Consider the following 72,089-nt stretch of genomic DNA (forward strand, 5'->3'; position numbering starts at 1 on the left):
GAAATTATGGCAGTAGGTATATATATGAGCACAATGGCTGGCTCATGCTGGTTACATATTAGCTTTTGAAAGCATTGGGACCTCTTGCTGTAGTCAATTTTATCTCGGGTGTCTAACGAGGGAAAAGTAGCTAATTTCTCTCACTTTGTCGTCGCACTTTCCTAATATTCTTTTAACAAAACCCATTTTACGATTAGCGATTTTACGATATGTGGGATTAAATACCAACAGAAAACATTGAATTAAAAAAGGGCCAAGAAAACACGGCAAAACGGCTAGTATCAAATTATTCATTCCTGGCGAGAAGCATTACGCGCGACCATTCCAACGATTCATGGCCATTTCGACCCCATGACGGCGAATGTAGGTAGATATCCATCCCTCAGAGCATGGAGCCGTGACGTACGAGGCAGCCACCCCGTCATGCGCACTGGAGGAGGAAGTGAGGGGAATGGGTAAGAAAGAAGGGAGGGGAGGAATACTTAAGGGGAAGTGGAAAGGGCGGAGAGGGGAGGAGCGTCGGGAATAGGCTGGGGCCTTGCAAGGAGGGGAGCTCCGTTGCCAGCGTGCACGAGAGAGAGGGAGAGAACGTGGCGGACAAGGCATCCAAGACGAATTGTCGGTCTTCTTGCTTTCTTTTTACAGGATTTGGGACGCATACTACGTAGTCAATCAGATTAGTCAGTGCGCTGGGGTTGACACCGCCACGAGAGAAGTCCGAGTGGGCGCACAACAGTTCCGATAACACTGGACACTCTAATTTTAAGGTCTAAACGAGCGTATTCATAATGATTATCCTTTTCAATCCTGAAGATGATGACCTTGAAAATAGACCCACCAGCATTCTATAATTCTCAGTTAAGGGAAATCCATCTCTCTACAATCACGAAAATTGATGGCGGGCATAATTCTAATGAAAACTTATTGCTGATCTGAAATACGCCATGCAAGGTACCCATAACCCCTATTAGGGCTTGCGTATACCCATGAATAACAGAAGTTACACACAATATTACTGAGCTGGGGAACGGAAGCAGACCAATAAAAATCTGAAAACGGCAAGATATTCAGCTCCCAACGTCTACCGATGATGAGCCCACAATAGCGACTGCTTAGTCACCTAATGATTGATGTATCTGCGAATCAGGGGCGGATCCTGGATTTATTTCTGGGGGGGCACAAGGATACCCCGTAATACAAAACGAACGCAATGATAACGGGACGGGGTATTATCTTGCATATTTTTTAAGGGTCTGGGTGGGGGCCGTGCCCCCCCCCCCTAGATCCGCCTATGCTACGAATCGATAGAAGATACTGTAAACCAAGTACTAACTAAGCAATTTGTCCATCACAGGTATGCAATTATCACTATTAAAAGGACACAATCACAGAAGAGTACTAATTAAATCCAAGAGCGCCTACAACCTTGTAAAATAGCATCTCGAAAATCAAATTTACATATTACGCAACATAAAAATGTCATACACTATTAAAAGGACATAATCACAGAAGAGTACTAATTAAATCCAAGAGCGCCTACAACCTTGTAAAATAGCATCTCGAAAATCAAATTTACATACTACGCAACATAAAAATGTTGATAGTCACCAATGATAACTAAATGCGAACTAGCAAACGTGAGCAGCAAAGTAATACTTTCTTTGCTAAAAAGGCCCAACTATTTCATTAACGGGTCAATTGTACTACGGAACGACCTATTCATAATAAACCTAGGAGATAATCATTAATTTCCATCGCCTAAATTGAAAATGAAGAGCTAAGTAATTGTGCTCACAAACCTCATAAATAATGTTTTGTTGTTTAAAGAAATCATATCGAACATACTTATGCACAAGATAAAAGGTAATATTCAAAAGAGAATTCAAAAAAACGTTCAGGGACTGACCAATTACCATTATGGCGACGCAAGATCACAAAACGAAACGATTCCAATAACTCTTCCCCAATAATGCGACAAGTTTTCTTGAAATAGCCTTACTTGTGAGTTGGCTTAATCGATAAGATTTACGGTTAAGACTCAAGTTGTTCTCTCAGTAGCAGCAAAACATATTTGGTTAGGTGTTTCTGAAGCATTACCAGACGCACTTTCTGTAATTTAACCGAATCGAATTGCACAAATGAAGTTATTACTCTAATAATAACTTATCGAGTTGCAATCAAGACTTAAAAACACAAATGAAGACGAATGAATCGGAAGAGCCGAACATATGATGTCCAAAACCGGCTATGTTGAGAGCTCACGGAAGTGTTCATTCGAAGCTTTCGCTGAGGAAGCACCCGGCGCGAGGCTAACTGCCTTGCGGAAAGAATCCCTCATAATATGACCGTTCGAAATAACAGAATAAACCGCCAGTGCCATTGAACACAAACTGCCATTAGGAGATGATGCATTTCTACCGCCAACTCCGCGTACTGGAGAGGAGGCTAGCTTCACCATATTGTTACCGATTACTACAGGATTTACGGAATACATAGCTAGAATGAGGGCAAAGAGTGTCGCGAAGTTTTGTCCACCATCCCTTAAAACAACAGAATAAACTACTCAACCATAATATGCTTCACTACCCGAAAAAAGCACGACAACCACGCGATGGCTATGAAAAGTGAATAAATGGAGGCATGGCGCGAGGGTATAGCCTCACCCATTCCCACGCCGAAAGCAGGCAGGCGGGGCCAAACACGGAAAACGAGATGAGGGGAGCTAAGGGGGGAAGGTTGCTAGGACGGGGATGTTTGCAGAGCAGGAGAGGGGAAGTAGCTGTTTGTATGCGGAGAGGGGAAGAGGGTGGGGGAAAAGATGTTTGGAGAGAGGGAAGGCGGGAGAGGGGAGGGGAGAGTAAAGTTGGGCCGACCCACCCCACCCGTGCGGCGTGTTAGCCAGCACTTGACAAGGCAATGAGGAGTAGCGGGTTATGTCCTGAAAGAAACCGTACGCTCAATCTCGGCGGCATCATGGACGACGCAGAGCAGCACCTGCTGGCCATATTGCCATCCATCACAAAGCAGCACTCGTAATTCGATGCAGGAGAAGTGGCAAGCATTAAATACGGTTAAGAGAGAGCCAATGCTTAGACCAAATGTTCCGATCCAAATTTGCTAAACACAGACTACACGACACAGCGAGTCGAGGAAATAGGAGGATCTACAATTATAGTAGTTTCATGATGCAGACCACATATTTTCACCAACTAGGGCTTCGAAGGAGGTACCTACGTGGCATTTCAAACGCGGCTTGCTGTGTGCTGTTTTTCGAAATGGAAGTGAAACTCTAATGAATGGGCTAAATATAGGACGGTTTTCGTTAATATTCCCCCCACTAATACGAAATTGATGATAAAGTAATTCTTTCTCAATAAAGATTTAATATTACTGAGTGAAGGAGTCAGCTGCATATTAATGTCATATCCACAGGCCTGTTAGCATACATGCCGAGTATGTGGTGGACCTAATATAATGCAGAAAATCCTCCCAATCTACTGCGAAATCTGCCAAACTCTCATAAAATCAAGCTTCTTAAATACAAGTTCCTTCGGACTCGCTCATCGGTTCTACCATTCAATTAAACCCTACGATACTGCGTGAAGGATAAATATAGTATTTGATGCGGGTGCACACATATTGAACCGTTATTTCAGCATTAGTACCTTTGAAACAAAAAAAAGTCTTTTTAAACTCCGTCCAATTATTTTATATGATTTTAATTTCTAGGTTTAACGTTCTTAATCTCATACAATTACCTAAAATTCGATTTTAATTTCAATTACGAGTCAGCTGTTAATGAAATACCAGTGACACCCGAGATAAAATTGACTACAGCAAGAGGTCCCAATGCTTTCAAAAGCTAATAACCAGCATGAGCCAGCCATTGTGCTCATATATATACCTACTGCCATAATTTCAATAAATTGTGGCCGATGACTGAGAGACAAAATATTTTATTCATTCACGTCCGGAATTGTTAAATGATGATAGAGGGATAGTGATGAACTAACGAACGACCTTGCTGCTATCTAAGCGTGGTGCGATGCATGGCATTTAGAATTAAATTCGAAAAAAGCGTAGTAATGAATTTCTGGAAGAATTATAACTCCCCAAAACGTAGCTATAACATTCGGGGCACCCAATTAAAGACAGTTGACTCCGTGAAATATCTAGGAGTTAGATTCAATAATGATCTATCGTGGAACAAACACATTCGAGAAATAACCGGTCAAGCTAATCGTAAAATGGGTTTTGTTAAAAGAATATTAGGAAAGTGCGACGACAAAGTGAGAGAAACTACCTACTTTTCCCTCGTTAGACCACATTTGGAATACGCTGCCAGTGTTTGGGACCCTCATGAAAAAGGCTTAATAACAGAGTTACAACGCGTGCAAAGAAGAGCTGCCAGGTACGTGCAGAGTCGTTACGATAGACTTTCTAGTGTAACTGACCTCTTACAATTAGATAAACTCGGATGGGAATCTCTGTCAGTCCGTGGATTGAAAAATAGACTAAACCTTTTAGATAAATTCAAGAGCAGTGTTTTTTCCAACAAAGTTAGCTATATCTTACGTAAGCCAACATACTACGAGAGATCAGATAATATTAATGAAATAAAGAGATAGACAGTAGAACATACAGTTTCAGAATGTCTTTTTTCACGATCAATAAGAGATTATAACGGCAGCGTTAGAAATCACAAATAGAATAGATGACTTGTAGTGTAGCCTACTAGCATATGTATTACTTAACGCATGTTTCTGAATTTTATTATTATTTCCAACAGCATATGGTAGAATAATTTGTTGGTATGCGTGACAATTTTTGTACTGTGTGATGTGCATGTGGGAGTCCAATTGCATGCTGGTGATTGTTCACACCCAGCCAACACCCTAAGGGTGGCTCGGAGGGTATTATGTGGATGTAGATCATATAAAAATAGTTATAAATAGAAAGTATTACGACGAAAAGTAACTAATGGCTATTACAGAGCATTACATTTTACTAATACGTAACATGTAATATGAAAATGGCTGATATGACTTTCTTCACTTCTCGTTTCCCTTCAACCGGATTCAGCGCAAGGGCCATTCTCACAATTACAACAAACAGAACGCAACGAATCAAATGGAATCAAATGGCCAGGAAGCTTTGGACAAAGAAAGCATGGAGATACCTTATACTCCATCTACATTGAATTATTTTGACAAAAACTGGGAAGTTCAAGGCGTCGACAACCTTGATGCATGTGAGATTAGTTAACGAAATAATTAAATTTAAGTTAACTAACAAGTTAAATATTTTTAGGGGAGCATTGAGAAGCTCAAGGGAATGGAATCCAGTAGCACTCATCGGATGAAGAAAACGCAAGCATACGTGTTCCTGACGGTCCCATGGTCAAAGATAATAAGGGTGACACTTGCCTCAGGCGAAAACTATTGAGTGCACTCACACAACCATCCCGTACAAGTGACAAAAGGAGAAAAAAGGGTGGCACATATCCCTATTATTTTTCTTAACCAGAAATTAAGTATACACACAGCGAATTACTCTCCAGCAGTTATATTCACACGCATTGGAATATAATTTAATGAAACGGACAAGAAGATGAGGTTACCATTCCGAGCAGAAAACATGAGATTGCGTCGAAAGCGGGCATCCGTTGGAAGCCTTTGCAAATGGCGCGTGCCTGCAGGGTAGCTTTCCGTTCGAAGGCGAGCGACCGGCACACGGCAAGCACTTTCTTTCGGAGGGAGCATTTTGTGAGGAGGCTGCCGCTTGCACGGGGTGAGTAGCGGAAAGATGAAACAAGTACTACTTCACACCAGCGAATGCGGACAAATGGAAAACTCTAGTTGCAGAATAGAGACAATATTGCAGACGGGAGAGAGACGAACAAAAAGAGATGAGCGCCATCCGATGAAATCCTCATCACACGAACTGGGACTGAGTTTGTCAAGAGTGGGACGGCTAATAAAAAAAATCCAAGACATCAATCGTATGATTAAAATCTAATGAAAATGTCGATGGAGAAAGAATCGCGATTCATTGGCCAAGGAGGAAAAGGGCGTAAGGCAGAATTCATCTTCAAATTCAAGATTGAAGCCCATTGCAGCCCGTCCAAAATATGTTTTGACCAGGAAATATAATGGGTAGCCTCGGTTTCTTCCTCTCCTTGACAGTTTACAGGAGAAAAGGTGCCATTTGTAGTTACGTTTGTCCATAACTCGGAATTTATTTACCTTTCGCTAACAAATTTCCGATGAAAGATGAAGGGAAATAAACTTTCTACGAACTTCATCAAAAAAGATTGTATCTGAAACTAGAGCAACTGGAAAATTGAAATATGTTCATCTCCGCAAAAAAACCACATTCATAAATCACTGAAACAGCCTGACGATGATTTGCATTAAAATTTTTCATAACTAGCAATTCCAAAACATATTTCCGACGCAGATTCCGAATAAAATAACTTTCAATTCACAATGATTTTTAATAAACTGAAAGTTACTTCGGATTTAATTCGGAAAAAATTGCGGAGTGAAAAAATGCGAACATGTGATACTTCAAAAACAGCGAAAATTATAATTAATTTATTTTTACCATAAAATTTAATACTGCGAAATAGATTATTCCTGTCGAATGAATTTATCCTATCCCGTAACGTTTATGGTGCAAGATAAGTCAAGAAATCCATTCAGGGGTTTGACACCGGAAAATGTTTTTGTGGCGGTTGCGCTCGCTATACAAGCCCTGCCGCTCACCTCAGGACTTTAGGTGATTTACATCAGCATTTACATGAATTTTACTTCAACTTACATTAAAATATCTAAAATTTTAAGCAGTAATGATACAAACTTATCGCCACCTATTCGTAGTCATTCAGAATGATATAATATCCTTTGTAGGAAAGGCTGAAAAAAAACCAATATAATTCTTTTACTATAATAGTGTTTTCACGACTTTTCAGAGCAATACAAAAACTAATGAATGCAACTATACGCACAGTCGTATTGATAAACACCATAAATATTACGCATGTGGAATAACACTCGCAAAGAGCAACACAACAAACGTGGATTTAATGGCGTTCCGGTTGAATCCCACATCTACGTCAATGATACAACACTTAGGTTGGTTTGGATACGAGAGGGTAGAGCTCACCCTGGACTCGTGTGTACATTCATAAATTCGAGGTGGGAGGGGGCAAGTCCTTCTATCCGCACATTGAAGTTTGGTATTAAAGCCATCAGCCACCATTCGAAACCGCGACCCTCTGGGCAGCAGCCAAGCGCTCTACCCACTAGCTCTCTACCACGCTCCCCCTCCCCCTACGTGCATGGAAACCCTGAATTCAAAGCGGCCAAAACGATGATCGCCAAAAGCCTTCAAAAGTTTCTTTGTACGAAACTAGAAACTATAAAACACAGCCGGGACATAACATTTATTAGGTTTTCAAAATTGTATAAGACCTCCAAAGATCATGGCAGGTATGCGTTAAATTGCATTTAATGATACATTTTATTGAACTTCATATCCGTTTCATAACTTAAATTCGATAATTAGTGGGCGTTTAAGCTATATTGGACGATATTGCAAAAACTCGTTAACTCCATGTCACATTTTAAGTAATATAGTTATAGTGAGTGTAAGTTGGTTATAACGGATGTTTTCAGGACACAAAAAAGTCACGTAAAAAAAGCGACATAAAATGCGCCCACTGATGAAGTCGACGGGTTTCAGTCCTCGAAAGCACTCATTCATCCTGAGGCACTAGACAACGAAAGGTCCTCAAATAGTGCACCATGGGTAATGGCTAAGCTCAAAGCACCGCTATCGCCAGGAAGGAGACATAGACGGGGAACCCTCCGATCACAAAACACCCAACACTAGTGGAATCGTTTGAAATGCGCAAAATATACGGAATTCAGAGAGAAATGACAAGATGGGCAGTGAAAACAACGTCATGTTTTGTTAACTACGTCGATAGTCACCCTGCTGTTGCTTGAAAGCCATAGATGACAACAATGTTCCATTTCAAAATGCGGTTTTACTCATATATGTACGTGAAGAGATAATAACTTCCAAACATGTAAAGATATTGGAGGTAAAAACGAAATATTCTATACGAGGAAATTCCTATATATTTGGAACATTTGAGGCTTCTTACGGTCAAAACATCAGGGCTTACAATATTATTCCGGTTTTGACCCGTAATATCTATGAAGATAAATTCAAAGTTATTTCACCACTTCGTTTTAAGTAAAGAGCTAGCGAAGAGTACGTGAAATAAAACTAACTATCATAATACATACGACTCATTACGTTGAGCTGTAAAAAAATCAATCAAAATACAAAGAACACAACTTGTAAATAACCATCAAAGAGAAAAAATGCACTCTTTACAACCATAATGAAATACGATGATTTACAAACCTGAAGAAAGATTAATCCACATTACAGTCTCAATAACCACTCTAAATTACACAGTGTGGAATATTATACCCAAAGACGTCAACGTAAACACTGCAGGGGGCTCACATTCTCCAAAGAGGTTTAACTGATAACTTTCCCTGGAAGATTCCATAATGAACAAAAGCAAGGCCGAGATCCAAGTAAACAGAGGATTAATTTTTTTCCTTTTTCTATTTCCACGTGAGAGGTGACGACCCCCCGACAGCGAGGAACACGCCAACGCCCATGGATGTAGAAAACACACGCGACGGCATGCAAGGACACAAATGCAATTCTCAAGACCAATTTGGAATAATTTCATGAAAACAGCGACCTCTCGAAAATGTATAGCATTTACATATTGAGAACATATTTGCAAGCACGACAAGTGTGGCGCTCAAAAGCTTTTGCATGGCTGCAATGGGTGAAACGACTGGGACTGGGTCGGCCGCAGCACAGCAGCCCAAGAGGCGTCCAAGAGCAAACCTCAATGGGAGCAAGATGGTCTCCATCCGTCAGCTCCCCCCACACAAAGCACTAGGCACGCACAGCGACGCACCACTCGACGATCGCCTCCTCTACATACTATATATGCGCTAGATATGGCAAACACAGCTGGAAACCACTTGACAAAAGTGGGCGTGGTACACGAGGGACACTTGCATTTGAACACCACGTATTCCAGCCACTGTAATCCAACACTGTAATCCATCACTGTATTCCCGGACACCACACAGTGTGAGACAACACTGACGCGCCAAAATTATACGACCCCACCCCGTGGGCGCCCGGTCGACGTCATCACTGAAGACCACACTTAATCCAACACTGTATCCTGGGGACGAGAAATTGATCGACTCCAGCACGATTTACGAATGACCGCACACACCATGGAAAAAACGAACCCATGGGTGAGCGTTTCCAAAATTTACAAACCCGAAAACAAAAGAAATCATATCGGGAAGATATCCCCCTCTTCCCATCCCGTTTTGGGACATCAACAATGATACGCGAAACAAAATTAGCGCAATGCACAACGATTTCTTTCAGTTTCATGTTTAGATGCCCATCAATGACTGAAATGAGAGAGGATAATCAGAGCTAAAGAAATGATACATATGAATATTTGCTCTCTTTCCTCTTCTCATTGCTAAGGCTGAAGAAGGCTAGTCCGGGTGAATATCACTCGAGAGCAGTTTTCACTGACTCCGTCAGCACTGGTTTACGAGAGGCCATCCGTAGTATAATCATCCAATCTTCATCTTCAATAATAGGCACATAAAATCTTGCAATGAAACCAATAGATACATTGTATTCACTTAAGTGACACCAAATATGCCAGATGAAAATACAACACACTTGACATAGCACACTTTTGCATTCATATATGTAACCACTGAGAGTGGTAAAATGCATCAGTTGCCTACGCACATCTACGACACAGGTAGATAATTAAAATTATACATCCAATCCTTATTTAATTTTGGAGACTGCAACTGGCACTCCAAACACACAAACGAGAACATTGAAATTTGTATATAGTCACTGATTTAAACAGTAACACCAAAACGAACACAAACGCTGAACTCACCAAAAATGAATGAACAAGATAAGAATCGATGAGTGATTAAAGCATATCACGAATGAATCAACTGAACATGCAGTAATCAACCATTTAACCCAAAATATATATCTTCCGGATCATGAACCATAGGGAGAACTGCAAATACAAAGAGGGTTACATTTGTACAAGTGGAGCAAATGCCTTCACCAGCGAATCCCCAATAAGTGCAGCCAGCAATCAGCGGGAGAGCAGCCCGTATCTATGCACGCTTATATATCCGTGGGGTGGGAGGCCCACCCGCGCAAACTTACCCGTGCGGGAACCTAGGAGATCGAGGGGCGTAGAGTCCGGAGGAGGCGCCAGGGCCGGCCGATCCGCCGCCCACCGCCCCCACACTACCACCCCCCACGGGCCCGCCCGCCGGCCCCACCACACTGCCCACCCCGCCGCCGCCGCCCCCAGAGGGCCCTCCGCCCCCGCCACCCCTCAACACGTCCTCGGCGCGCTCGTGCACGTGGATGGGGGGCAGGTGGGAGGGCGGCGCCGGAGGCTCATAGTACTCGGTGGTGAGGGAGCGGTCTTCGAGCGTGTGCTCCGCGTCGTGAGCCTTGGCGGCCGACTTGATGTCCATGAACGCCACTGTGGCACACATGCCCCCGCCCCCGCCACTCTCCTCGTCCTTGTGGCCGTGGTGGCCGCCTCCGTGATGGGAGTGATGCTGTCCCGACGGGTGGCCCCTCGGCAGCAACTTAACGCTCTGCACGCGCCCATACCTGCAAGCAAACGTTAATGGCGTGAGCAGAGATAAGCAGAGATAGCCCTCGTGTGCAGAGAGAGAGCATTCATTCCGAGCTCGTGTGCGTTTATCGGCGCCGACGCTCCAAACAACACTGCGTCGCTCAAACATTGCACTAATTTCTCAGCGATGAGCTGCGACGAAATGATCGGGAGGAAATTTTGATGTAGCAAGCGTAAAAAACAATGGTATTATCGAGTACGCTCGTTGAATATTCATGGACCGTCTCCTTTACTAAACCAGGTTGCATACAAGTCGAGCATCACAGTACTTGGCGAGCGACAGCCCAGGGATCAGTTAATGAGAATACGATAGTGAAGGACACTTGGGAAGATAATTGAAGCAATCTCTTCGTCCATATTCAGATGATGTAGCATACACCGACTCGTACATATAAGTCCAATCTTGGAACCGAGCACACGGCGGATTCGACGGTTGAAATGGTATTGGAATGGGTTTACATTGCAACAGACTGAAAAAATCACCTTTTACTGAGAAATTAATGTCTTCACATAAATTGCAATAGCATTGCACGAAAGGGGATATTAAAAACTAGAAGGCCACCCGACGTTACTCGGGAAGGATAACACCCAAAAAAGGAACTTAGAACTTGGAATAGGGTGGTTTCCTATTATTTTTTTATTGCTTAAATCGAAAGATTATTACTCCTGGAGTACCTATTTCACGCTTTTAGATTTTTTAAAGACGATATCTATTTTTCGCGATTAAATGAAAAGTGAAAAATTTCAAGCGCGCGAAAACGCGACGGCTACGTAGGAATGATGGGAAAGTCCCTGTGACGTATTTCTGGTTCCCCCTGCCGCCTTGAGAGGTGACCTTGGGGCGAGGCTTGGGCGTTGATACGACGGAAGCTGCTAGCAGGTAGCGCTTGGCTTAAATAAGGATTATTATTCCCCTATCTAACAAAGGAAACTTTTCGAACTTAGGTATTTTAAATGTGTGATTATTAAGAGATGTTTCCCTGAGCTCTGTGCCTCATGCATCTATTAGTAATCTCAGACAATGTAAAACTCCTACTCTCTACTCGTATAGAAACTAGGTCCCTGTGACGTCACGTGGAGTGGAATCGCATTGGCGCCAATCTGGCCTTTTTCAAATGAGGTTAAAATTGACCGTTGCCATTCGTCTTAACTAGGATTTCTAAAACCAAATAATTTGTATATTATGAATACACTAATGGTGGGTAAGGAATCGCAATCAATGCATTTCGTTTTCTTTGATGAAGGAAACTACCCTATTCATGGTCATATTGAGCTCTCAATAGGAAGGTATGAAATATCGTAAGACAAAACATGATTTTTCGGAATACACGATAAAAAGGACACCAAGGTTATTCGTGGGACATTTACCATTCAACGGGCAGGGTGCGAGAAAAGGCAGTTTATGAACTGGAAGTCGCCAAATCGATCTCCACATCCCACACAAAGATATTTAAACATGGCAGAGTGAATGGGGATGATATCGGAAGATGGTAGAGTAAGCAGAGGGTAGGAAATGGGCGCTGGGCGCACTTACAAGGTTCGGTAATGAGAGAACGATGTTCAGGACGCGTCATACGCAACTGAAAGTAGCACTACGGACTTCGGGATCATGAAATGCACTTACGTACTAACTTTGGCTGCAATCCATGCCACCGTATGGAAACGCATTGAGGCCAGACAAACAGACATCCTATTTTATAGATTATATAGATTGGGGGTTAAAAATAAATATCTCGAGAGAATAGAGTGGATGAGGCAGCCGTGAAGCACAAGTAACAGTTTCACCTTGCACTGGTCGTCATCCCATAAGAATAATCACAGAGGTATATCATCAACTGGTAACATAATGCTACACCAGTAAACAGACGACATTATTGCGGATAACATCTCCATCAAAGGAGTAATTCTGGAAGACAAAAAAATAAATAGTCATACCGAACGGCAACTTAACTGGCCACCCTACAGGCATACATGCATATAGCAGCCTCAGAGTACATTACTAGCAATTTTAAATTAATTAACCTTAGGCCGTAACTAAAGAAGCCTTAAGAACACGGTCATATAAACTTTATTACTGAAATCAGGGATTACATCCAAATAACTAACTCAAATTCAAACCTTTCGTCATAATTTTCTCATTTTCTACATTAATGCCACCCCGTGACTAACAGTAGCGGTGAACTTAGCCCCACGCCATCAGATCAAGTAATCTTCAACGAGAATGGAGATTTTTAATATCTCACGGCACGGCAAGTAATCCGCAAGGTAAAAACGCACCTAACGAATAAAAACTAACATTAGCTAGTCAATGTTTGATTTGTGATCCGACCAATTTCTTTCTATCACGATGAAGCGCCTGTAATTTTTTTCCTTGAGCATTTCCCGCAGGAATAAATGTCGACCGCGCGTCACGGTTAGGTCCAACCAGTTTACGCGCGTGTATCGGGCTAATTATACTCACAACACTGAACTAACAACTACCGGCCCACCATGAACGGCCAGACGGAAATACCCCAGGAGCGAGGGGAAGAGGATGAGGGCAAGGCAAGAGGCGCGGCACAATAAGCAAGCCGTCGCAGTCACGCGCGCCACAACGGAAACCAAAGCCAGCCATGGGAAAACGCAGTGGCAACATTCGAAGTTTGGTCAATATCGACTTCTCCACGCAAAACATTCCAATGGACCGATGGTCAGCGGCGAACTGTTAGTCCATTCAAAATGGGAGAGTTCTGAAATAACACCTAATGCCAACATACAACGTAAAGAGATGATACGATACACTTATGTCGCTGATGGAATGTGGAAGTGTTGCAACAGATTAATCACGGAATCAACGACAAAATAATAGATAAGGCTGAAAAGGCTAAGGACAAATGTCGCATTTTACTGTAATGGACGGGTAAAATATTATAAATGGTGGAGTCGAGAGAGGGAAGCAGGCAGAAAAGATGCAGCACATCTTGCAGATAAAGTTATAAGCATTTCGTAATTCCTTAACATGCCCAAGAACCATAGCGACATACGATTACGGGAATTTTCACGTAATTCATATTCAAGAGGCGTGATTTCTTTCACAAATATCAAGTAAATACCAGTCCAGGTTATATCAGTGGCGTAGTCAGGATTTTGAAATGGGGGGGGTTTGACCGGAGATTTCTGAGACATTCCGGGATATATGGAAAACGCCCCGGGATAGAGGGGGTCCGGGAGTCCGCCTGAAAATGTTGGATTTTTGATGTTGAAAACGTGATATTTAGAACTTAAAAACGGTAATTTTGTACGAGTATTTATTAAAATAAAGTATATCAATTGGATGGCGTAAAAGCTTTGAAGGCTCAAAGGGAGGTTGTCACTCGGGAAACGCTCCTGGATTATCTTCCCCATTGGCTACGGCTCTATTGCTTCAGGAATTTATTACAATTTATACTATCATTTCAGAAATCTCCAAATATAAATAACGGTAAACACTCAGCAGTAATTATGACTACAATTACAGTAGCATTGATAAGGGAAATAATGTTTGCTGTTTTCAAAACGTTTGGGTGGGGAATAAAAGTAGCGTAATAATAATAGGGTAAATAGCGTGGGTGGCACTAAGGATAGCATCCTGCTAGCCAATAGGAAATAGGCTTATACATTTTGTGTTATATATATCGATTGTGAGGGAATTTGAAAGGAATTATAGGGAAATATAAAAAAAGACGGGAGGGATGCCATCTGCACGGTTAAGAGGTTCACTTGAAGTACGCCAACGGAAACAGTGGAAAACGACTTAGTAAGCATTATAAGAATGGATACCAAGGACATGTGATTTGTGAAGAGCCTACGCTTATCAGGGCAGTATACAAGTTGTTAAGCGAGTAGGTTCGTGAATATTTAGCTGCTTGAAGGAGAGAACACTTGCTGAACTTAAAAGGCAGATGCGTAGCAGAATATTTTCTGGATGACGTTCACGACATCTTACGAGTGCCACGGTATAACGGTGACAAGAATCATGAGATGAGGAAAGAGAAATACTTAGAAAAAAGGTAAAATTTATGATCCTACCCTGTCCATGGAGCTAATAGTGATAATAAGAGGAGCAAAAAATGTTCACGGAAGTAGCTGTTCTCCTCAGGACCCAGATCTGGTCATTTTATTTAAAAAAAATGTATTAATCGAAGAAACAAACGATGCAGTATATCCGACCGAATTAGCATTGCTCACTATGAGAATGCTTTTAAGATCTTTTCGTTTTATTCAGTATTTCTATGCGGTGTTTGAGTAACACCAACCAGGCATCGCTAACCCCAGCTCAGCCAAGCCGTATAGACGGGCACATGTTAGAGTTTTTTTACCCAGAGAATCAAATGTTAGGTATAAAGTATGGAGTAGTACATGTTAGGTATGGAGTATGGATTGGTACATGTCAGTAAAAACTAAACAGGCCAAAAACACCTTTAAGGTGATGTATAGAACAGTGAAACTATCAAAAAACGGACGGTAGTGGTGCCGGAAAATACATCCATATAGAAGTGTTCCTAGATCGGATGCGACGTGAAAAATACTAATTATTACTACTAATACTACAAATACTAATACTTAAAATACTAATGAGTGCCGGAAATTACGCGTATATGAACCCCTAAGGGATAGCATAAACGGTAAATCTCAACTTTCCCAAGTAACAGGAGTGAAAGCATAAGCAACGTTCCAAATGCGATGACTGTGCCATTTAAAGAAATTGGTCCACACGGAAATACTTACGCTAATTATCTCCATTTGATTCACAAGCAACAACACCTAGTACACCTAAATAGTGTCAGTAGTAGAAAATGATCCATCCAATGAGGTTCCTGCCCCTAGTAGAGGAACAATGTTCTGGTGTTAAGTGGGAATTGCAAGTACCGCGACGAATACAACATCAGTGTCTTGGTACAGGCCACCGCTAAACCATACTATCGTTTGGGTACTCCAGTACTTGAGTGCGTACGTGGGCAATCGATTACCTGCCCAATTACTTAATAACTTCACTGAGCAGCCGATTACCCCCAGGGTACTCGAGCACGATCTGCGCATCCAAATGCCATTTCAGCACGCCAATAGTAGTAGTCTTTAATTTTGCCGCGTAAAAACGCAGGTAATTCCTATTTTCTTCGTCGTACATTTACTCACTAATCCCCTTGGCGAGCCCATATGACCAGCATGAGAACAAATCTATGATTTGCAAGCCATGGAAAACGAGATTCAAGATGGCGAATGAACAATAAATAGATTTCCTCGTGACTTTTTATGAGCCACTGCCAAATTTTAACACTTTGCATAACATGATGGTAGAAATGGTGGTGAAATGAAGACTTCAACACAGTGATGAACACTAAACGCAAAACGAAACGTTGTGAAGCGACTTTATTAAAACATAAAAAATGTAATACGAGGAGTTATGGGCAATGATATAGGCTCGATTGGAACTAATTGTAACGATTCTAAATAAAGCGACGATATATAAGAGCACAATTTCTTTTCAGAAGCTGCAAAAAAAATTATTGAGATTTTACAGCCCAATCCATGGTCATAAGAACTAGTACACTCAAACAGTTTTTAAGGGATATAAACGACAAACTATTATTGGTAATCTGTTTGTAAAGCAACTTTTATTAAGAAAAATGGAGCATACGGGAACATTAGGTAAATTTAGGTTTTCCGGCCTCGAGGGCGGCGGGGTTAAGTCCTCACCCGCCAAACCGAAGGTCGCGGGTTCGAGTCCCGCTTGGGTAGGTTGCCCCTACCCAGGGAATGGTTGTGTGATAGTCGTTGTTGCATGTTATTTCCCCTGATGTAAAAGACCTTAAATGGGCTGTTTTCGGGGAGATGAAAATAAATAAATAAAATGAATGTAAAAAGGCCAATTATAATCTTTTATTCAGTATAATTTGCTCACTATAAAACCCAGGCATTGCTTGATAGTCCTATGCAACGTGCTCTTTTAACGTTTTCGAAGACGCCCAGACAAATTTTTGGTTGGCAGTGAGATTGTAATTCAGCCTTCTTCTTGCCCCACCACAGTTCGGTTTCTCTAAATCAAGCAAGAACACAGTCACCGCACGAATGCTTAAGTGAAACACGGATACGTGGGAGACGCTAGCCAACAGAAAACTGAAGATTAATTTTGAATATATCAAACCACCAAAACACAATATCGGAATGTCAGTGAGGTAATCACGTAATTGGGCAGGAAATAGAGGCGATATGCAGGGTGCGATAACAACGGTGCGGAACGTAGCTGAAATTATCGACGAGTACTACTCTCTCAGTAATTCAAGCCTATGTAAGACAGTCGAAGGGCAGTTTCTATTCCTCGAATTGTGAGAAGTGATATTATAAATATGGTATGTCGTAGGCTTCAGCCCGGATTTGAAATTGGGACGCTTCCAGCCAATGTCTCGGTTCACCAGTCAATTAAGCTAACGCAATGAGGAATAACTATGATCGTAATGTTGATATCATATGTCGGCAAAAACCCGCACAACGTCGAATGATGAATGACGAGAGACTTCCAGAAGGCGATCATGCGTTGACAAATATTTGTGATCCATTGTGGCTAATATTGTTGTATATCCGCTAGATGTTGCGATTGAACCTACGATGCAAATGTTTGTAAGGAAAATAGCTCAACAGCTCATACAATCGGGAAAAAAATTATTACCATCTTTGAAATCGTAAAAAAATTTGAGATGCGGGTTTACAAAATACAAACCATCCCCTTATCAGACAGAGCACAAGAAAATATCAATAAAAATACAAATGCTATCACTACAGTTCCATTCAAAAGTGTTTGACGATTCACAGAGAATTTAAGTAGGCCCACGCATGCAAATTTATGAGTTAAAAACCAATGATTACGCTAGCCAAAGGAGGTTGGCGTTAGCCTAGCGTTGGTCATACCGCGAGTTAACTGCGAATAATAATCGCACACCTATCGTGAAAATCCCATTTACAAAACATATTTCAATAAATGATACTAAGAAAATACCCAGTTCCCGGTGAATTTTACCAAATCGTAGAAAAGTATTTATAATAATTCCTCTAGATGATATGCATTATTCGCACTTTCCGTAGCGATTTAAATCACGAGTGAAAATAGATTTTAAAATATTCGGAAAAAAATACGTGTAGTTGTTGATATTCTAATCGAGTAAACATTTAATTATGTTTTCATGCAATTGTTAAAGGAAAAATTTGGTTGGAATAATTATAGCCTACTTTATTACGGCCTTCACTTCCTAAAGAAATTGTTTTTGGCGTAATTATATTGTATTAATTGTTATAAATTTTCAATACTGAAACCGCGCCACTACAGAATATCCTAGGCAACTTCCGTGGGCCAACTTCCTCAACGTTTTGAGGCGAAGTTATTTCTATCATGTGTGTTGTCATCCCCCACGCATAGAATCAACCCAACAGATTACGAGCATCAAAGTTTCTACAACAGCTGAAGATAGATATCATGGACATTAAGATTTATTTTTAATTCATCGGAAGTATTTGCCTGTTTTTATTAATTTGGCTATTGCAATGTACATTAGATGAACCGGCGTAAAATAAATTCACACAATTTATAGCGTAAATAATAAACAATCACCATGCAATCGACATGAAATACGGGTGTCACTCGTTGATGTATCACTAATGCAAGCTAACACGCAGTCGTCTGCACTACCTGCTCGTAAATACTTAAACATACAAGTAAGTTGCTTGTCAGTAGAGTTTAAAAAATGAAATTTCGATAAATTTTCGTTTGACGTTTTCCTAATCGGCCGCTGTTTCGGACATCGACCAAAGTGGACGATGCGACCAGCGAGAACATTTCAAAACTCAAACAGACTAAAAATGTGAATCGTATAGTGTCTCCTACCTAACTCTGAGGAAGGTGGATGTATACCACCGAAAATTTAGTTCAGTGAGTGTTTTTCATCTTTTTTTGTCCTATGTTTCTGCCCAACCTGGGATACTTTTGTTATTTTAAACCTCGTCGATCAACATTTCGAAAAAAATATATATACATTAGGGTTATGACTGTTTGTACAAAATTTGATTTCCTGTACCACAAAAGGATGAACTTTTGCCCAAAAATAACGTCAGAAGTCTGAGTTTTGTTCTATTTTATAAAAAAGTCACCCCCACCAAGAAATTGCTGATTAGAATTTCAGCCATATACAAGTTACACCCCTGTCCTTTCTAGAGTCTTGTCAAACATTCTTCAAATATCTCAATCTGTATGATAGAACTCTTTAGAGTAATCTGGGTGTTTGTAAGACTCTCTGAAGTCTTATATGACAGTATTATATTTTATATTACTTAATAGAAGTGTCCAGAAAGTTCTAGAACATTCTCCAATTTTTAAGTATATAACTGTATACGTTTGTGATCTTCTTATTAATACTTATTCTTAATTTCTTACTAATTTGTTCGAAGTCACCGACTGCAATTTGAAATCGTAATGTCTCATAAGGTAATTGCAACTACTATTGAAAGGAACAAGATGATCTGGGAAAAGAATCTTACTCGATTTCAAGACTCGCATAGGAAAAGAACTGTTCCACTAAAGAACAGTCACTGGAAAAGAACAGCAGGGTACGACTGAAAATCCAAGTTTTTGGCCTTATCTAACCTTTGGAACATCTATCAAAGGAAGGAAGGAACAAGTAAAAGAGATTATGAAAGAAGTTGCAAGTTTGTGGCGAAAGAAATTAAATTTCCTAACTTAAATTAAGCAGTACAATCAAAACTAGAACATGTTCTAAAACCTATGATGAATGTGCGGGAAAATATGCGAGTGATGATAGGTGAATGAGAGGAAAATACTATTCATTGAGTCAAGTATTTGACATAACAAAAGATAATAGTGAATGGCTGTGCAGTGAGGTTAGAAAATTATATCATTCACAGATTGAGAGCAAAGGAAAAGTAGGGAATTCTACTGAAAAGGCAGCAAGTAATGAATGTATCCATCCATCCAAAAGAAGAAAAATGTCTTTGGTATCTACTTCCTCAACAGCAACTGCTATAATAATGCCAGCTTCTATAACAGAGACTGAGAGTGAATATAAAGAATCCGAAGAAGAAGAATCCACAAGCACATGTAAAAAGTACAGCAAACCAAATCTGAAACAAAATTAGTAACATCTTTAAATTTATCAACCAGCAAAGGATCACCAGTTTGTAAACAGCTATTTCAAGATGGGATTAATGTGGATACGCCTTCACAATCAGGTATTTACAGATCCACTATCAAAGAAGCCGTTACAATAAAAGAAGTAATGAAGAAAACGCTACAGTTAGAAACATTTTTAAACTAAAAAAAATAATGGAAATCAGAATCGAGACAAATGGAAAAATTTATGGAAAAGTGTAAAGATGATTGTTGCTAACACTACAAATGTGAAAACTGAATAAGCCAATACAGAGTGAGCAGTTCAGAAAATATTTTGTTCTCATCCGTTAGCAACTTTTTCCATTACGAAACAAAATATATCAAATGAGAACTGTAGGATTCTGAAGAAATGTACCACATGGCACAGTGCATCAATGATAATAATAAACCCCTGGTAAAGACTTCTACATCTATATAATACCCCGCAAGCCGCCTAAAAGGCGTGTGGCAGGGGGTGTTAGGACACCAGCCATTTACAACTTTAAAAAAATGAAGTTCTCTAACGAGTTTGGGACTAGCGTTTATTAAAGTCCTTTATGTTTCGGGGGAAAAGCGAATTCCCATATCTATCCGTTCGGCAAAAAATCTCTCTTAATTTATCGCTTCTATCGGACCTGGAAATATAGTGTGGCTCTAATAGTATGTTCTCTGTGTCGCTCTTAAAGATATCCATTCTCAATTGTTCAAGCAATCTAAGCCTAGCGCGCAGCCTCCGAGTCTCCAACGACTTGGAGGAGGCTAACCGCTACCACGTAATCGTGAAACAAAAATTACCACAAGTGGGGACCTCATTATTGTACAAAAATATCACTATCAAATCAATATTTGAAATCATGTGGTATAGAATTCCGAGTACAAAAATTCCAACATTTTAATGCCTGACCCATCATTAACGTAACTTCAGTTGTGCTTGAATGAACTATATTTTGGTACCCAGAACCAAATGGATCAATAAAATCCTCAATAAGACTACAATTTCAATTCCAATACGCATATATGACCTCTTGGTTTATGCTCTTTGAATTACACCCAACCAAAGATATTTACTCAGTCCCCTGACTCAGGACTTCCAGAGCGTACTACAAGTATGTAGTATCAACTAATAGTCTGGTTAAAAATCCTCAACCATACTGTAAACTGTAGAACAGACAGATTCAGAATATTTATTTCGACGATCAAAACGAGATTGTAACGGCAGCGTTATAACTCATAAATAGATTAGATGACTTGTAGTGTAGCCTATTAACTTATGTAAAACTTAATGCATGTTTCTGAATTTTATTATTATTCTAACAGCATGTAGCAGTATTATTTGTTAGTATGCGTGGCGTTTTTTGGACCGTGTGGTGTACATGTGGGACTCTAGTCGCATGCTGCATACGAGTGATTGATCACCCCCTGCCAAACACCCAAGAGGTGGCTCGTATGGTATTCTGTACATGTAGATGTGCCATGAAAAATCCTGCCATAGCCGATGAACCCTTGTTCAAATCATTGGGAGAGAGGGAATCTTTCACTAGAGTGACGGTTTGGTTTCACATTCAGGGGGAACATCATGCAAACACCACATTGTAGTAGTTCGAAAGAGTCTCCATTCCTATAATCAATAAACAACCTAGAGGTGGCTCGCAGGGTATTATGTAGATGTAGAAGGACAATGTAAATCCAGCATCCCAAATAATAAACCATCTTTAGGGTATTGCTAAACAGTTATTCAAATTTTCTACAGTAATACTAGCAAAAACATTGGTACTAAATGATCCATTACATCAATTGGATACTATTTATTTGGTGAACATCATATTCGCTATCGAAGAGAGTTGCAGATTCAGTATACCAACAAGAAATATAAAATATATGAGATTTATATTGGCTATCGCTCTAAAAAAAATCAGCAAAAGGTAATTTAGTACGCAAAAACTGCCCCGAGTAAATACTAATAATGTACGGTAAAAATTATTTTAGCAGAAACCTTGAGGTGGTACTAGTGTACCTATATTAGATAATACCACAAATTATAATGTGCTGCACGGAGGCCACACCAGTAGCATGGACGTGTGTTTCAGGGTTTCAGAGGGAATTCATACGGGCACACACATGAGACAGGGAGAGAGTAACATGGACATAATGGGATACCTTCCCCTCAATTCACTCAAATCCTTATTCCCCATTAAAACCACCAAGAGACCATCTCTTAAGTAAAAATGTGCACGCAATGCGCAAAAAACATGAATGTCTCCAAAAGTTAATAGAAATTCGATTCAGGAGAATGCATCCGAGAATAGGAGGTTGAAAAAAGTTATCATCCACCTTAAAATGAGGCGAAAGAGCCGGCCACTAAAAGCTAGCCAGACGAATAAGATATAGTCGACATCCAATTAACTAAAAACCCATACGCCTAAATAATTTGCCTACATATATCAGCAAAACGGTTGTTGTTGAGATCGCTACATCGTTGAGTTAATAAAAGAACATGACCTCAACAGTTCAAGTACTAGTTCGGAGGGAATACCCGCGCGTGTCCTCAAAGAGTTAGCTCCACAGATAGCGCCTTACTTAGAGATCATATTCAAGAAGTCACTCTCCGAAGGGAAGTTACCGCCCGACTGGAAAATTGCAAGCGTTACACCCATTTTCAAAAAGGGAAACAGAAATGACCCAGGCAACTACCGTCCAATTTCACTAACATCAATTATAGGCAAGATACTTGAACATATCGTTGTTAGTAATATCATGACTTTCTTGGACAGACGTAACTTCCTCCATGGCTGTCAGCACGGATTCCGAAAAAATAGATCCTGCGAAACACAGCTCGCGCTCTTTCTTCACGACGTTATAAAATCTGGTGAATCGAAAAGACAAGTTGACGCACTATTTCTAGATTTTAAGAAAGCTTTCGACACTGTACCTCACAACAAACTTTTATACAAATTACAGTCATGCGGATTAAACGAAACAGTTGTAAACTGGATACGCGATTTTCTCAGAGATCGTAAACAAAAAGTAGTTCTTGACGGAATTAGCTCTGATGTTGTAAAAGATACATCAGGTGTTCCACAAGGAAGCGTCATCGGCCCTCTTTTGTTCATTGTATGCATTAATGATCTCTGCTCCCGCATTAGCAGTAAAATACGTTTATTTGCTGACGACGCTGTCATCTATCGCGAAATTAGTGATCACTCTGACTATGGAAATCTATCATCGGACTTAAACAATGTTCATTTGTGGAGTCAAGAGTGGGGACTCGAACTTAATCTGAGCAAATGCATGGCGGTACATTTTTTGCGGAATTCGTCCAACACTAACAATGTTTATGCAGTGGATGGTATTAACATAAAGGCAACAGACGAAGTGAAGTACCTGGGAGTTACGATAACCTCGAACCTCACGTGGGGAACACATATAAAGAATATTTGCGGCATAGCCCTGAAGAAATTAGGATTCGTCAAGCGTATTGTGGGAAGATTTTCGGATGAGAAAGTAAAAGAAAGGTGCTATTTCGCTCTCGTCCGACCGCACCTTGAATATGCAGCTAGTGTATGGGATCCAGTGCAGAAAGACTTAATCCGCGAACTGAATAAGATACAAAGGAAGGCTGCGCGTTTCGTCAAAAACCGCTACGGGCGTACAGACAATGTTACCCAGATGTTAAGCGAATTAGGCTGGGAGCCGTTGGAGACTCGGAGGCTGCGCGCTAGGCTTAGATTGCTTGAACAATTAAGAATGGATTTCTTTAAGAGCGACACAGAGAACATAATCTTAGAGCCACACTATATTTCCAGGTCCGACAGAAGCGATAAATTAAGAGAGATTTTTTGCCGAACGGATAGATATGGGAATTCGTTTTTCCCCCGAACAATAAAGGAATTTAATAAACGCTTGTCCCATCCTCGTCAGAGCACTTCTTTTTTTTTAATAGCTGTAAACGGCTGGTGTCCTAACACCCCCTGCCACACGCCTTTTAGGCGGCTTGCGGGGTATTATGTAGATGTAGATGTAGATGTAATGTAGCAAATACGAGAGTACATCATTGGCGAAGGAATGACACGGCTGGTTCTCATTAATTCTACAAGAAACTTGAAAACATAGTCCGTAGGTTTTCAAGTTCTCACCCGAATAAAGGATTTTGAGGTGAAATGCAAGGATCCTTGTAGTGGAAGACACAAAGACAGGGCTACAGACCGATGGCAACGATTATGCTGTGCGCGATATCAGCGGCTAACTATTACGTGCGACTGTTCTGCTTCTAAATTTCAGTCAAATGTAATAATGTGAATAACGCCAAAAATAGAAGAGGCAATGAGAAGTTCTCTCGAGACCCATTTCAGTAGACATCAAGCTGAAATGACATCTACTCATTTCCCAGAAATAGAAAAAAAACAACTCGACACCAACAACGGCGTTTCGACCATTCACTTCAAGCGGTGATAAAAAAGATGCTACCACGGGAAGTATCGCGCTATATGCAGCGTCGAAGGCAACCTTCAGGAAGGAGTGAGGCATTCAGGACGATGTCGATCCAAATGGCGAGGAGAGTATAAGGAGGGAGGTTCTTCCGCCAGCATCTAAGCTTTTTCAGCAGCAGGTCCCCAGCCAGCCACTCCAGCAAACCACGGGACCCCTCCGCCCCCCCCCCCCCCGCCGCATACCATACCCCTCCGCTTCCCCCGCCAGCCCCTTCCCTAGCAAACCAGAAAGTCTCCCGGAACAGCCGCGGTGTTGCCAGCTCTCGCCAGCATTGCCAGTCCCCCACAGCGGGGATACATGGAGCTGGAATGCCCTGCAGCATCCATTTGAGCGATACAGGCTAATAATCGCTAAACGGATTGTAACCATTCCAGCTGAATTGAATGCGACTTACATAGTACCCTGAGCACAAAACCATCTACGATAGCCAGTTTGTGAAGCGATATGCATTTCAATGCGCTTTCTGGGCGATAGAAAACAATATTTATACAGAAAATCGCGAAGAAATGGGCAAATCGGAAATGATACACAAATATCGGGAGGAATTCCATCCATAAATTACCATAACTGAATTTTCGAACACTATAGTGGATGAAACACATTCTTCCAGAAAGCGTGTAAAGGGATAACCGTGACACTGGTCACATTCGATGAATCACATGATCATTCCGCAGAGATGTAATAAACTGCCTAGGCAAAAAATGAAGAGGAAAGAATGGGATGGAGGAGCCAACTATCTATGCCTGAGATAAATGAAGAAGGTATGGTATGGCGAAGGGGATGAAGTATGGGCAGAAACAAATGCAGAATCATTCTCTTGTTGCGACTGAGTACATCGCAACTACTCTCATCGTGATGTGAGCAAATCCATTTGGAATGATTCTCATGTCAAGCCTGAAGATGTCAGATTGTCTCCCGAAGAAAATGAAGCATCGACAAGGTAAGACGGGTCTTCTACGTGAGGACAAGGGGTTCTCGCAATCAATACCCGAACCAGGGCGTGCAGTAAAGACAGATGAGGGGAGGGTGGAGAGTGCGGAGAGGGAAGGAAAGCGAAGTCCCACGCCAACAACTCCCCTCCGCCGAAATAAACCTTCACACCCATCTGTGGCCGCCTCCAGTGACCCTCACTGACGTCACAATCCCTCCAACTGCGGGCTCGAGCCTTACAAAAACAACACAGGGCGCAGAATTGCCTCGGCGAGAACGCTTTCACAGAGGAGTGAGTCTTTCTCTCAGAGGGCGCTCAGAATGATGAAAGAAAGTCCGAACACGAAACAAGGCATGCACAAAATAAAAGTACGACGGAAAAAAAGACAAGAGATATCCGCAAGTGGATCTTGCAGCAAGGGCAAAGACCCGCTAAACTTGGATGAACCCACAAGTAAAAAATCCACCATTTGTTTGATGTCTACACCTGACTTTTACCGTAACCCATCTTTACCTGCGCTACCGGACATCATTCACAATTATACAAATTCGCATTAAAGATGTCATTCTACAATTTCATCGAAGTCGTTCGATCTGAAGGTTTGGAAATGCGAACGACACATCCGAAAACGAACTACAAATCCGAAGATGCCTATAAAATAGCAATCGCACCAAGTTAAGCAAAGTTACTTATGAGGGGGAAAATTTATCGAGCAGTATCCATTGCCCATTCAAATTATATCACCAAATAACACAACAGTAGATAAATGTCATCAAAACTCAGGTCATAGATATTTAAGAATCTGCGTAACCAGCGTCAATTAAAAACGAGGACATTTCTAGAATAAGTCATGTGTAATAAAATGAGTCCGATGGTAAAATTTGCCTACTGAATTCCTGAAAGTCGTGCACTTCACTGTCATCAGAACGTATCTAAGTGAACGGAGAGTGACGAAAGTAGCATACACTGCAACTCCGTCGCAGACAAAGAGAGAGGTTATCATTTCACCAAGCCTTCGAGTAACGGTAGAAAATGTACACATACACGAAAAAGAGAATTAAATGAACAGCTTGGCACGCTCAGGTTTTTTGTATTCAACAATAAACACCGCATGAGTTATACTCCATGGAGCGCCGATACAAAAGAAGTGAACAAACAACCTGAATATTGCTCAAAGCGGCTGAGGATATTAGCCTACTTAACTTATCGATAACGATACAAATAAGTACAAAAAAACAGGAAAATGGGAAAGATCTCAAAAGGCCGTTTAACACGGGGCACTTAATTGCGAAGGTGAGCACTGCATTTATTTCTTAATACGGCATGCAATTGCACTAATGCAAGAACGAAATTAGAACGGGCTATTTTGCCATTTGGCCAACACGCATTCTCGTATGCGTTCCAGAAATTCGTCGCTTTACACGACGCAATTTTGACTGCCCCTTCGTAGAAACGTCAGATTGGGCAATTACGTGCGCCGTATAAAACGGAGTATATAATGCAAGATTCGATCATAGACATACTTTGTAATTCCAGGTTGAAGCTTCAAATTCCCTACACAAATTCAGCTATTAGAATCAAAGAAGAAGAATACAGGAATATTGCATGCAAAGATGGTAATTCAGGAGCAAAATTTTTCATGAATGAAAACGGTTATTAGGCATGAAATAAGTCTAAACATTGCTGTGCGGAAGCCTAAGCCCATCCATGGCAACGTTGCCCGGCATAGGATGACTCAGCGGCCTATAACGGAACTACTGCGTATTAAGGCCGTTTTACACGGGGCACGGAATTGCGCAGGTTAGAGCTGCATTAATTTCTAAAATGGCGTGGAATTGCGCGAATGCATGAACGAAATTATAACAGGGGCTTCATACAACCTACCTAGACACAAACCTCAAGTCTTGTTCAAGAAACACTCTGCGAAGTAAATTTACCAATATTTTTCTTGAAAAGGTTACCGTCAAATGTGAATAATAAGTCTATCCCCTAATACTTGTTGAGGCGTGAGGCAGGTGGAACCACTTTGATCTTAACTCCATAATAAGAGGCGAGACGGTGACACTACGACAGCATACTAATGCTGGATATAAGGTGAAAACAAGTACAAGACATCCTCCACAGATGCAATGAGAAATGCAGACATATTTAGAAAAAATTCCTCTGCCTAACAGCAAAAACCCTGAAAGAATTCCACAGCACAGCACGAGATTCAATTTTAACTGCAACAGACTATGATGCGAAACAAAGAGGATGGAAATAGAATTATCCTAAAAAAAAACGTCGTCAACATTCGATACGGCATCTTGAGAACTTGAAAGATTGAGGAGGATTCAGACCACATGAGCGGATATGGCTCTTGACAATCGCCCATCGCCGAAGCAACATCGCCATTGCATCACAGCCTAGTGTCTCCGCAACCACAGTGCGCGATTCTGTCGCAACGAAGAAACCTCACGTTTGCCGGCTTTCTATAGATTTCTCATAACAATGCCCACCTTCGAAAATTGTTATTCAACTCCACCTAGTATACCGGTTTCAAGTGTCCCCATTCATTCAGGCAATGACTTTTAAAAAGAGTACGCCATGCATTTAATACAGATTAAGGTGGTGGATCACTTCCAAAAGTTAGAATAGGAATCACCACCTACATCTGTTCCAAAGAGATTCCACAATAAGTTTGAATCCCTAAAACATAGACGTACACATGAGTGACGATGAGTTATGAATACCCCAGGGCAGTGCTTATTAGCTTCAGCAACACAGGGAACTTTTCCAATTTTTTGTCAAAAATTTGGATTATTCTTCCAAATTAACGTTAAAACAACAATGTTCTGTCTCAAAATTACAAGGGTAAGCGACCTTGCATTAACAACTGAAGATTTATTAACACTGCTCTAGAGTTCTCAATTTTGCCGGTTTCTCAATCACATAATCGGCAGTTGAAACTGGTACGGGTGGTGAAGAGCGGTGGACCATGACAAGACCTAGTTTGCTCCTCAAAACGTCCTTTTCGCATTGTCTTATGTCATATCAATTAATCTTCACGAGCGTGTCAGTTTTCAATCCTGCCGCGCATAGCAGGAAAGAGTTATCGCGAGGAAGAGAAGGAAAGCAAAGCGTTTCATCTCGGATTCTCGATCAAATAGTGAGATTAGCTTCGCGATGACAGAGGCTACTTATCCATTCCCAATACCCAATCAAGAAGAATAGGCCAATGAGGAACACGGATATCAATGCATCAAAAACCAATCCCGGAGCATATCTAAAAAAGAACAACTGGTTACTAGCATTGGATACGTCTCCCACTAAAATTGACCTAAACATTTCCTTACCAAGACTCGAATCGACAGAAATTACAACATAGACTTGAGATCGACATATAAAAAGATCCGATTCTTTGAAAAGAAGCACGACAATAACAACTATGATCTTAAACAATCGAATGAACAGTTTTGCCCAGCAAAAATAATGTAAGACATCACTGACACAGAAAGGAACATTGGGTCAGACCAATGTTTCCCCATAGTCCTGCCATGACGTATATGGCAGGACTATGGAGTGCACTGTGCCAATGCTAAAAAAAACTAATTTATAAGACGGAATAGAACACAACTTTCTTGGTTGTTTCTACATCCAACTACCCCACAATATCAGTAATGCATCACCTACAATAAAATTACACTTTTTCTGTCTTATAGGAAGATTTATGACGAAAAAACCTAAAATCTGCAACATTCCCTCCTAAATAACAACGGCAACCAAGATGCGATCTATTCATTTTTTCCACCACTAAATATAGTCCAACGCCCATAGATTCCTGGGGAAAGTCAACCAGGAATTCATATCCATTGTATCCATGGCAGCAGCACTTCACTTGACGAAAATAAAATTCCTAGAAATGCCCGCAATTCCTAGTCTGCCAATTACCTACACGCCCGCATACACATGGAATGCCGAGAGCTTTCTATCAAGCTCGATAAGATTAAAATCATTCTCTACTTAAAATGCATCAAAATGAAGTCAAGTGGTTGTGAAAAGAAGTATAGAAACGTGGGAATCATGTCGAGACCGTTATGAACAATATGTTCATTAATGCGAGAGTTAACACTCGACTCAGGATGACCTAAGAGAGGCTTCTCTCCCTGCGATGCCAACGTGGCTGCCTCGACGGGAAAGAAACTGCGCAGCAGCTCGAACATAAGTCTGGGCAGCACGGCGAGACGCAAGACGGAGAGAGGCAAGATGGCGGATTAGAGGAGGGGGGAGGGGAAAGAGACCAACGCAGCGGGAGAGGGGCGGGGGGGGAGAGAGTGGAGTCGTGGGAAGAAGAAAATAAAGAGGCCAGTCCACAAGTGCTGAAGACGCAGAGACAAGATTAAAATCATTTTCGTACTATCGACCTAGACCAGCTCTAGGAGAATATTATCCCCACAACACGCGATGACGTCAGAGAAATTTTTCCCCATGAAGATATCCAATTGGAATATAATCGAGCACTTTCCCCGCTGGACAACTGGGCGCTCTTGTTGGTCGACAACGAGCGATTTAAATGTATGGAAGAGCAGAGGAGGCTAATCCGAGAAATGTGCATAGTGCTATGAGGTGTGCGGCTCAGCATCAGAGTCTGAGAGAGAGCGAGGAGAGGAATGGTGAGCAGCGGGTCGGCTCTGCGCCAGCCACCACCAGTCAGCCCTTGCATCACCACTATCCCCTCCCCCCCTCCCCCCGCCTTTCCCCTCCTCAACCGCCCCTCACGATGCGCGACTCTCTCTCCTCCAAACCAGTTCGCTCTATCTGAAGCCTACCAAGTTTTTAACGCACAGTGAAAAAACTTGGTCGGTAGACGAGAGCCAACCCAACAATACTGAAAAAACATCACACACAGCCTACCAAGCCTAATGAAGCTAGAAAAATACCAAAAAAGCTAGCCAAGTAAGTCCTTGAGCACTTGGTATGCATACATGGGAAATTAAATGGGGAAGACAAATCCGTCTTGACACAATTTCTCGCGTTAGGAATTCATCGCAATTAGTCTCTCCTTCGAAAAGGTTTCGACAAGTGTAGGGCTGCAATCCATGGCATCCCCCGAAGTCGGATCGCAAAGAATGAATAGGTGAGGACAAGGGCTGGGAGTCGCGGAAAGCGGCCATCGCTTCTGGAATCAATTGGGTGCCACCATCCCGCTCCCTCCCCCTCTTCATTTCGCAGAGCTGAGCCAGCCAGCCATCGATCCCGTGCTCCAGGGAGAAGCGGTGTTGCCGAGTCGCCCCATGCGGCGACAGCCCCCGCAAAGCAGCAGCGGCGGCGCTGAGAATCGATCCAACTGGGAGCCCAGTTGTCCTGCCGAGGGCAGCAGCAAGGAAAAAGTGAGCAGAGGTGGCCGCCACCCCTGGCCATCCAAACGAGTCACCAACGCACGTTCGACTCGATCGAACACACGATCACAGTTCCCCAGGATTCATAGACGAGGATGACACTCATTTATAGGAGCGACAGACACGTGATGGATCAAAAGCTGCGCGAGGGATTCAAAAAGACAGAGCCTCACGGCTGGATCGGGCATCCAAAAAGTAACTTGGTGAAAGCCTCAGCAACCGTATCCTAATTTTATTTCTAAACAGAAAGAATGGAAAATAAAGCAATCTGAATAAACAATACTGGATACCTCAATTCCTCACCCCAACGCCGTGAAATAGAGGTCAAGATGTAAGTGAATGCATAAAATTGTTGCTAGGACCCCCGAATACAAAACTTGAGGAGCAAGAAAACCAGATTACCCCATACGCAACGGACAAAGGTAATTTCTTTGTGATACTAAGCAAGTGAAAGCGCTATCTTCATAGAAGGTGAAACGGCCAAGCGAGCACCATTCACAAGTATGATTAAGACTATATGATCAAATGACCCCATTCATCACTCTCCCATCCGCATCACAAGGAAAATTAAAGCAGGCCACAAAAGTATAGTAGGAATAGAAGGATGAACAACTGCTTTTTCCTGCGATTGGGCGAACAATTCATCCTTCTATTCCTGCGATTATGGATTTCCACCAAGTTACGCCCGCTACGATTGATTACACTTAAGTATAAATGGATTTCAGCAAAGAAAGATCAAAATTACGCAAACTAAGGCGGCCAATATCTTTGAGAAGGCGGGCAGGATTCGACGTCAATATGATCAATGCCTTAAACTGAAAATAAATTATATCGAGTGACGGAGCACGACTCGAAACATCTACTTTCACAAAAGGGCAATGGAATTTGATACGACGATCCTTGCGTAATACTACAGTCCAAATACCCGACCATTTCATAACTTTCTCGGCATATGAAAATGTTACACGAAAAAGTAAAATTCTGGAGAAGCAACAATTATGAACAATGTCACCGTGTACATAATTAAAATATACAAGTGGGCTCATGCCCGAAGAGTAGCCTGGAAGGTTGGCGACATAATTATATCAAGACAAACATACACATTCACCCCTAAAGTAATCACAGAAACCATCATTGACTGCACTGGCTAACTCGCTTTTTTTAACTTTGACAAACCTCACGAAAGTACGGAACAAAACGTAGGTTCCTTATTACGCCTTCTCACTGAGGACAAAGCCATTTTACGTTGATCGCAAGTGTGATTCTTATTTTAATACTATGCGATAGGAACGAAAAACATGACATAGATTATTAATTTATTATTATTCTAAGTTTTCTAATGTCTTCCGCTCTCAGATACATCTTCAAGAATTCCATAACGCAATCACCGAGCCAACTACATTCCTCTTTTCCTGAGGTTTAACAGAAATAAAACGAAAATTAGGAGATGTCAAGGCTGACTACATATTTTAGGAATGTAACGAGACGGTTGAGGCAAATTTAGTTTGTTTACCTACGCGGAAAGACCCAATAGGATCCCAGCCGGAGAAGCTTACGTAAACAGTGCGCTTCATGTCTCCGTAATACACCCCACATCAACCGTTGGGAAGTGAAACCATATCGGGAGAAAATTACGTTTAAGCTTCACCACAGTTGAGTCTAACAGTTTTTTTGTCAGCAGCGATTCACATTGGAAACACTGAGAATCGGACACCATTCGAATTAGACTCATAGTGATAAATACGCTAATCAAAGATTACCGACGTATCAGAGACGACTTCGGAGCCTATTTTGGTAGTACCTACGACCAAGTTTCATCAAACTTCACAAGCCCCATAACTATACGTCAAACACAAGCGAAAAAGAAAATACTGCACGAATTCTAAAGCAAAATAGCCGAAAATTGGCTCAATGAAATATTAATTACATCCGGTGTCAATGGCAATTCCGGAAAAGGTAGAATTTAATGAATTTTAAAAACATGTGAGAGGAAATGACAGGAGAGAAAATCTTCAGAAAAATATCCAACAGGTATCGTGGCACTACTGACAATTCATCTTTGGCGACACCAACTCCAGCAATCAGCTTAGGAATGAATTGGTCTTCACGATAGAAACACTAGAGCTAGATGGAACGGTTCTTCCACAGGTCAAAGCGCCCCATGGGGAATTGATGTCATTAAAATCGCAAAATTAAGATTTATTATGACAAAAAAAGGCATGCAAAATCAAGAAGATACTTATTGGTGATGAATTCCGAATACGAATGCAGAGCAGCTACAATCTAATAAGGTAGCAGATTATCTTCCAAAACAGAAATGTAAGGCCTTCGCGGTCGATGACCGCAAAACAATTACAGCGAATGCTTTTCAACAACAAGACCTACGTTTCGCGATAATCAGTGGTCGCTTCCTCCGAAGGAGTACTGCTGCACTATGAAAGGATAAAGGCACGTTACACCAATCCGCTCCTGGACATTACTGCTACGGTTGATCTTGGTTAACACGCGATAATAATAAGAAAATGAAAATTTTGTAAAAAAAATGTAAATGACAAACGTGAGTGATTGCCTCGGATCCTGTACCCAAACTTTTATGACGGCCAACGGAAGGATCAAGAAAACTCACTCGGCAATGCGACTTTGAGCGGATTCAGAAAACCAACAGCAATTCTTAAGAAAAAAACACGACAAGTATAACTGTTATTGTAATGGTATCCTCGCAACAAAATGCAACGTTTCATTGTATCATTTCAAAGATATCAATGAGTCTTCGAACGTGGAAATTTGACGCAAATTCATCTTCATTTGCACGCCGCCAATACTGGTAAGCAAATAAAAAATGAGGACCAAGTCCGAAAGATTCTCGTTTCATATCAATTGCAAGTATCCTAAAACACAGGCCTTTAAAATAATTGATGACGCTTAAAACTGAAGCTCAATAAATGATAATAGCGGGAAAAGCGAAGCAGGAAAGTAAATAAGTGGTTCATAATGACTCAATGAACCACCAGTCATAAGTAGGGACAAACCGGGTCATGAATTCTTCTATCAAGATACCAAAGGCAACTGACGCCGGTCAACACAAAACGTCGGCATTCCCTGCTTTTAATTTGGACGAAGGCGTTTAATTGTTACATTTGTTGAATACCCCGGTATAAAATGGCCAATAAGAGCTGTAGCCGGTAGTTTGAGAATAAAATAAAAGAAAAGATCTTTCAGCGACTTCTCATAAGCTCAAGTTATACCTCCTTTCAATGCTATCATCCATGGAAAATAATGAGCAATTCATACAAAGCAATTTAGATTAATACAACGAATAGACACGAAATGTATACCATACACGCGCAGCGGAAGAAATTTTAATCGGACAATAACTACTGGGTTTCCGAGGAGTTGACATCGTTAGAAGCTCCAGAATTTAGTGTCACTGCAAAAGACGAATGCGTAAAACTAACTGCGACAACCGACATACTTCTTATATGCTCAATTTATATTTTTTCAATGCTATCATATATGGAAAATACTGAGCAATTCATACCAAGCAATTTACATTAATACAACGAATGGACACGAAATGTATACCATACACGCGTAGCGGAAGAAATTTTAATCGGACAAGAATTATTGGGTTTCCGAGGAGTTGACATCGTTAGAAGCTCCAGAATTTAGTGTCACTGCAAAGGACGAATGCGTAACAAACTATGACAACCTACGAGGATTTAACGTGTGGAAATGGACGCCAACCATCTGTCAAAGAAATTTTTCAATTAAGCCTAAATATTCAAGGGTAAATGATATAAATGAAACATATCCACGAAAAATTTATGCCAAGGGGCCAATTTATGCCAAAATTAATTTTTTCAAAAATTTCTCTGATCCTAGGTGCTTAATGAAGGTGGCTAAAAAGATGCTGTCCGATTCATACTGAGAAATATTATAACCAAACGAGATGTTGCATAATATACCATAATGAATCGGAAAGGTTAAGACCGACTTCGTACTGATCTCCAGATGAGGCCCTTAGTGAGAAAACTATCGTGATTAAAAGGTGGACATATAATTCATTAAATATGTGGATTTCATATATGTGTCATTCAAATTTGTTAATTCACTCAGCTGACAAAGATAAAAGAAAAATAAGAACTAGCCAATACAGGAAAATTCCGTTTGAAACGTGAAAACGCCTGCCACCACCACAACAAGGCAAAAAGAGATACAATTGTTAGGAAAAATACGATTAGAGTAATAAAAATTATTAATGGTTGATCTACGACAACGAAATGAGACAATAGAACCTACAAATATGCCGGCACCGGATACGTTCTTTATACGACCAATGAGAAATTTAACGCATACGGAATGGCGCTTCATGCAGAAATAATGTTGTGAAAATGGGGTGCCAGAGATGTAGCCAATAGAAAATGCAAACAAAATAGTTGTTAACGATGCATGAGATATTTAATGAACAATGCTCGTGCACATTGTACTAGAATTGACGTATACAACATGCAACCAACATTTCCACAGAAGGAAGCTTCGCACTTCATCATATGCGACGAAAAGGGTCATGGAAAAAACGGATTTTAGGAAAACGAGCGAAGAAACTAAGAAGATAAATGCTTATTCCACTGATTTAAAGTACAGTATGCTGATATAAATCAAATGGTTATTATGAGACAACTACGGATAGCATATGGTATACAAGCCAACGATGAAATTTTCTATCGTATTTCATTTCAGACAACACAAAGTACGAAATTAGATATCACAAATATGTATAACTCTTTCGCACCTTTACCAGCATAAGTAACAACGAAAACGTCATACGAAACGTGATTCACTGGTCTTTTCGAATTGGGATAAAACATTACCCATTCCAAGTAGTGGAAGAAGACTAGCCCAATTCGATCCATTCATGATAATCATCCCCGTTAGCAGTTTCATGCAATCAAATGCATTCCGATATGAAAGCGGCGTATAACACGCCCCTTTACTTAAAAAACGCAAATAATAATGCACTCATTGATGAAAACGTAAAATGAACTACTGACAAATTATCCATCACTATGAAATAAACAATATATATAATAAAGAAACTCTCAAATTCCTCATTCCAGGGATTTCAGAATAGTTTTAGGCATCGCACAGAAGACAACTGCACTCACTAATAAAAATACCTACCTCGAAAAGTACCTATTTGGAAGACTAGCATAACCACAAACCTAAAACAGGTGAGCATGAGGGCGGAACAGCAATTTCAAGTAAAATTGACCAAGGAAAAAATAAAGCATAATCATTGAGCTTCAGGATTCTTCAATACCACTTCACTGATCTCTTTCTTCATCTAAACATAAACACATCACAGGCTTGCAGAAATCGCAATTCAACTCAGGCTTCCGAACTCGATTGCTGGTAAATCACACGACCAACATGTTGGTAGAACAAACCTATTCCATTTTAAGGACCATCAACTTTGCATCCCGTAAGCACTTGACTTTTTGGAAAACATACTGTAGTCGAGACACTATTCTCTTTTTTATCAGCAAATAACACCTTCTTAGAATTCCATGACATAGTGGACTCATTCCCGCCACCACTTGCACATCTTCTGTATAAAAAATCGATATCCACTATTTCGAGAAAAATAAAATGCACTACGAAGATATGATTTTCTCAGCCATCATGGACCAATAACTTTTACTGAAGACAGAAATTCACCATTGAACGTAGATAATACACATTCTGCTGGGGTGTAGGTAGCTTTCACTCATCCAACGGACCAACATACCGTTTGAAATGCTCCCGAATCCGGTCTTCGCGGATATTATCCGGCAAATTCCCGACCCACAGATGTCGAGTCTCTCTAACCATCTTGCTCAGACGTCTTCATCGAGACGACACCGCTCCCGCCGATAGAATTTCACGACAAAGATGCAACATTTTTGAGTCCTTTTCACACACTGCACAACACCGCCTCGCGCACTACTCTAACGAATGACGTCACCGTGGCGGGATCTTCCTCGCGGCACGAACCAAAACCAGACTAGGCTCGCTTGCTATCTCTCGTGGCAAGCTCTCTCACTCGTGTGCCACTGTGCGAGTCTGCGTCCTCATGGAAGAGTCCACTCTCGCTCAATGCATGATTAGGGGAGGCACTGCGGGAGCTGCTAGGGGGGGAAAAGTTAACATGCAGCTGGATGAGACATCGAGTGTGAGAAGAGTAAGGAAAGGAGGCAACGTAACTTATTTCTTCGGTGGCCCTTTAGGAAACAATTATTTTATTCCGAGTATGAATTAGGCTACAGGCGGAAGGACTGCTTCGTTTTATCTAGCTAATTCATAATTTATTTTAACTGTAGCTAGATTTTTGTAGTAGGAGTACTACCAAACTACATCCAGCAATTAAAATGCAGCAAATAATTTTCATTTTCTATGAGGCAGAGCAATTACACGGCCTTATGTGCAGTGCTTTAGTTAACACAAAAGGGCAGTTTTACGGATCCAACATTAAGATTATCATTCCAGCATCAAATCAAATAAATTCAATCGAGATTTTCGCTGGTTTGACGGAATGGAAGCTTAATTAATTACATGTGACGGTGAAAAGATTATCTCTCTCTAAAGTTTAAAATGGGCTCAAGGTGAGCCAGAGGTAGTGAAAATAATATTTGCTTTCTTAGCCAATTACGGGTTTGTATCTCTCTATTCTCCACCAACTATGATAACCATGTTGGCCAAAAGGTTATGAAATTGCATTTCTTTTCAACTAGCCTCAGAGGTGAAAACTAACTAAAGGTGAGAGAATACGGTGAATTGTCGATTTTTATAACCACATTTTTATGCGATTAGGGTTCAAAATATTTTAATATCCACACAATACACTCAGTTCTCCTCCCTGTGTCCATATTGCTTATGGAAAATTTTGGTGGTAATAAACAATCTTGAACAATCCAACTGGACGACAAATTATCACAACAGACAATGAGAGCCTGTTTGAAGCTCTCCGGCACATGAATGGCACACAGAGTTGTCTCTGCCATCTAGCGTAGATCACCAAAACTAACACAATTAAGAAACAAGCAAGCGACGAAACGTAGGGTTGTTGGCGATTTGAATGTTTTCGCCCACGGTAAGAATCGTTTTTTTAATTTAATGGATACATGCATTCAACCTCGTAACGTAAGTAAAAGCATAAGAGGTAACTAAGAGGAAGAGCACCTAACACATGACGGTGTACACAGCTGAGGCGCGGAAATGAAATGATGGCCGAAAATTCAAACAAAAAGTTTTAGATATATCGACTAGAAATAGAACCTCTTGTGTGTACACCGACATTTATATGTATTTTATCCATCTCCGATTTGTATAATCGCATATGGTGACCTGATTCATTGACTATTTGATGCATGTGGCCAGAATGGTTTATTTCTTCTTTTTGGGATCGACGTTCCTCAAAATGCATCTGCTATATTAGTAGGGTGATTGTGTCTCTCTTGAATTTCATTTCCTCTTCTGTGTATTACTTCCCTATATAAATAGACCAAATTTGGCATATCGTCTTTTTTATTTACAAAACGAAAGCCCCGACGTATTTTTATAATATATATGCAATGGTACAAAAGATATTCCAACGGTGTAAAACTTAAAATTTATGAAAGTATCTTCTCATTAGACATCATAATAAGTAAGAAAATAGCATAAAAGGCTTATTTCAAATATCACCCTCTAATTAAAACAAACCCCTTCGATTATTCTCATTTTATTTTGCTACCTAATTTCCCTTGCATACCCTTCATTATAGTCTGAGAAATATCTTTAGGTACATAGCATCCAGTAGTTGCCGATCTCCCGCACACATTCCAGTTTATCTACCCCTGCTAAATAGGCAATGACAAATGCGTTGGGCCACTCATGCGTGCCGCTCAACGGAAACTTTGTATCCTTCACCAAACGATTGCCACTCTGGACTTGTTTTCCCAAATTAATCTCAGCATTATCCTCAATTACCTGCTACATTAAGCTGTGCGCACATTAAGAACCTTTCTTCACGTGAGTGGAACCAAACTTGTAAATCCAGAATATTATGCCACTGTTGAGTTTGTCATGAGAGTTAAGTTTTCCAGGTCAGAAGTTTTGTAATTACAAGAAGGCGAATTGTCAAATTTGGTCGAAATGGGTGACCTAAGGGTCATGTGGTCGAATTCGGCCATATTTAGCCTGGAATGAGCCATGTTCAGTAGAAATTTAAACGAAGTATTTCCAAGATTAGACCGTACTTATTTTGGCGGTCCTCACCGGGAAGGAGACTGAGGAGGCCAGGATGAGAAATTGAAAGGGAGGGGGTGAGGTGCAGTAGCGGATACAGAAAGAAATTCTAGGGGGGCGCAAACGGTATCTTGAGCTACCTTTATTGTAGTAAAAAAAATCAAGCCACGTGCATTCATTATACACGTAAACAAGACTACCATCTTACGATGTATAAAAGTTACAAATGTGGTTCTGGAATGTTCGGCAATGCGATCGGCCCACAGTGGTGCCAAATCGAAAAAAGCTGGCCAAAAGTCATTTTTTCGACTTTTTACGACGAAGTTTTGAATTATGTATTCGGATTCTACAGGATATGGCCTATAATATTTCGTACCTGATAGGTCTGTGTGATTATTATGTTGACCTGTGTAACCCGTCAAACATGGGCATGTTCAGCCTAAAACGCCCGAGGCGTAGAAATAGCCGATTTTAGGGTAATTCAACTTAATAAATTACTATTTTAATTTCAAGGGATTCATTTGTCAATTTTAATACGGTAAGTTTGCATATTTTTTTACAATATTATAGTATTTTTTGTTCGTTTCAGAATTTATTATAACAATATTTAATTATTTATAATGTTAGCTATTTTTGAGCCTATTTTTAGTCAAATGTGTCGATATAGTTTTGTGCCCCACCGTGCCACTCGAAGATTCCTATGCTGAATCCTTAGGAAGAGTGTATACAACAAGATGGAGAAAAAAATCTTGCCTATACTTGCCTATCCGACATCTAGAGGGTTTTAAGTTGAGCGGTGCACCGCTCCGCTGAGGGCTGCTGGCCGGCGCACAGTGGGCGGAAATCAGAAAAAGCCGGACAAAATTACAAAATGGCTTTTTTTTAGTTATAAACTTGAAACTTCGCAGGTATACTCAAAAATGATTGAAATTTATTGATATGTACTTCATTTAACATAGATTTTACCCGTTACTGAGATACAGAGGCTCAAACGTGAGCAAATTTCCATAAAAACGCCCGTCTTCAATTTTCTCTGAAAATCTTCCAAAGTAAGTGAATGGTGAAGTTATGGGTGGATTCTTGCCGAATAAAAATCTGTTAACTAAAATAAAGCTAAATGTGGAATAGTATTTATTCAATAAATTTGAAAGAAATAGATTTTTACAAAAACACCAACTCCCGTAGAAGTATTGAGAAAGTAATGCAAAGCTTATTCCGGAAATGTTATGGATTCAGCGAGCCAATTTTTGAAGCGACACAAAAATCGTTCATTTTTTGGTTCCGATGGAAATACCTCCGTTAAGACGGCCAAGGGCTCCGGTCCAGGGTGTCACAAAACGACCGTTTTCGAAATTAGAATCCTGAGGGTCAGGGATCGGTGATTGAAGAAGGTATAAGGGTCTCAGCTGGTATCTTTCTGGTACTTAGGTCTTTTTGTATGAGTCCCAGGAAAACAACTCACTTTGTCGAGGTTTGAACGCTTTTAATAGAAGCATGGTCTTCGATCGTATCCAAAGATAACGAAATGAACTTCGATGAAACGTGCAAGTACATCGCATTAAAAACCTCCACTGTCTTCACCATAGATCATTTGAGAATCGGTGTCTTGAAGCAAAACATAAAAACGGTGAATGTTGAGCGTTAAAACCCATACAGCTTCAATAACCTTACCGCGGCGCGGCCAATCCAACTCCCGACGCGCGGAGAAGAACCCTGCCGCGCGATCGAAAAATCAATGTAATTTCCGGCGACGCACACTTATTTCAAAGAAAACTGCATAAAGACCTCAAGAAATCTTCAAACAATGCTCTCATATAAGTTACTCTGCGCGACCTAGCCGAAAACCTATTTGAAACTCTACCTAAATGTAAAACTTCGTCGAAAAACAGTATCCGCCATTTTGTTACTGCACGGTAACAATTTATGGGCTGTATTCTTTAAGATTACGGAAAAATAAAGAAAAAACACCATGCCAACAGATTATGTGGTTTTTTATTCGGCAAGAATCCACCCATAACTTCACCATTCACTTACTTTGGAAGATTTTCAGATAAAATTGAAGACGGGCGTTTTTATGGAAATTTGCTCACGTTTGAGCCTCTGTATCTCAGTAACGGGTAAAATCTATGTCAAATAAAGTACATATCAATAAATTTCAATCATTTTTGAGTATACCTGCGAAGTTTCAAGTTTATAACTCAAAAAAAGCCATTTTGTAATTTTGTCCGGCTTTTTCCGATTTCCGCCCACTGTGCGGCGGCCGGCGGGAGACAATGGCATTATCGCTCAAATATTCCTGTATCGGTGGTAAAACTTGCATGGTGTATACTTAGCATAATTCTACATCCTGTACGATTACATACATCAAGTGCTTCACGCCTATCGTATGCACACTCCTTGTTTGTGCACTCACCTTCAAATATTCATGAAACCAATGAGGGCCGGTTTTCATGCTCTTAATGAGAAACATTATGAGTGATCAAAAGCGACTACTTAAGTCACTATGCGAGAACCTTACAGTAACCACAAGATGCTTTTCTTTGCAAAACTTTCCGCATATTTTTGTAGAGAAGAGATCCCTTACATGCCGTACAGCGTTGTCAGCACGTTAGTCCGAAATAAAGTATTGGCGATGAGAGAAATAAATGCTCCCTAATGCCAAGAATTGTTCACAGGATCATTTCAACAGACCATAGACGTAGATAGGATTGAACTCGGAGGGAACAATTCGTCTAAACCCACTAATGGAGCGTGCATCTTGCAAGGGCATTTTTTAATAATAATGGAATGAGGATGACGACCTCCCTCACCAGAGCCATGGATGTGGTAAATATTTCCCACTCAGTTTTATTTAATGATTTTCTTAGTGAACAAGTGCTGTGCTCCGAACTGTGTTAACACGGCTATCTCGAGAAACTTCTCCTGTCCAGATAACTAAAGCACTTGGTTTGCCAATGTTTGGCATTCAAATTTCAAGATGCGCCGGAAACTCAGAGGCAAGTCTATATAAGCTTTTATATCTTTTATTCAATGTCAACTCATAATTTCCGGTTTATTATTGGTAAAAAATAGACAACTTTTAGAAATCACATTCATCGTTTCAGCCGTAAATACACCTGTTAAATTTGAATTATGGGTGCCGCAAATTTTTTCGTACCTTGCGGTGTACAATAAGAATACAGAGAGAAAAGAATATTCATAAACGAAGAAGAAGGAATATGTCGTGGAATATTTGAAAACAAGATTTTGACTGAATGAAATCAAGCATGCAAAAAATATTCTGACGCGTTTTGTGCGAAGAATGTTTTCTCGAAATACCTAAGAAAGTGGAATCAAAGGTCGAGGACAGATGAGCATTTCAAATAGACGTTCAAAAGCTGGTTGCAGAAGGAAATGAAATTCCCCCCAGAAGTATATCGATACCTCCCTCTCGCATCTAGTGAGTGCAAATGATTACCGTGTATGCACAGTCGGCGAATATATGCAGTGTATAAAAATAATCACTCATTAATCTCAATCATCATATTTTTTAATGGGGAGTTTTAATTCAGGATTTCATTTCAGACAAGATGAAATTACGTGTAAATACAAAATTATAATCAATAAGTAAGAAATATTGGACCCGTTTCCATAATTTTGAAAAATCTACGAACAATTGCTCTATGTGTATGAAATGTAATTATTAATGTGATTTGCAATTTTCACGACAGGTATCTATGAAAGACTTGTCCATAGACTTACAGTGATATTAAAATCTCTATCCTGCGGCTATGAGATAAATAATGATGCCTTCAGCCAGTATTGCATTGAAATAGCTGAACTGTGCATCGATTATGGTTGGCATTATATGCTGCTCATCGTACATTAAGTGCTGATACATGGAACAGCAATTTCCAAAGAATCCTTTCTTACAATTGAAATTTTAACGGAGGAAGCATTGGAGGCCAGGAGCATTAGGAAATTCCGAGTGCAACGTACTATCGTTTTCAAAAGTATGCAGACACCCACGAGCCCCACTTAACTGATGTGGTAGGGTCGGTAAAAACTTGGAAGGTTGGCACATGAGGTAGCCTGCACCCCTCACCAGTACGCCAGCAATAGCCGACGAGGACGGACGCGGGGGCGACCGGGCTAGCGAGACAGTAGTCAAACTACAGGCTCAAATGCCCTAGCGAATAGAATGCTCTAAGGAAACTCACGTCCACGCACAGGTAGGGCCGAGGGAGTGCTTTCTCGCGAGCTCCGTGGGGAGGATTTCCTCTCTTCAGATTCATATTTGGACTCACCGTGAACACGGAATGTGTATGTGGCCCCGTAGCTGAGTAGGATTAATTCACGCGCATATGATGCACTGAAGTTATGGGGGGGATTCGAATCTGAGCCAATTGTATTTTTTTGAAAGATCAATTGATAACATCAATATAATATAGTTTACTCGATAAAAAAATTAACACCGAATTTTTTCAGCGACTAATTTTTTAACTTAAATGACTCAATCTGCCTTAACACATTTGTTTCAAAGCAAGTTTATTCAAAGAGTGGAAATAAGCAGGGAAAGTGGCAGAGGTTGTACTTCATCCTTGCTGCTGTCAAATTTCCGTTGAAGAAATGGATGATATCCATTCGGTCATTAATTTATAATTATTTATTGTTGTCCGATCGGTGCGGTCTGGTCTGGTTGGTTGGTCGGCTATCTCCGAGGCCCCCGAGGTTATGGGGCCCCAACAACGCTCGCGTCTATCTCGAAGTGTATATGAGAGGTGTAATAGAAAAACTCAGATTACTTGAACCAAATTATTTTTAGCAATTATAAAATTCTAAGCTCTGATTATTTGATTTATTTACAGCTTAATCAGCATACAAAGTTTGTAAAAAAATGTATGAAATAAAGGTTTTAGAAGGTAAAATAGAACCTTATGCTTTTTGAAAGGGTTATTCGAAAGTTATTTTGGAGGGTGCTTAGATTTCAGTGCGGTTTTAAGGTACAAATATTCTAAATAGATAATAGAACCATCACACCTATCTAAATTTTTAAGCTATGTAATTTTCATTTTTCTTAGTATTTTTATTTACGAAATTGCTTCCTTTAATTAACTTTAATCTACATTTTAAGAGCCAGAATGGCGTCAAAATCCATTTCTGGGCATGCGATTTCCCAAAGTTTTCCCAAGGGCCCCAGCCGAGGTCACACAATCACCCCAGGCCGCCCCTTCGTACGTTTTTAAGGATGAAAGATTTCATGTACCAATTTACTTCCACTTTATCCATGGAGATATTTGTATTTTGCACTCCTATGGGAAGCAAAGAGTTGGAGCTTTTACTTACATAATTTCCTACACTGGTGAACAATGATTTTGCCCTGGAGACGTCGTTGGATGATGTTAGACGTATTTTTTGCTGATTCGGAATCTGGGCTTAGATTATTTCCATCACGTATAGTTTCATTGGGACAGCTGAATGTATATTTTCTTTTACAAAAGTAGTAATTCATTTCATTAATATATCATAATAGCATGAACAGGTAAAAATAATAATTTCCTCTCATAACATGTTGTCCTACGATGGCATGCCTTCCTATCCCAACAAAATATATAATTAAACTTGCAGCAACCTATCGTTTTTTTTTCGATGCAATGCATAATCAGCTTACCCTCCAAATAAAATGTGACTGTAGGCGCGTAAAGACGTGTGTTTTTCATCTGCAGGTGGTTTGATAATTTTGTTGCTCGCAGGAAATGTCAGCTTATTACATTGTAATCGTTGTGAAGTGTCTCAGCTTTCATCGTGGGGTCAATCCATTTCAAACCACCGAGGCATTGTTGCTCAGCGTTTTTAATTATCCTGAATTTTTATCATTTGTTTGCTACTTGTAGACAATCACAAAACACCATTAGAAAAAAATTTACAAGACATACTTTTTTTGGCAGATATTTTTAAAAGGGCGAATGGGCCTAAACAGAGCGTGAATTACCACGATGACTTGTTACGTGTGCGATGAAATTACTTTCAAGGCTAAGAGGAGGAATATTACCTTTTTGAGACAGTGTTTTAGACTTTATTTTGACTGTCCGTTGGGTGACCTGGATACAAGATTGGAGCCTTCTGTGATGAGGAGGTGTGAAAGGCTTCTCACTGGTTGGACTGATGGAAAACGTCATATGAATTTTTCCGTCCTCGTGATTCGGTGGGAAGCTAAGGATCATATTTCTGACTACTATTTTTATGAAACAGAAATTAAAGGAATAACACCGAAGTCAAAACACACAGTAAAAGATCCAAACAACCTAGAATCAGCCCCACACTTGAAAATTTTACCAGTGGTGGAACCACACAAAACTAAAATTAGCGAATGTTCAGAAAGTATGTGAGAATGATGGATTCGAAAATTCGAAAGACCCAATTTTCGGACCAAACATACCTGATAGACCTCATTTTATGATGCAGGAGGATTTAAGTGATCTATTGCGCAATTTAAATTGGTATAAAAAGCAGAGTGAAGTCTTAAAATCACGGTTGAAGGGTTGGATTTTGCTAAATCGAAATACAAAAAAAATCACAGCTGTACATTCTCATGAAAACAATCTTAATTTTTGTAATGATATTCTCTCTGTTATGGATACTCTTAGTTTTGAATACAACACAGATGAATTGGTTCATTGATTCCTATAACGTCAGTTTAAAGGCTGTTTTCTAACATAGTGGAATTGAACTCCCCTCGAAAGCATTAGCTCATGGAAGTGACATGAAAGAATCTTACCAGAATATGCAGTAAATTTTTCTCCACGCAAAATTTGTGGAAAATTAAAAGGAGCTGCATTTAAACTAAGCATACAGTTGGCCAACACGAAATATTACTGCTTCTTCTGCGATTGGGATAGCGGAGACAGAAATAATCATTACTTGAGAAAAGATTGGCTATAGCGTAATCACTCGTTCCTGGATTCCAAAATGTCCCTTTCAACTTTTTTACAATCCTAAAAATATTATTTTGCCACCTCTAAGTATTAAATTAGGGGTTTTAAAAAATTGTGTAAAAGATATGTGCAAAAATGGTGCAGGTTTTACTTATTTGAATCAAATGTCCTAAAAATCATTGAAAACAGATAATAGAAGGATTTTTTATTGGACCACAGATTTTTTTAGGAAGCGCTGAAGAATTCAGAATTTTGACAGCAATAGTTCAACAAAAAAAGCTCGTGGAAGGCATTCAAAAATGCATTTGAAGGTTTTTTAGGAAAGAGAATGGCTAAATATCATCACGATCTGGTGGTTAATGTAATTAAATTGCACAAAAAATGGATGCTCTACGTATTCAAAACAAATCACTTCATCGGCTCACACCTGAACTTTTTTCCTACAAACCTTGACGCCGTTAGTGATCAACACGATAGGTTTTTTCCACCATCATATTTTACTAATGCACGAATGGCACCAAGAAAAGTTCAGCAACATGTTATCAGATTAGTGGTGGACACTGATAAGGGATTCGTCAGAAGCTAAATATGCGAGAAAATTCCGAGTAAGTACCAATTTTTCCCATTATTTTAACTAACAATTTATTTAGTTAAACTCCCTTGAATCCGATTGTCCTAAAAAAAACACTTTACGTGATAGAAAACATCAGGGCCCAGAATCGGAATCAGCCCGAAAAATGCCAGAGGATCACTCAAAAACATGGCTAGAACAGATATAATTATTTTTTGGTTGATCAGTGTTATCGATTGAGTTGCAAACATCATGCTCTAGGGATATTATTCTGATTTCAACAACGAGTGTATCTGGCTATTTATTGAGTATTGTCCATAATATGAGTAGAGATATTTATCAATGAAAATTTGACAGTAGCAAGGATAAAATACAACCTCTGCCACTTTCCCTGCTTATTTCCACTTTTTGAATAAACTTGCTTTGAAATAAATGTGTTAAGGCAGATTGAGTCATTTAAGTTAAAAAATTAGTCGCTGAAAAAATTCGGTGTTAATTTTTTTATCGAGTAAACTATATTATATTGATGTTATCAATTGATCTTTCAAAAAAATACAATTGGCTCAGATTCGAATCCCCCCCATAACTTCAGTGCATCATATGCGCGTGAATTAATCCTACTCAGCTACGGGGCCACATACACATTCCGTGTTCACGGTGAGTCCAAATATGAATCTGAAGAGAGGAAATCCTCCCCACGGAGCTCGCGAGAAAGCACTCCCTCGGCCCTACCTGTGCGTGGACGTGAGTTTCCTTAGAGCATTCTATTCGCTAGGGCATTTGAGCCTGTAGTTTGACTACTGTCTCGCTAGCCCGGTCGCCCCCGCGTCCGTCCTCGTCGGCTATTGCTGGCGTACTGGTGAGGGGTGCAGGCTACCTCATGTGCCAACCTTCCAAGTTTTTACCGACCCTACCACATCAGTTAAGTGGGGCTCGTGGGTGTCTACATACTTTTGAAAACGATAGTACATGAAAATCCTCAATAATGTTAAAGTATGAAGATATATTTCGAAGGCTCCTTTAAATAACTGAATCATTCATTTTAATTACATCAGGAGTTACAAAAAACGAAGTCAGCCTATCAAGTGAGGTGAAAATTTGCTAATTTTAAGTGATATGCAGAGCGACAATAAGTCCGATGGGGTGACATCGGACGACTATTCTTTTAAAAATCGTTTTTTGTGATACATGAAAGCGATTTTATTGCAATTAGAACATTATTTTCCTCGATGTTCTTAATATCAGTCATTTTATTTCATCTAATGTGACTTATCAAATACATGAAAGCCAAAAATGAGTGAGTGTGAGTATTTTTTTCCGATTTTGGTATCTCACCGACTATGCTGATGGTCGCGGGTTCGAATCTCACCGATTTCATGTCGAAAATTCTATAATGGGTTTTAACAACAATTTGTACATCTTTTGCCTTAAAATTATACTATTTTAAGCTCTCCATGAACACCAAGTTATCGCCAATCGCAATGACATCTATATCGAGATTTTCTAAAAATGTTTTATATAATAACAGCTCAAAAAATGCTGAAATGAAGAGATATCGTAAAAATAATGCCAAAATCAGATTCAGACGATCAAAATCAATAAGGGACTTCCACTTCTGTTGCTATTTTAGGAAAAATTACGACGTTATTAATTTTGGCCAGCTTTTTTCGATTTGGGACCATTGTGCGGCCCCACAAGGCAAATGCTCTATCTGTATCCGCCGATGGTGTGGTGGCATAGAATGGGTGAGGGGGATGAATGGGTCTTGTGAAGACCAGCAGGGTTATTCCCGTTTCTATTCCAGTAATCGTATGGTCGGGCCATGCGTGGAAATCGATCATAACCACGGCCTCGCGGCCTACGCATGGCTTCGAGCGATTCTCATCTGAGCAAAAGGCCGGGCGGTAGCAGTGACGCCAGGGATGGCGTTATCATTTCCACTTAAAGTTCACGGCAAGTTCTGCCAAATTTTCAATCGACATCTCAATTTTGACTCTATTTAGGGATGTGCGAGTGCTCGAAAATTCGAGTCGAGTAGTTGGTACTTGACGCGAGTGATTCGAGTAGTATTACGAAGGTCGAGTCGAGTAGTTTCGGTTACAGAACTGTCGAGGCCAGTAAGTTCAGTAATCTGCCGACAGAAAGCGTTATCATTAAACTCATGTAGTAATATCATTTATTAAGTCGATAAGTCGTTCTAATGCCTTGGCCAAGGAGTTTCAGCTTTTGTATACGTAGCAGTCAACAATTATAGTAGTCGGCGCGGCGGCGTATTCGGAGTAATCGGAGTGGACCACAGCATTGCTCATACTATCCTATACGATACTTATATACCCTACCATACTTTCTTTACTCAAACGCCGAGGTAATACGTAAAAATTGTATGGATTTCTATGGAAAAAATGCAAATTTTATGTTTTAGCGGGCAATGCCGGTTTTCCCGGTGTTTGACATTTCAAGTTTTTTAGCCTTTTTGAGCACTAAGGACGTCCGATGTTAATTTTCGTTTATTCCTTTGTTGCATTTAGTTTCACTCTTGAACTAACATATATAAGTTGCTATGGCTCATTAAACGAAGTAAGAAATTAAAAAAACTTCTTATTTTAATGTACAAAGCTAAAGCTAAGTTCTATAGTGCATTCGCGTCGTCCACTAAAATTCAATGAACATTCAAGATCCATATAAATCGTTGAAATTTTGATAAAACTTCCCAAGGTTCCCAAACCTTGCAACTTTGGAAAGAAAGTTCTTGTCCAGCCACACAAGTGTGTTGCGAAAGACATTTTTCTGCAGGCAGTAATACTGTAACATGGAGACGTCAAAACCTGCTGCCTGAGTATGTTGCATGATAATTTGAAAGGATCAAGTACTACATGATACATTTACGCATACAAAATTAATTACAATTGTACAAATATCATTGTTGAGGGTACTTCTGAGCAGTTTGGATGCATATATTTACGACATATTGTTTGAGGTTAATTCCTTTCAATAGTGCTTATGGAACTGCTTAATACATCTTTATTTTCATTCATCTCCCAATCGGGACTCAATTACCATCACCGCTCCTCGTTATCCTTTCCTTTCTACAATAAACTAAGCATTAAAATAGAAAATTCGAAAGGGGACTGAAAAAATGGGAATATGTTGGAGCATGCATTGCTGTATAGCCTAATTCAAGAATTACCATACTCGACTCAATACTCACGAGTAGTTTTCAGCTCGACTCGATTATCGACTCGATATCAAAAAGTACTACTCGCAAATCACTAGTAGCATTAGTGGAAGAAGTAGTAAGAAAGTGATGCTAGTTTGATTATTCATTTTAACGGGAATAGCGACGGACAGATTAATAATAGACCTCTTTACCGAATGCTAATTTAGAATAATAGGTGAACCAAAATGTGAGTAAATTTAGAGAATTTATAACTTTTAACGAATTAAAAGTAGCAAACACATTTTTCAAGAAAAAGAGATATCAATAAATTCACCTGGTCAGCCAGGGGTCACCGATCCCTAATTGATTACATAATTGTAAATCGAAAATTAGCCTCAAGGATAACAGATACACATGTATATAGAGGAGCAAATATATGCACAGATCATTTCCTTGTTAAGGCAAAAATACAACTATGGGCAAGATGGAAAAAGCAAAATACGGAAAAGAAACAATGTCAAGTAAAGAAAATCTTCAAAACATACCTTTGAAGGAGAGTAGTATTCGAAAACTGTACCAACACAGGATTACACAACTGCTCGAGCAGATAAAACCAGACCATGACACCAATAAGGAATGGGAAAATCTTAAGAAAGCTATTTTACAAATAGCTAATGAAGTTTTGGGCACCTGAAATAAAAGGAAACGGAACAGAGGTTTAAAAATCTGGAACGAAGAGATACCTGTAGCACAGGCCATAGAAAATAAAAACAAAGCATACAGAGAATACTTACAGAGAAAAACAGAGGAAACGAAATAAAAATATCACAGCGTTAGAAACCGCACGAAAGCAATAATAAGGAAGGCACATATGATATCATGGGATAGATTTATAAGTGGAGTAGAGGACGATATTCATGGTAGACAAGAAATAGCATATAAACTAATGAAAAATCTCAACAAAGCAGAGAAAGATACTGCTCAACTAAATGTTATACCGAAGGAAGAATGGATAGAACACTATAGAAGATTATGGTATGATCCAACATTAGATGATACGATCAACACTCCAGAGGAAACAATAGGAGTAGACCCTATAGACTTGAAAGAACTAGAATATGCTCTGAATAAGACAAAAAATGGGAAAGCTGCAGGCATAGATGGAATTGAATCAGAGCTGATAAAATATGGAGGTACATCCCTACAAAGAAGAATCCTGCATATATACAACATGTGTTGGAAAAAACTTGAAATCCCAAAGGATTGGAATGTGGCTAAGGTTGTTTCATTGTTTAAAAAGGGAAAAAGAAATAACCCAGAGAATTACAGAGGTATAAGTCTACTAAATACTGCATATAAAATATACAGTAGAATAATAAATACTAGAGTACAAGCTATTTCTGATACCACTTTATTAGAGGAGCAAGCTGGCTTTAGGAAGGGAAGATCTTGCATTGAAGATGTTTTTACTTTAAAACAAATCATTCAAAAACGAAGAGAGTTCAATCTAGAAACGCATCTTGCATTCATAGATTTTTAAAAGGTATTCGATTGTGTTAATAGAGAAATGTCAATTATGAAGAAAAGAGGGTTTCCTAAACATCTGATAAAAGCTTCCCAGAGTCTATACAGAGACACCAGAATTGTAATTGACACTGGGAAACAGATCACTCAAGAAATTGTTATTAACCAAGGAGTTAGACAGGGTTGCAGCCTATCCCCAACCTTGTTTAATCTATATATAGATGACGTTCTGAGAATATGGAAAGAGAATAATGAATCACCAGGCATAGAATTGGGACCATCTCAATACTTAAATACAATGCTGTTTGCTGACGATCAGGTTATAATGCAAGATAAAGAGGACAAACTCCAGACACAGCTAATACTAGTCTAGAATAGACTAGTCTAGACTTCACCAGTTGAGCAAACTATACAACCTGAGAAATTCAAAAACCAAAACAAAGACTGGCATTTTTACGAAGCAACCTGATACGAACAAAAATTGTTATTGAGGATCAAGTCCTGGAGCAAGTATCGCACTTCCAGTACTTAGAATGTGATATAACATATGACGAGGAAAAAGATATTATAAATAAGGTCAACACTTTCCAGAGAATATGTGGCACAATTAGAAGAACTCTAAAAAACAAAACAATAAAAGAAACGCAAATAAAATTTTACAAAGGGATGGTAATCGTAGCAGTCTTTGTCCATACACCAATGAATGTCCGGCTGGAGTGAATCGTCTATGCAAAAAGATTTACACGTTTATTTCTCGTAGTACATAATTGGGCAAATTGGATTCTTTTAATATTACCCAATATATTCTCATTCTGTTTTTGAACGTCTGGAAGTTTAGAACAACATTATTTTGATCTCCAAAACGAGTGCGTGGCTTTTCATTGAGCGAGAGGCATTTGAAAAGTCGAGAAAGATAAGAGGTTACCAAGTATTTTCTGCGCCTAAATATTTACGCTGGTTACTAGGTGACAGTGTTGTTTATATTTGATTGCTTGCTAATTGAAGCTCATTCAGGTACGCTTAATCTTAAAAAAATATATTTATTACATTTAAAATTTGGCGGACACCTGACTGGTATCGGCTATAAGCGGAAGTACCAGTAAATGTCCATTTCGATCATTTACTGGAACGTGTAGAAATCCAGTGAATGTCCCGATTTTCTGGGGGGTAGATATGATTGTTTACAACCGAACTTCTGGATCTTAATTGTGAATATTTTTGCTTTCTGTAGCAGGGCGGAAGCAGTTAATAAGAAAAGGCCCTACGCAAGATTTCAATGTACCGAAAAAGAATTGGAAAATGCAGTAGCAGCAGTACGGGCGGGATCACTGAGTGCAAATAAGGCTGCCAAGCAATATGCAGTTCCGAAGTCGACACTTCTCAATAAGATACACGAAAAGGTGCCCATTCATAGAAAAATGGGACCTCAAACTATTTTAACGGACCAAGAGGAGTCAAGAATTGAAAAGTGGACATTAGACAAAGCTAAAATAGGCTACCCTGTATGCACTGACGATGTGAAAGATGCGGTACAAAGAATCATGCAAGAAACTGCACGCCAAAACCCATTCACAAATGACCGACCAGGGGTGAAACGGATGAAGTTATTTCTTAAACGACATCCCCAAATAAGCTTCAGGTATGCACAAATACTATCAAAAGCTCGTGCAGCTGTTACTGAGGAAACATTAAGGACCTGGTTTTTTAAATTAAAATCGTTCCTAGTGGAATAGGGCTGTAACGATATTCTATCCGACCCTGAGCGCATTCTTAATTTAGATGAAACGGGAGTCCAGCTGTGACCAAAATCTGGCAAAGTCTTAGCAGAAAAGGGGGCAAGAAATGTCTATGCAATTGAATCGGGTCAAGAGAAAAAGTCCATCACGGCTCTTTGTACCTTTTCCGCGTCTGGACAAGATATATCTCCGATGGTGGTATATCCTTACAAGAAAATTCCACGAGATATAGCCGCATTAGTGCCTGAAAATTTTGTTATTGGAAATAGTGATAGTGGATGGATGACCAGTGCTACTTTTTACGAGTTCATCGCGAATGCCTTTAAACCTGAGCTAGGAGCAAAGGGGGTGAAATTCCCAGTTCTGTTGCTGTTTGATGGCCATAGTTCACACATAAATTTAGAATTACATGATTTTTGTGTGAAAAACAAAATTATTTTATTCTGATTGCCAGCGAACGCCTCTCATATTATGCAGCCATGTGATGTTGGCATATTCCGACCCCTCAAGAAAGCTAGGAAAGAAACGGTGATAAAACACACCCAAGAGTCCACAAAACCAATCACCAAAATAAATTTCGCTCCATTATTCAAGGTAGCCTATGATTCAGCAATGAAACCCGATCTCATAAGAAAATCATTTGAAACTTGTGGTATTTTTCCGTTCAATCCAGACCGTCCAGATTACTCCAAGTGTATGTCGAACAGACACAGAACAATTGCTTATGCATCTGACCAAAATTCAATTGATAGTGCTCGTGAGGGAACCTCAGTCTTTAAAAAAATTGTAGCCGACATCCCACCTGATATTTTACAACTGTTTCAAGATGCTGAAAAATCAGGGCAAAATCCTCCATCCCAAACAGTTTTGTATAACATCTGGAAGAAATTCAAGCACAAGTCGAATAACTTAACTGAAATTACCCGCCCACAGGAGCACCCGACGACCCCACAACCAGGTCTTCGACATATGATGACACGATTTTTGATAGCCTTAATAACATCCCAATTGAAAATTATGAGGATCTCCAGAGTAATGGCGAGATATTTGACCCATCTCATTCATATAAGCATTTGGAGCAAACACCTGAGTTTTCCACGCATTGCTACGAGTGACCGAAAAAGAAAAGCAAAGAGTAAACCCATATATGCCATAACATCAAAAAAGTTTAAAGAGCAAAGAGAAGAGTAAATGCAAAAAGAGGCTGACGAAAAAGAAAGGAAAAAAATTCTCCAAGAAGAGCGTGCGGCCAAGAGAAAGGAAAAGGACGAACAAACGAAAAGGAAATTACAGGCTCGAGCAGAAGCTCTATCTTTGAAAATAAAAATGCTAGAGGATAAAGAGAATGTCGAAAATTCCGTTTATCTCCCAAAAAAGCCGAAGAGCACTAAAAGATCATGTAAGATCATCCAGCAATAAATAGCCACCAAAAAAACAAAAAAATAATTATTGACAATATCCAGATTTAATTCAGTAAACTAATGTATCAATACTTATCATAATATAATGATATCATGTTTTTTAATTATTTAATAATTTTAAAAGTATTCTTGAATGGAAATTTTAAAGTTAGAATGACATACTTGTTGAATACTGTTCGAAGTTGTTTAAACTCGTGAATAAAATGGTTAAATTCATGACCTAGTGATGATTTTCATTGGCTTGGCAAAATAAGAAACACTCAAATAAGAGATGAACTGAATGAGGTGTCCAGGCGGTCACTGACAAACTAAAAGACTACAAACATAAATGGATGGAGCATTTAATTCGAATGCCAAATGAAATAATTCCAAAACAAGCAATCAACCATTTGGCAAGAGAAGTATAGGAAGACCGAGGAAAATATGGTAATGTGGAGCCGGAACAGGCTTAGTGGCCTAATCCTGGAAGGAAGAAGAAGAAGGTTTATCAGGTCACATAGAAACATTTTTCTCCTTTTCCCATTTGCAGATAATTTGATCGGAAGTTTAATAATGCAGCTGAAGTTTCTCGGAAAAGTATTAGATCATAGAGGAAGAAACTAATATTATTTACAGTTTCTTCAGCGTGTTGATAATGGTACAAAAATCATACTATAGGCTTAAACTGCGTCATAATTTTATAGCTTTTATCCGTTGTATAAAACGAAGTAAATTTGTTTTTCAATGTGTGGCGATTATAAGTTGCGAAAAGGTCGTAACTCATGAACGAATGAATTAAAGAAATGAGGAAAAGAAAACACAAAGCGATTATATTCACGATTACGCGGCAGGATTTGGAACTATATATCACTGGTAATTCACAATCCCAGCTTGGAAACTCTGGGTCAGTCTGAGCGCTTGGCTAAAAATTTCTGTTGTTTAAAGATGGCGTGTTTTCGACCTAATCATCATTGATAATAACCATGAATTGCCCTGAGAAAAAATTCCGTTGCACCGGAAATCGAACCTTTGCGCCGCTTCTTGGAAGTCCTTTCTCCCTGTCGTTGCCATCAATGAAGAATCGCGAGGGCCTAACATCTAGTACCATGAGCCTCGGTGCAATTGCCATGGCAACCAATAAACCTGAATAGCGTAGTGGTCTGCGCAGTGTCCAGAATAACCGAAGGTCCGTGGTTTGAATCCCGGTCCAGGGCAATTTTTTCCCATGTCAATTCATGTATATTTCACCGCCGATTACGCGGCAGGATTTGAAACAATATATCACTGGTAATTTTGGTTCCTGTTGGTATCACCTATCCAGGCTTACAATTTCGTGGAGCAATTTTTCTCCTGATACCCTAATTGCCCCTAAGGGAGTTGAACGCACCGCCAGAAGACACCGCTTCCGATACTATCCGTTATCGTCTTCAACCAAGCTGTAAAATACTATACCGCCCATTTTTGATAGAATAATTGTAAAGCGTGGATCTGTGCTTCTGTCCAACGAATATTTTGCACATGGCTTACAATTATATCAATTAAATATTAAACTTGGTCAATATTGGAGTTTTATGAACGCATATCTCGGAAACAAGTGAGCTGATCAGGATGATTCGTCAGATAAATTCAGTCTATTATCCTTTATCTACCACAAGAAAGTACCATCAGTTACAAACAAACAGTTAGTGACGAAAGGATACAAATTCAGTGACCATGACGCCATGCACGGCGTTTTTTGTACTACGCACGATGCGAGTCCCGCCTTGTCTTTCTCTACCATCTTCTCTTGTCCTTCCCCATCGCTCGCCATCCAAGGCAGAGCGCCCAAGGCTGGGAGGTGGGGAAAAGCCTCTCTCCCCGTAAAATATCAAGTATCGTCTTCGTCCGAAAAAGGTCATAATTACCCCCCCTTCCCCTTAGCCCGCATTACTCTTAGCTTTGTGTTTTGTTTTTCAAGCACGGGACGACGGAATTAAAAAAAAAAATTCTGAGGTTGGTCGCTAGGGAATATCGCTTTTAGTTTATCGGATAGAGCAGTCGAGGCAGAGTCAAAGGGAATTATTAGACTTCCATGCAATTAAGTACCACCTATTAATTTCAGAAAAGGCTGATAAGTGTTACAGAATCATAAGGAGAAATCTAGTGCTCACATTAGTCAGTTCTTTCGAACGGTCATAAATTACACAATAAAGTTCGAATACCGCTGGAAAGGAAGTATCAAACTATCGTATACAAAGTATTATTTAAGATATGGGATCAATTAAATTATTGATAACATAAGTTTTCATCTAGGCGTTTTATAAAAAGTAAACAAGTATTTTTCCGATTTTTCCCAAGAAAGAAGTATGAGATGTGGGCCTGTATGGGGCAATAATTAACCACCAAACATCGGAATATTGGTTATGTAGGCAATCCTGGAAAGTTTTATCCCCACCTATGAAATATAGAGCGTTAGAGGGAATGTCTCAAATTAAACGACGGACGGGAGAAGACTAGGAATATTTGACATAAACTCAGAAAATATAACTGTGGAAAGCGTAAAAAAATTTAAAATAATTTTAAGGAAAGAGACCCTGAAGAAATGGGAAGATGACTGGCGAAATTCATCAAAAGCAAGATGCACCATCCCAACCTCATCTTCCCAACCGTTACCACTAGACAAAATTTCGGATTTCACACAAACTCAAAAATTACTCATATCCTTAGTGGACATGGAAATTTCAGAGGGTACGAGAAGATAATTACGAAGAGAGTGGAAGGAAACTGCCCATAATGTGGGGAGGATTCGGTGGTACATAGAATTGAAGAGTGTATTAAGTTTGAAACAATAGGATACAATACCTTGAACCACATATTGGAAGTGGATAGAAATTTTGGGTCCATTGTAACAGAGGCATTAACATTCTCACCACAAATATTACACTTATTCTCCACACAGACTAATAGTTTTAGTCGTTGAGTATTACGAAATTTCGTGCCGTTTATCTTTCCTTGTTTGTATTTGAATGGATTGTTTAAAATACATTGGCATTGTCTAGAGGCCTGAAATAAATTAAATCCATTGTAGCATACATTATTAAGCATATTTCATAGAAATTTCATTCACTTGGGATATAAACGGAGAAGAATTCAATGGAAAAAATCTAACATTAGTAATTTAGTCGCACGATGACGTTTCCATGCATTAATCGAAGAGTTCTCAGGTGCAACAATTTACTTTCAACTTTCCACGTAAAACAATGGAGTTTAAAATTTTATATTGAATGGATGGATCTGCAGATAAATGAATAGAGACCAACATTAATTAATGATGCAGCCAACATAAGGAGCATTATGAACTATTTTCGTTACTTTTTCTGCCTATTCGACTCCGTAGAAGCTACCATCACGCATTACACATATGATATGAAATATGCATACCCCTCAGGATGCAGCAGTGTGGCTTTTTTATCGCTGCGACAACTTATGTTATGCTAAAATACATGCCACTTCCAGTCGTCAGAGCTCATAAGCGAGAGTAAAAATATCCCTTATATGTACTCTATGAAATTTGCTGTGGCATGAAATTATAATGTGGATTAGTGAATCAAACTTGATGCAGCTGTTGACGAAATGATAAGTTATATAATTTCGTTATACTATATCATGTTATATATCGCTGAAACGTATTTTTTCCGAGGCGGTCGTTTTAGAAATACTAATCTCGATTTTATCACCCGTTCGTGATTTAAGACTTTATTCCCAATATGCCTCCGTCCTTATATTCGGTGGCTTGTTCTATTTAACGACAGCCTGTCCAGCCCGTCCACCTGGTCAGTATGGCACATATACATGAGAGCCCCATTTCCTTCGAGATTTGTTCGGGGATCCGAAAAAATAGTAATCTTCATCGATGCACCGAAAATCGTTCACTCACCGAACACCAATGGGAGCTGAGCGTCTTCTTAAAAAATTGTTTCTGATCAGAGTTTACTTCTGGCCTTTGCGATATGTTGATTTCATTTCAAAAGTGACCGTTTATGGCAGTCACGCCATCCTTAAGTGACTAGAATGGCGTATCAAGTGACTTCAAGAATGGCTTAACGGCCGAAACCGGTCCCTTTTGAAATAAAAATCTTGTGGAAGTTACCTAGTCCATTCTTTTATAGATATTATGACAAACTTCTAGTACGTGAAGGCTTCGAACTTGAGCGATGGGTAATTTTCCTTTGACGATTTGCGTTCCTGTGCTCATTTTGTCTCATCCCGACCTTGATTTTCCTGCCCGCTCATCCCATGTCAGCCTTATCGCATGATTTGCATTCTAGCCATTGCTTTGTTTCTGATGCACGACCTTCGCAGAGAAACTGGAACGGAAACGCTCAAAATTTATCCCGGAATTTGGTTACCTTGCTCCTATCATTCATGCAAAAATTTCACGTCAAGAACCGTATGACAGTTATGAATTAAAAACCGGACCGAAATCGCTAGGATACTACTTATTGAAGCACCAAACGACCATCTTTAAAAGTTTGATAAATATTACGTGATTCCATGAATTCATCTCTTGTGAAGGTGCACTTTCTGGGGTGAGCGGTTAGTGTGGTTTGCACCAGAGTTTCATGGGTTTCACGAATTACTAAGCTCACAGAAGAGGCGAAGTTGGAATCACACTTTGTGCATTCTCTAAGCCATATAAAGTGACATTCATCCCAGTCGAAAATGAGTTCGGCCACCTCCCGGAGAATCAATGTGAAGGCGGCAATGGCGGCATGGTATTTAGCGAGCGACATTGAAATGGCTCGGCTGGATCATTCACGCACCAGATTTTTGCCTCTCTTCTCTGTCGTAAAGTGATGATTAACGTCCAAGAACGTAACGTTCTGAGCAAGTGAGGTGACGCATAGTTCTAAAAAATACCCTCATACAGCAAATAAATAACATAAAATTTTGGGCACCCCTGGGCAAGGGGAGGTGGGGTCTGCTCCCAGCCACCCTTTGGGCCTCACATGTGTCATCAAGATACCTAAATCACCTGCCTTGGTCTTATCTATCCTTCGTGATTATCTACGATACACCCATGCATTATTGAATATAAATAAATTGGGCGCGCAGTCAGGAATCCACGGGTATCACTTCGTAACGTTATTGAACTTGGTTAGGATGTGAATGAAAGCAATGTGGCAGCGTTTTGATTCACCGCCGCGCCAAATGCCTGTCTGCCCTCATCGTCAATTCTCGAACACCCAACGAAAAGCGACGCTTTCATCTTCGTATGATTCATATTTTGCTTCCAAGTTAAAAATTAAAGAAATTACAAGTCAATCTGCGTAAAGATTCAGTGACGCCAAAGGTAGTATCCAAAAAGGTAGGAAATTGATCTCCTGAAATACTCTTTTGGATTTTCTGTGGGCGCGTTGCTTTTCTTTCTTTGACGTATGAATGTGCTCTGTGTTGATATTTCAAACCCCAGCTGATCTACCACTTGAAGGGAGTTTTCAGGCAGACTGTAGAATCCAAGTTTCTATTCGCGTCAAATTTAAGCAATGTTTAAAAAAATTCAATAGTTTAGAGCAATATCTTATTTTTTGTTGTATTAAGTGTAGAAATTGTTAGTTTAATTAAACTGTAATTATTTATATGATGAGTATTTTTTAGGAGTCCCTGAACACATAATCACTTAAACGGAAAGCACAAAAATAAGTGAATTATTGGGTCCATTAATATTTGAAATTTACAAATGTAAATACTTTTTTAACTACAGCTTCTCTAATATTAAGATCAAAATAAAAATAAATGAAAATATAAAAAATGTATAATATTTTACCAGTTAATTTTTTCTCTGCCTGACAGTTTAAATTGACCAGCTGATTTATATGGACGAAACAAATTGTTTATCATTATCCTTTAAAAATAGTTTAAGATATGTTTGTTAATTCAGGCTTCAATTTTTCTACGAAGTTAGTAATACCTCAATATTTGCACAAGTTTTCAACTACACTTAAAAGCAATAACCAACGAGTATGGATAAAAGCTATTTACTTATAAATATATCCATGTAGCCATCTAAAAACTAATCAGACATAGTTAATTTATAACAGCCAAAAGTCTTTATCTGGCCTCAAAATGTGCTTCGTGATATTTTATATTTTTACGTTTGCTTTTTGAATGGGCTATTCGAAAAGGTTATTTTGGAGGTTAATTAAATTTTTGGGCATTTTCAAGGAGCAAATTCACTAAATAGATGATCGAACCATAATGCATAAATAAATTTTATAGGCTGTGAAGATTTCAACTTTCATAGTATTTTTTATTACAAAATTTTATCCTGTTTCTAAGAGCCAAAACAGCGTCAAAAGCCATTTCCAGACATGAATATTCCTAAAATTTTCCGGAGGGGGTGAGGGTTGGGGGGGGGGGGGTGCGGATCCTCCGCTGATTGGGGCCCATCATGAGCTCCAGCCGAGGGCCCTAATTACCCCAGACCGCCCCTGGACGTAATATGCAAAATAGTATTTAAATTACTTAATTCAACGAATGAGTAAATATTTTCTTTAGTAGCCAGTAGCCCCTGTTACTACAGCACAGTAGCAATAAGAACCTTTGCCGCTCCTCTCGCGCCGACGCCCAAGGCATCAAAGGTAAGCGCAATTTGAGGTGTAATGAGGGTTTTCCTACCCATATATCTTTTAATTGACGACTCCGTTGGCGTATCAATAGAATCCGCTTCAGAAACATCCTCACTGCTTAAGATTAAAATGTCGTCATATCTTAAAAGAATAATGTATCATTAAAAACAATATCATAGCATGAAAAGTAAATCTAGAAAGATTTAGTTTTACAAGGCCTACTTATTTTCCTGTTTACTCTTTAATTCAGACTTGCCGCGATACTCGTCATATCTTCTCTCCTTCTCCACTCGACGCGCCGACTCCTCTGCCTCCTCTCTCTCTATTAGTGCCAGATTAAGGATCTCATTTGGTAAGCCAAAGGCGCGTTATAGCTGTCCCGGTAAACCAAGTCCACCCCAACCAGCCAGTTTACAATACATTTCATATTATGCACATTTGTCGATGATGTGGGTGATTAGTTTTGTTGGTGCTGGCATAAACTTAAAGCTAATAATTGTATTGAAGTTTTTCAGAAAGAAAAATATTTCAAAAAATCTCCCTGAGTGGCGCAGCGAGGGGGGAGGGGTTTGGGGGATAACCCCCCCCCCCCCCCTACGGCTCAGAGAAATTCTAAATTTTTATTCATTTTACCTAATTGCATAAATATTAATTATAGGATAGCGTAAGGATTAATAAAATATCCCCCGGAAAGCCGTAAAACTCACCATTTTTAACCATTTATAGAAAAAATTTTCTGGGGGAGGGCACCCGCGTCTCTCGTATTCCAGACCCCCAATATTTGTTGCTCCTAAAACCCCCCAGCATTCATTTCTAGCTGCGCGCCTTCAGTCTCCCTGTAAGTGCAAGTTTAAGATCTTTTGAAGTAAGTACTTATACTAGCGGGGCGTCCCGGTCGCCTCTGTATTTTCAAGAACACCGATTTCTTCATTTTGAATAACTTCTAGAGCATTTCCCGTGGCAATATAAAACAACTGATCCGATTTTTCCTTCAATTCCACATCATTCTTTAGCAATCGCGGAGGTCATCGTAAAAATTTATCTTGAATTTTAACTGCTCACTGCAAAGTATTTTATATATTCCACGTATTTCTTGAATAATTTTAATTCTCGGCATAATAGTCCGGAATGAGACCACGGACCTCATCGTTAGTCTCGTATATGCGCACACTCCTTGTTTCAGAGTTAAGTGGTGGTGATAGAACACCTGCAGCACTTAGCGAATCAAAGGCAGTGTAAGAGACAGAAACAGCAGAGTCACTTCCGTTCCCACCCTTTTCACGCCCCAACCCATCACCTACACTCTCTTTCATATTCCTTCCCAAGTTTCTGTCTTTGCGAAGAGTCGGATCGCTTTACCTCCGCGTATCCAGTGGCTGCTCCATCCTCCCGTGGGAAACTGCAGAGCTTGGTGAAAGAAACACGATGGCTGAGGAGGGAGAAGGAGGAGGAGGGGAGGTCAGCGAAGGCGGGCTGTGGAGAGGCGTTCGTCGGTAGTCGGACGCGTGACGGCGGAGTATGTAACCGAGGACAATAATAAAATCATCTCTCCGTAGCCTATGAGTTTCCTTTCAAAAATCCCTGCCAATTGATCGGCGACACCCCTTAGAGCATCCGGGGGTCTTACACTGGTGTCAAGAAGTGGGATAATTGGCATATTTTTGGAAGGACTCATTGATTACGATGGCGGCGAGAGTGAGCCTGGGAGGCCAGGAGATGGATTTGCAGCAGGCCATCACAGATGTGAGCAAGAAATTACGCGAGCTCGAAGCGGACAACGAGAGGCTTCGGCGGACGGGGACGGCTGCTGGGGAGGAAGGCGGGCGGAAAAACTTCGGCCTGCTTTCGGCAACTGAAGCGTTTTCTGGAAGACCGGAAGAGTCCGTAACGGCCTTTTTAGACAAAGTGGAACGCGCAGCCGATTTGGGGGGCCTCTCTGACGCCGACAAACTGAATGCAACGATCCTGAAGTTGAACGGGGAAGCGGCCGAATTTTATCATAGCAAGGAAGAGTGCCGAGGGGCCGCGACGTTCGAGGAACTAAAAGCGCAGCTCTTGCAGCGGTACCGAACGAAACGGAGTACCCGTTTTTTTCGGGAGCTGTTAACCAACATAAGAAGGGGCGCTGGAGAAGACTTGGAGGCCTTCGCAGACAGGGTGCGAAAAATCAACAGCCAGACGTATGACGTGGCCGGGCCCGCGGAGCATGCCGCCGCGACGCGCTATGAGGCAGATCAGCGCGCCCTTGACGCCTTCCTTAATGGTCTCTCAGGGGAAGTGGGCAGGCAGTGCCGGCTGACGTCGCCTCAAAATTTTGACGAGGCAGTCGAGGCCGCCATTAGGATCGAGGAGGTGGAAAGGCGCCCCTTGAGAGAGGAGCCTGCGAGCCGCCATGTCTTCCGGGCTCCAAGGGAAGGTAAATGCTTTAACTGTGGCGAGATGGGGCACATGGCGAGGGAGTGCCGAAATCGAAGGCACTGCTTCAACTGCAGAGGTGAGGGCCACATCGCCCGGGAATGCAGACGGAGGCAGCAGACTACGGAGTTAAACGACGGCGGGGCCGGCAACGCCGCCAATTACGGCCCCTACTAGATGTCTTTCTTCCGAGGGTGGAGAAAAGAGGCGGACCTATGGATTTGGTGGCGGTGGTGAGCATCGGGGGAAGAAGGGCTAGGTTCCTGTGTGACACCGGCGCTCAGGTATCCCTCGTGTGCAGTGATGTGTGTGGGGATGAGGGTATTAACCGGTCCCCTTATCGCGTGAAGGGCATTACTGGTTATGTGGTGAAAAGTTTTGGGGAAAAGGTTATTGATTTTTTTGTAAACGGGGTTCAATATAAGTGTTGCATGCAGGTTGTGAGTGAACTAGGGGATTACGAGGGGATATTAGGTTTAGATTTCCTAGAAAAGTTAGGTTGCTGTATAAACATTAAACAGGGGACACTCTCCGTAGGGAATGAGACCTGGGGTTTGAGGGGCAACCACGGGGAACAAGCGAATGTAGGAATAATGAAAGAAATCCGAAAGCGGAGTGACACGGGGTTTTTAATCCGGTCAATAGAGACAGAAACATTGCCGGGTAGATGTGAAAAACTAATGAGTGTCAATGTACCTGACCTACAAATCCCTATCGGCGCTGATATCCTTATCGAACCAAACTTTGAGGATCTGGAGGGCTGTGTAGTGGCTAGAAGCATGTCAAGAGTGAATGAAAACCGTGAAGTAATTGTTCAAGTAGCTAACTTCAACGAAGGAGAGGTAACGCTAAGGAAGGGAACGATTTTAGCTTCCGCTACACAATGGGAAGATAGAGGGGCGGAAGAGGAAGCTGATTGGGGGCCGCGAGTGCATGCGGTGCGGCGTTGCGAGGGCGAAGTCTGTTTTGCGGATAAACTTGTGCATTTAAACTGCGGGGAACGTGACACTCTATTGCCAATTCTTGAGGAATATAAGGATCTGTTTTCCGGTAAGGGTCTTCCACCGCCGACAAAATTGGTGACACATCATATTCCAACGTCTAGCGAAAGGCCAATCTATAGGAAGGCATACCGCACGCCATTCCACCAGAAGGAAATAGTCGATAGGCTAGTGAGGGAGCAGTTAGAGGCGGGTGTCATAGTGCCTAGTACCAGCCCCTGGGCCGCCCCAATTGTTGTTGTCCCTAAGAAATCGACTGATGGGAAAGATTCGTATAGGTTTTGCGTAGATTACAGGGCATTAAACGCCATTACGACTCCTGATGTTTATCCCCTGCCGAATATAGTCGAGACCTTGGACTATTTAGGGAATTGCCGATACTTTACTACGATGGACTTAACAAGCGGTTACCATCAAATTCCCATGGACAGAGAGTCACAACCAAAAACGGCATTTAATACGGAGAGCGGGCATTGGGAATATACGCGAATGCCGTTTGGGCTACGCAATGCCCCCGCCAGTTTCCAGCGGCTTATGGACAGCGTTCTGCGCGGGCTGAAACCGGCGCATTGTCTCGTCTATTTAGATGACGTGGTAGTGTTTAGCTCCACAATTGAAGAACATGCAGAACGACTGAGGGGCGTTTTGGAGAGACTGAGAATCGCAGGTTTGACTCTGAAATTTGATAAATGCCACTTTGCCCACGACAAGGTGAATTACTTGGGTCATGTGATAACGAAGGACGGAGTTTTTCCCGATCCATCGAAGCTTTCGGCAGTAAATGAATATCCCACGCCCAGTTGCACGAAGGAACTACAGTCCTTCCTAGGTTTAGCCAATTACTACCGGAGGTTCGTGAAGGACTATGCCATTATAGCAAAGCCCCTGACGAGACTGCTGAAAAACTTTTAGCTGGTCAGACGATTGCGAAGTGGCGATGAGGGAGCTTAAGTCAGCGCTTACTAAAAGCCCTATTCTAGTGTACCCAGATTTCAGAAAAACTTTCATCCTTTCTACGGATGCCTCAAATTATGCCTTAGGCGCGGTTCTATCGCAGGAGATAAACGGAGAAGAGCATCCCGTCGCTTATGCCTCTAGACAATTGAACAGCGCCGAAACAAATTACTCAGCCACGGAGAAGGAACTCCTTGGGGCCGTATGGGCTACGGGACATTTCAGATGTTATTTATTTGGTCGAAAATTTAAAATCATTACAGACCACGCGGCCCTCAAATGGCTATTGAGTCTTAAGGATCCTAACAGCCGCTTGGTAAGGTGGACGTTGAAATTGAGCGAGTTCGACTATGAAATTATACACAAACCAGGGAAGCTTCATTCCAACGCCGACGCACTCAGTCGGAAGGTACGAACGGTTGAACGAGGGCTATGTGACGAAATAATTGACTATCAGAACGACGACGCCGAATGCAAACGGTTGCGAACGCAGATAGGATTCTTTATGAAAGGGGGCGTTCTCTATAAGAAAACCAAAGATGGTGAGAAAATAGTGGCCCCCGAGAAATTGAGGAAAGATATAATTAAAAACTTCCATGATCATCCATTGTCGGGGCATCTAGGGGTCCGGCCTACACTCGAGAGGGTGCGGGCATCATATTGGTGGCGAAATTTAGCGAAGGACATTAAAGAAGCTCTTAGAGACTGCGTCGCATGCCACCGTCGAAGCCCTTACTGGAGAACAAGGGCACCCATTCAGGAATTACCCTCTTCCGATAGACCATTCGATTTCGTTTCTTTGGACACCGTCGGGCCCCTCCCATGTAGTGAGTATGGTAACAAATACATTCTATCTATTATTGATAATTTTTCCCGTTACCTAGAAATGATTCCTTTACCGGACCAAAAGGCGGAGACGATCGCCTCGGCATTCGTGAGAAGGTGGATTCTAAGGTTTGGGGTACCGGTCAAGGTTCTCACGGATCAGGGTGCAAACTATATGTCCGATTTCTTTAAAAAGGTGTGCGAACGAATGAAAATTTCCAGACTTCGCTCTTCTCCACAGACGCGCGAAGACAGGTGGAGCGAAAAAATTCCATTATCCGTGGAAGGGGCCCTACCTAGTGACGGAAGTGATTCCCCCGTGCAACGTGCGAATTCAACTCCCCATACAGATCTCTTTTGGTGCACAAAAATCGCTTAAAGTTGCATTTAGGTAATTTTTTCCTAGGTTTTCCCCCGTGTGGAGAACGTCGTCGAGGAAGACCACGGAAACACCCCCCCACCAAATCAGCGGAAATTATGCGTGGCCCAGCAAGCCCAATAGGAGACACTCCCTTTTCCCATATTCCCCCTCGCCCTGGTGTCATGTCCCCCCGATCCCATATATTGGCCGAGTCGGAGAACGAAGAACGGTGGGAGGAAATTAGTCAGGTGTCGACATCGTCATCGGAGGGCGGAGAGAGACAGGAAGCGGCGACCCAAGAGTCCGGATCGCCAATAGCCGAGAGAGAACGGGCAGAAGAGGCCTGAGAGCACGGAGGAGCAGAGATACCCGTCGACGACCGAGTCGCAAGCAGCTGCCCGGCAAAGGAGCCCTTATCTCCTGAGGCCCCGACCTACCCCTACGCCTCCAGAGCCGTTGGGTGTACGAGAGGGCACTCCCCGTAGAACCCCAGCGAGCTGCCTACCCAGCGAGAGCAGTACTCTAAGAGAGTACGCACATTCCAGTGAAGGCCGTGAAGAAGACGCCAGTGCCCTTGCTTCTCCCATTTCCACACCCCGTACGCCAGCACATACCGTGGAAGGCCGCGGAGACAGCACAAGTAACGACGCAGATGACAACATCCTTATCTCTCCAACCTTAGACCATTTAAGTAATTCGTTCTTATATGGTCTAAGTCTCCAACCCATCCCGCCCGCTCTCCCTATCTTTTGAGGTCGCAAACTGGACCGTCCTCAGAAGGGAAGACGTAAGTGTTAGTGCTTCGGCCGAGAGAATTGTAAGAGAAGAGAAAGCGTAGAGTTCGCATTAGAGCGTAGAGAGAAGAGAAGGAGTAGAGCTGTTTGTTGATATCGTTTGTTGTTATCGTGTGCTTGTTAAGTGGGGCCGCTGTGCACTTTTTTGAACAGCTGGCCGAGAAAGTCATTTAAGATTTGTGAGTAAATTATGTCTTTTCGTGGAATGAACAGGTTTTTTTATAGTATGTTACGGAATTTTGAGTTTTCAGTATAATCTACTGTTTGTAATTTTTATGGAGCTGTGCAATGTTAAAAGTGAAAATCTTTGGTTATGAGATGAATTCTAATTAGTGGGAGACAATCAGGATATTTTCATGCTTCTGATTATGTTTGGGTAGAATTTCAATGAATGGACATTAACGAATGGATGCATTTGCAATGCAGTGTTTTCAATCTTACGTATAAAACCTTATTTCTCTTTCTCTCTTTGTATTTGCTATTTTAGTGTTTTGTTGGAGGATTTTGTTTTGACTAATTAGTGCCTTGGGGACATATACTGTATTTAGCCTCTGTGTCATCACCGAGTCCACCCATTCCAAGGCTCCTTGTATTTTATTCTTTGTGTTCTCCATTTCCATGTACGGCTTTTTCACAGGATTCAATGGGTGAAGCGGACGAGGCCTATAATCAATTAGATTAAAGGCAGTTTGAGGGGAAAGTGATGTAAGAGACAGAAACAGCAGAGTCACTTCCGTTCCCACCCTTTTCACGCCCCAACCCATCACCTACACTCTCTTTCATATTCCTTCCCAAGTTTCTGTCTTTGCGAAGAGTCGGATCGCTTTACCTCCGCGTATCCAGTGGCTGCTCCATCCTCCCGTGGGAAACTGCAGAGCTTGGTGAAAGAAACACGATGGCTGAGGAGGGAGAAGGAGGAGGAGGGGAGGTCAGCGAAGGCGGGCTGTGGAGAGGCGTTCGTCGGTAGTCGGACGCGTGACGGCGGAGTATGTAACCGAGGACAATAATAAAATCATCTCTCCGTAGCCTATGAGTTTCCTTTCAAAAATCCCTGCCAATTGATCGGCGACACCCCTTAGAGCATCCGGGGGTCTTACAGCAGCTTATTTTTCACGAAACAAGTGGCTATCGTTCCTGGGACGCCGATTAGGAATTTTTCACCAAACATGCGCGCGATAAATGACATTGTTTTTATCAATAGCATTTAGACTCCGAAAATTCACTCTACGTCATTCGAAATTCGACTGCGATGGCGTTAAAGGAGGTGTGAAACACGCAAACTTGGGTAAGAAAACAAACACGAACATCATTCTTTATGGTTCTACATCTATTCTGCTGAATCGCAATGACACAGTCACCCAAAGGGCATAGCCGGATAAGAGGGTGAAAAGTCCCTCCCTCCGGGATTTTTCCCGTACTTGGGGTATGCAATTTAGGATCAAATAGGACAAACCTCCCCACATTTCCAGCCCGCTAGAGGCCCACCAGGGCCGGCCAAAATCGCATATTTTTAATAGCACTTTATCGCGACGTTCCACCACCTAAAAATTATTTTTTCAATACGCCAGCCGAAAGGTATTAAAAACACCTCCAGAAAACGTTTTTTTCTTTTTGGCCCTCTCAAACATATTTTATGAAAACATGCGTTAGAAATTTTCAAATCAACGCCATGTCTTCCTGTCCCGCTCAAAGTTCTTGAAAACAATTGGAAATCTGCTCCATTAAATAAGGTTTCAAATGCCGCAAACCGCATTAAAAATATGCATTCTTGACCGAGGTATTAAAAAAAGAGTGAAAATCGTTTTTTCGATCTAGCCGGCCCTGGTGGGCCTCTAGCGGGCTGGAAATGTGGGGAGGTTTGTCCTATTTGATCCTAAATTGCATACCCCAAGTACGGGAAAAATCCCGGAGGGGGGGACTTTTCACCCTCTTATCCGGCTATGCCCTTTATAGCAATGTTAAACAACGCAAGTTTTTATGTAACTCCTCCCTTCTTCCGCCGACTCTCGTAAGGGAAGGCGTGGGGGAGGGGGGGCGTTCGGAAGTAAGGTGCGGAGGTCCTATCAGTCGACCGTGAATGCGGCCTATGAGCAACCAGGTCACCGTCAGGGTCAACCAGCTCACCGACGCGCGGCTGTAGCTCGCGGAAAAGGATTGTTTTCCTGGAAAACTGTTGAGCGGACGTAAAATTGGAGATAATTTGGTCCTAAAGAACTGTAAAATTGCGCGTTATCCCTACAAATGATGCTATTTCAAAAAATTGAGAAAATTAAATGTTATTGCATTTATGCTCTTAGAGCGACCTCTAAATGTCAAACAATAGAGCTGAAATTTTTAGGATATCCATTCTGCCACCTGTGGCATATTTTAAGAGGTAGAAATCAAAAATCTGAGGAAAAAATAAAAAAATAAGCAGAACACCCAAGGCGGGTCTTAAACCGTCTCCGTAGGAAACTTTTTGAAAAACAGGGCACTAAATAGAGGGTTTTGATCTAATTTTTCAATTTCCATAATCGGGAAACTATTTTTCAAAGAAGTCTCCTGTAAATCCATGATTTTTCAATGTTTTGTTCTCCTTTATGAAGAAGCAAAGTAATTGTTTTTATCCAAATAAAAAGAAATATAGCGTTGTATTTATTCGGAGCTTCAAACTCTTTCAAATATGAGAGTAAGACTCGAATAATACCTCTGGAGAGCATTAGTTTATATATATTTACAACATTTTAACATTACGTTAATGAATAATTTACAAAATAATGCTCTAAATTACAGCAATAATCTCTTCGTATCAGTTTACTTTTGACTATTTCATCGATTACTTTGTTACTGCTGATTGGAGCTGGGTAGTGACGTGATAGTGGAGCAAACCGCTTAATCATTCACTACCCACAAACTGTCTCAAATAGCTTTTAATTCTATCTATTATTTAATTCTAGCTATTCTCTTCAGAGATAGAAGGATCTCTCTACCTCTGCTGTTGAGACTGGTAATGCAACAAGCACCTACAATAGATAGGATATTTTTTGTTATTTCTATTTGATATCTTCCAGTTTCCACCAGAAATCAGTTAAGAATAAAATAATAATAAAGCTAAGAATAAAGATAAAAGATATACTAAATGTGCCTTTAAATGGTAAGAAATAGGCAAACAAGTCATATAAGTAATGCTTCGGATGGTGTTTTTAATTATCGAAAATATATTAATGATAACTATTAAGACATTCGAACTTTCAATGAACATGAAGATGTGGGTTAATTACTTACTTATACCTAGAATATATTGAGCATTATTTAAATATTTGCTTAGGGAAATGTGGTAACGGCTGGAATAAGTATTATACGGAAGTAAAAAATAATTTACATTAGTATAGACACATACACTACATTAGTATTTTTGATTTCTCGTGTGATGAGACACGCAGAAAACTTTAGAATCCCAATCCCAAGAAAGTTCTTAGGAATAATGAATGCGCCTATCAGATTGTCTAACATACTTCAAAATAGAGCAATATGCATTAAAGGTGCTTGGCAATGATGCGTTACAGGCATAATGTAGACGGTTATTTTGCCGACAACTTTCAGACGTAAATTCAGATGTTCGTTTCTTCCTTATAAGTGCGCTGCGACTTAGATTCGTCTCGGTATTTTTAGTACAAGCCTGACTACTCAGACTATCTATCTCAAAATACTATCGGGATGAGAATCGCGTGACTGAAAACTTATGCTCCGCCTTGTGTTCTTGCACCGGGAGGCGGGAAAGTCGCGAAGAATTTATGAATAGTGAAGATACCTCGGTAGGACTTAATTACGCGGACGGTGAGAGCAGGTCAAACTGGCCCTTTCAAAGCACAGAAGGCATAGGCAATAACCGAAGTTCGAGTGCAGCAGAAAACGTAGGTGCTCGCGCTGGCCGTGGGGACCGACTTTTGAAAGTGACAGTACATTGTTTTTTAAACACCCTGTACTACTCCTTACACGTGAACGCTCAAAAGTTTTCCTATCCTCAACCAGCCTCACGCTTCTCGGAGCGCCGCCACACGTCCTGAAGGGCAAGCATTAGCGGCTATGTTCATTTACTGCTCGTCAATCGTGTGCATCAAGCGAGTGGAAATGCTGATGCTGGCAATTTAATTACATTTTATTTTCATTTATTCTCCTACGTTAGTTTTCTACATTATTTCCTTTATGTTCTACCGCAATTTTTCCTGGATATATGCAGCAGATATGCTGAAAAAAGGAAAATGCCGTAGACGTATATGGTACCACCTTGTACGATAAGTTATGGCCACGGGACTTCGGGGGTTTCGTTTTTGGGGTCATCAAGGATCTTGAAAAACTAAGCGCCTGGCAAAGAGCGATTCACAAGGGAAAATTTCAATCTTGAGGACAGCCATTGGGTTTGCGCAAAGCATTTTGTAGACTCCGAAATCGTGACGATGGTGATCCTCAAGGAAAAGGAAGGGAACGTTCCTTCGGAGGTAACGAAGTTTACTGGGGTCTTTTAACATTTAAAGGGATCTAATAGAAGGGATTTAATATATAAAAAATAATAATTTGTAACCTCGTAAGCACATATATATGCAGTGTCATTGAAAAGGAAGATAGAAAACTTAGCGAAACATAATTGCTTCACAGAAACATAGAAAAACTTGTTGTTGAATTTGAATCAATAGGTTTCTTATTCGGATAGTTTACTTTGATACCTGTAATCTTGTGTACATTGAAGAATGTGCGCGTTCTTCGGGTGCTAATGTGTTTTGGAGACTTGTACGCACT

The 72,089-nt window shown here is 40.6% G+C and overlaps 1 protein-coding gene across 1 annotated transcript; it reads right to left on the minus strand.

The window, feature by feature from the left end:
- Positions 1 to 10,158: 10,158 nt before the first annotated feature.
- Positions 10,159 to 36,772, minus strand: LOC124170584 (msx2-interacting protein-like). The gene is made up of 3 exons (XM_046549383.1): positions 36,577 to 36,772; positions 10,333 to 10,794; positions 10,159 to 10,177 (listed from the first exon to the last, which is right to left on the minus strand). Exons 1-3 carry the CDS (start codon positions 36,657 to 36,659, stop codon positions 10,159 to 10,161), a joined length of 564 nt encoding a protein of 187 aa, XP_046405339.1. The 5' UTR covers positions 36,660 to 36,772.
- Between the last annotated feature and the right edge of the window lie 35,317 nt (positions 36,773 to 72,089).

The sequence above is a fragment of the Ischnura elegans genome, chromosome X, assembly GCF_921293095.1.
Source record: "Ischnura elegans chromosome X, ioIscEleg1.1, whole genome shotgun sequence".
Taxonomy (NCBI): Eukaryota; Metazoa; Arthropoda; class Insecta; order Odonata; family Coenagrionidae; genus Ischnura; species Ischnura elegans.

Coding starts and splice junctions, on each gene's coding strand:
- LOC124170584 (XM_046549383.1), bottom strand. CDS start 36,659: ATGGTTAGAGAGACTCGACATCTGTGGGTCGGGAATTTGCCGGATAAT. Junction 10,795..36,576: donor ATTCGGGAGCATTTCAAACG/GTATGTTGGTCC, acceptor GTTTGCTTGCAG/GTATGGGCGCGTGCAGAGCG.